At 51.8% G+C, this 68996-nt stretch overlaps 4 protein-coding genes and 1 long non-coding RNA gene across 6 annotated transcripts in view; 4 read left to right on the plus strand and 1 right to left on the minus strand.

The window, feature by feature from the left end:
- Positions 1-5480: 5480 nt before the first annotated feature.
- On the plus strand, positions 5481-10595 carry LOC139358956 (apolipoprotein B mRNA editing enzyme catalytic subunit 3A). Its single transcript, XM_071080961.1, has 5 exons — positions 5481-5625; positions 7493-7646; positions 9347-9641; positions 10068-10183; positions 10462-10595. The coding sequence occupies exons 1-5, from the start codon at positions 5597-5599 to the stop codon at positions 10474-10476; spliced, it is 609 nt and encodes a 202-aa protein (XP_070937062.1). The 5' UTR covers positions 5481-5596; the 3' UTR covers positions 10477-10595.
- On the minus strand, positions 9574-11244 carry LOC139358957 (uncharacterized). The gene is made up of 3 exons (XR_011614452.1): positions 11177-11244; positions 10429-10612; positions 9574-9633 (listed from the first exon to the last, which is right to left on the minus strand). It is a non-coding gene; the product is annotated as an uncharacterized lncRNA (long non-coding RNA).
- A 9323-nt stretch (positions 11245-20567) lies between these two features.
- On the plus strand, positions 20568-31360 carry LOC105464550 (apolipoprotein B mRNA editing enzyme catalytic subunit 3B). Its single transcript, XM_071080607.1, has 8 exons — positions 20568-20710; positions 22353-22509; positions 24075-24354; positions 24562-24676; positions 29222-29375; positions 29966-30260; positions 30682-30797; positions 31078-31360. Exons 1-8 carry the CDS (start codon positions 20694-20696, stop codon positions 31090-31092), a joined length of 1149 nt encoding a protein of 382 aa, XP_070936708.1. The 5' UTR covers positions 20568-20693; the 3' UTR covers positions 31093-31360.
- A 21310-nt stretch (positions 31361-52670) lies between these two features.
- LOC105464430 (apolipoprotein B mRNA editing enzyme catalytic subunit 3C) lies at positions 52671-58730 on the plus strand. Its single transcript, XM_011712332.2, has 4 exons — positions 52671-52914; positions 54280-54436; positions 56135-56414; positions 56639-58730. Exons 1-4 carry the CDS (start codon positions 52898-52900, stop codon positions 56755-56757), a joined length of 573 nt encoding a protein of 190 aa, XP_011710634.2. The 5' UTR covers positions 52671-52897; the 3' UTR covers positions 56758-58730.
- Positions 58731-58842: 112 nt separating this feature from the next.
- Positions 58843-68996, plus strand: part of APOBEC3D (apolipoprotein B mRNA editing enzyme catalytic subunit 3D) — a 12088-nt gene continuing 1934 nt past the window's right edge. Inside the window, exons 1-5 of one of the 2 annotated variants that reach the window (XM_011712336.3) lie at positions 58843-59893; positions 61188-61344; positions 63463-63742; positions 63949-64063; positions 67775-67931. In XM_011712336.3, the coding sequence (XP_011710638.2) occupies positions 59877-59893; positions 61188-61344; positions 63463-63742; positions 63949-64063; positions 67775-67931 (726 nt within the window). In that variant the 5' untranslated portion in view covers positions 58843-59876. 2 annotated transcript variants of the gene reach the window in all.

The raw sequence follows: 68996 nt of genomic DNA on the forward strand, positions 1-68996 counted from the left end.
AATGTGTGGTGGTGTGTGCCTGTGTGTGTGCATGTGTGTGCATTCTGTGTGTGCATGCGCGTGTGTGCATGTGTGCGCATGTGTGTGTGCATGTGTGTGCGCGTGTGCATGTGTGTGCATGTGTGTGCATGTGTGTGTGTGCGTGTGTGCGCATGTGTCGGTGCATGTGTGCGTGTGTGTGTGCGTGTGTGTGTGTATGTGCATGTGTGTGCATATGTGTGTGCGTGTATATGTGTGCATGTGTGTGTGCATGTGCATGTGTGTGTGCGTGTGCGTGTGTGTGTACATGTGTGTCTCACACATGCATATTTATCTACATATGCAAGAGGATAGGAGGAAACACAGGAAAACACTTTTGTAATCTTGTTTTGAGAAAACTGGCATACACAAGGCACACAATGCCAAACACTATGGCCCTTGGGCCCCCCTGCCACGGGGATGCTGCCTTTTCTGCTCCGGGTGTTTCCACGAGGCGGACATGGAGTCTTCCCTGGAGAATCGACATACCGTGGAGAGACAGGTAAGAATTTTTACACTTAGGAAGGGCGGTGCAGCCATGACCTTAGGTGTGAGCCCCAGGGAAGACAGCCTGATATGTTTGACTGGGTTATATTTGAAATTTCTGCACAGTGGAAGACACCATGCGGTACACACAGGAGCCTGCGAGAGCACCTCTGCCCAGCATGAATGAACGGCCAAGTGACACGAATGACACTATGAGCTTGGTGCCCTCTCCATCCAGAGCCAGAGGTGGAAGCCAGGCCCTTCCTCCCAGCTCAGACTCCTACATCCCCAACTTGAGCCATGGTGCACATGCTGGGCACTTACTGTGTGCACAGCAGAGGGAGCGGAGCTGCATCCAGAAACAGATCTAGGAGCTCACAGAGCCAAGGCCTGGGTCTCCATCCCTGGAGGAGGGTGGTGCCGAGAGCAGGGCCCCCAGCTCTCACTGGCCCGGAGCTCACCGTGCAGGGGCAGCCCAGGCCCTCCGGGGATGCCATTGGGGTGTCGGCGGCCAAGGAGCAGAAACAGCTGTGGGTGCTTCCCTCGGAGGACTGGGTGGGGCCGGGACCACGAGGACCTGCCCACTGCCTTCTCTATGGGGCATCTGGCTGTGTCTGGGAGTATCTCGTGGAAGGGCCCTTTCTACCATGGGGGATCGGTAGTCCAGACTTGTCTGGGAGCCAAGGATACCAGGCATATCAAGTAGGTTCTTCTAGAAGGTTTTCCCTCCTGGAATGTCTGTGTCTCTGCCCCTCTCCTGCTGCCTGCATCAGGAAGGGAGGGAGCAGATGGGCTGGTGAAGTGAGTGATGTCAATCACATGTATCTACCGTCCAGGGCTCACTCTGTGCTGAGGGTCCTTCCAGGAATATGTGGCTCACCAGCGTCCCACCCCATAGAGAAGGTCAGGGGCCGGCCCTGGCAGCCAGGGCTGGAGCAGGAGGAGGCTGACCAGGAGTGTGGGGGTGGGAGAGGGAGAGAGGGACCCCACTGTGCCACCCCAGCACAAGGGACACTGGTCTCTCCGATTCCTGGCCTTCCACGAGGCGGGACGCCCCTCCTCCTCCTCTGGGCTCCTCCTCTGCCCCGCGGGGCGGTGGATACAGTGGGGCTTCCACCTCAGGACCTCAGGAGCCGCGTACGTGGCACACAGTGGGCCTCCTCGACAGCTGCTCATGAGCAAACAGGCCCAACCCCTTCTGGTGGCAAAGACGCAGACACACAAGCACACACAGACAGCGATGGGACAGAAAGGAACCTTCCCCAGGGTTTCCCAGACACACCCAGATGTCTACCTCAGCTCTGCCCCAAGTCAGAGGATTGCAGCAATTCTTACCGGGAAGAGTAATGGGGAAGCCACGTCATCAACCCCGATCATTTCGTTTTCATTTCTGGGTTCTGACAGCAGCCCCAGCTCCACCCCTTGAAGCAAGTGGCCGAAAAATGGACAGCGTGTAGTCACTCTGGTCAAAGAGGCCACCCCAGTGGGGGCACGGGGGACAGAGGGCCCCACCCTGGGAGGAGAGCACTGTCCCCTGTCCAAGGGCAGGTGCAGCCACCCCTCCACCTCCCTTCCCCCCCACCCTCTGTCTGCCCCCAGCTTGGCCCCTTTGCCTGGAGAGATCCTTTGGCTGTTTTGATCACTTGCTTCTAGGATGAGGAGGGCAGGGCTGTTGTCAGAGCCCAGAATCAAAGCCAGAGGAGCAGGTGGACACTGAGGTTGTCCCTTCACCCTGCTCCATGGACAGTGTTGAAGTGGGCATCTGGGTGTGTCTGGGGTATCCCAAGGAAGGGTCTTTTTGTCATGTCACTCTGTTAGGGGCGGTGCACAGAAGCAGGGAGTCCTTTCTGTCCCGAGCTCCTCAGACTCCCAGCTTCCCTGGGTCTCATCTCAGAGCTTTGCCTATGACCTGGGAGCCCTGTGGGTCCAGGGGAGGGGACTGGACACAGCCCTATGAGACTGCTGAGACCTGGACTAGGAACTGGCAGCCTGTGGTTCCTCTGGGCTGTAGGGGTCGGGGCCCCACAGTGGTGGCAGAGCCGGGACCTCGTACACAGCAGCATGGACTCCAGACCCTAGCGGGACCTCTGTTCTCGTCCCAGGGTGACATGAGCTGAGTGGCCCAGCCATCAGGGGCTGCTTCAGGGTCCCTCTGCCCTGGTCTGTCCCTCTCACCCAGTCTGGACCCCTGTGGGGCACTTGCCCTGTCCCCAGAGTTCCTTACAGGGGACCTGGGCAAATCCCAGGGAAGCTTGCACCTGTTAAGGAGGCCGTTCTCCTGCCTCTCCCTTGGGGATCCAGCTTCTTCCTCTCCCCTTGGAACTTCCCCAGGCTACCGTGGAAACTCCAGCAAGACCTGGTATTTTATCACATTTTCACATTTATCACATTGATTGTTCAGCCAGCGTTCCAGGGACAGAAATGGGGGAGGGGCTGTCCTTCCCCAGGAAAGGGTGGAGCCTCCTTCCATCTTCCTCACAGTTGGCCTAGGAAAGGTGCAAACTCTTAACCACCCCTGGGTTCCCCTGTCGCCTTACAGACCCGCCCTGCCCCGGCTACAGGGGGACCAGGAAGGGGCCAGTTGTATCTGGGACATTCCTGCCCGGAGAGAGTCAGGCCCTAGTGCACAGAAGGATGTGGGTGTGGTCGGTGCAGGCACTGACAGAGGGTGGGGCACGTAAGTCTCTGGGGAGCTCACTGAGAGGTTCCAGGTTGTAGCCCTTATGGAAGTTCCTGGGTCTGGGGGCTAGAGTGAGACTGTTCCCCACTCATGTCTGGGCAGCAGATGCCCAACCAGTGGCTCCCTCTGTCCACCCTTGGCCAGGGAGGGTCCTGGCCTCCCTCTCTGTTGGTGGGGACCCCCCCAACACCCTCTCTTCTCTCCTCTCTGGAGCCCTGCCTGGGTGCATGGCTTGTACAGTGAGTTACTGAGAACTGAACTCTGGACAGTACCTGGGCCCCAATTTGCTTTGAACATTTTAGTCTGAGGCCATCTTTGTCATCAAATGAGAAGGTTCACAGATGTACAGGTGTGCTGATAGTCCAACCTTCCTGGTTTGTAAAACTAGAAGGAGAAATAGACAACATGCCTGTTTCTGTGATGGGCTGTAAAGTGGATCTTACAGATTTGGAGACATTCTGGAAGATCCAGACCTGTCTGGATTAGAGAGGGGAGCAGGCATGGGGCAGTCGTGAGTCCAGTGGGGCCTGGGCTGGCAGGAGCAGCAGGGAGGAGGATGTGCCCAGGGTGGGTGAGCTGGGGAGACCCTGGAACCCAAGGCTGAGGACCCAGAGGCAGGAGACGCAGGAGACGCCCCAGGGATGCTGAGCAAAGCGTTGTCCCGTGATGCAGCTGTCCTGGGTCTCCCCGTTGAAAGCTCATGTGTGGGCTGTCCTGGCCGTGGGTCCAGGGCTGTATTTGCTCCAGGGGCATTTGATGCAGTTTAAGCCAGGGGAAAGGCCATCGCTCTGGGCAGCAGGAGCCACCGGAAAGGGTTGGGGTAGGGTTGGGTCCTCCCACAGTCCCACAGGGCACAGGAAGTAATTGGGGCTGAGAGTAGAGGTGGCTGGATTGAGATGACACCACCAAGGAAGGACAAGCCTTTGGGGGAACATGAGCAAGGACCACAGCCCATCTATGTCTGGGAACCCCAAACTTGGTACAGGTGTGGTCTCTGCCCAGGTGGGCTGGGGGTACCGTGGGGCGTCCCACTCTGTGTGCCTGGAGTGTGAACTGGGAAGGGTGGTCTCTGGTCAGACTCACACAACACACCAAGATGAGCTCACACCGGAACCACCCGACACTCAAATGGGAGTTGACAGCCCCCAGGGGACATCTTCTTGACTAGAGGAGTCCAACATCGGGAGACAGAATTGGAGGGGTCCTCACAGCAGGGAACAGGGCCTCCTCTGGCCTGTCCATGAGGAGTGGCGCCCACCAAGATGACAGGGACACTGCTGAGGAGGGAGGATCGCTCCCACCTTCCTCTGAGGTTTCCACCTCAGTGAGCATCGGCCAGCCTGGGAGGGTGAGGAGCTGTGCTCGGTCTGGGTGGCCAGGGTGGGACTGTCCCCAGGACGTGGACTCCCCTGCATGGGACAGCTGGCCAAGGACAGGGGGGTCTAGTGAGAGCCAGGACAGGGGATTAGGCAGGACAGAGGCAGCCCCCGGGCCCACAGGGCCAGCACTTTCTAGGGGCAGCTGTGCTGCGTGCAGCAGGTGGACCTGGGAAAGGATGGCACCAGACCTGCCGCCGGGACTCAGGGACTCACTTGGGGCAGGAGCACAGTGTCCCTCACATTTCTGCAGGGCCCAGAGGTGGGAGAAAGGGCACAGGGTGGCTCTTCTCAGGGGGGATGTGTCCCTGCCGGGGACTCTGTTTGCTGGGAGGGGCTGGACCTCTAGGTACCTTTCAGAGCCTTTAGCATCTCCTCTGGATAATGGGGATGAAAACACTCCTCACTCTAGTTTACAATTATTAGGTACACTGATGCATAGGAGGATGCAGGACCTGCTCATCTCCCATCTCCACAGCCAGAGAAGACGCAGGACACTAACAGACAGCCCAGGATGCAGCAGGTGCCAGGGAGCCTGGACCGGGCACATCCTGCACTGGCCACAGTGGAGGACATAAGGGTGGCTGCCCTTGAGCCTGCTCTCTGGGGTGCTGAGTGTTATTCAGGGCCTTTCTCCAGGGTGTGGATACCTGTCCTCTCACCTGCCCCCTAGTCTCCTGCCTTTCAGATTCCTGCGGCCCAAAAGGAGCAAAGTGGGGCCAGGTCTACATCCCCATTGTCACTCCACAGTGTCCGGTGGGTCAACTGTCAGAGTGGGCACATCAAAACCAAAGCTTGCCCGAAGGCATGGCAGAGAACTTCCTTGTTCTGATGCTGACGTGGGTGGCATGCGTGGCCTGAGAAGGGAGAAGGGGTGGGGCAGGGTATCACTGACTCAGCAGCTTCCAGGTCGCTTTGATGATATATTAAGGCTCTCGAATCCTAAGAGAATGTTGGTGAAGATCTCAACACCACGCCTTGAGCAAGTCGCAGGACGCGGGAGGACATAGACCAGGAACCGAGAAGAGACAAGCACATGGACGGCAGCCCAGCATCCAGGCCCAGGTATGGGAAGCCCCTCTGAGCACCTCTGTGCCTCGCCTCCTCTTCGAGCTTTTCTGATGAGCACTCACCTCTCATCCTCAAACCCCTGGGGCCTCTCTTTTCCTCCTGACCCTCTCTCTGGACTTGGCCTCTTGCTCTAGGTTCCCAGTTTTGGTCTCTCCTTTCCTTTCCTTTCTTTCTTTCTTTTCCTTCCTTCCTTCCCTTCCTTCCTTTCTCTTTCTTTCTTTCCTTCCTTCTTTCTTTTCTTTTCTTTCCTTCCTTCCTTCTTTCTTTTCCTTTCTTTCTTTCTTCTTTCCTTCTTTCTTTCCCTTCCTTCCTTCCTTCTTTCCTTCTTTTCCTTCGTTCCTTCTTTCCCTTCCTTCCTTTCCCTCTTTTTTCTCTTTATTTCCTTCCTTCTCTTTCTTTCTTCCTCTCTCTTTCTTTCTTTCCTTTCCTTCTTTCTTTTCCTTCCTTCCTTCATTCCTCTTTCTTTCTTTCTCTCTCTTTCTTCTTTCTTTCTTCTCTCCTTCTTTCTTTCCCTTCCTTCCTTCTTTCTTTTCCTTCCTTCCTTTCCTCTTTCTTTTTCTTTCTTTTCTTTCTTTCTTTCTTTTCTTTCTTTCTCTCTCTCTTTCTTTCTTTCTTTCTTTCTTTCTTTCTTTCTTTCTTTCTTTCTTTCTTTCTTCCTTCCTTCCTTCCTTCCTTCCTTCCTTCCTTCCTTCCTTCCTTCTTCCCTTCCCCTTCCCCTTCTCCTTCTCCTTCCTTCCTTCCTTCTTCCCTTCCCTTCCCTCCCCTCCCCTCCCCTCCCCTCCCCTTTCCTTTCCTTCTCCCTTCCCTTCCCCTCCCCTCCCCTGCCCTGCCCTTTGCTCCCCTCCCCTCCTCTTTCGTTCTTTTTTTTTTTTTTTTTTTTGAGACGGGGTCTCGCTCTGTCGCCTAGGCTAGAGTACAGTGGCACCATCTCAGCTCACTGCAAGCTCCGCCTCCCAGGTTCATGCCATTCTCCTGCCTCAGCCTCCTGAGTAGCTGAGACTACAAGCGCCCGCCATCACGCTCAGCTAATTTTTTGTATTTTTAATAGAGACGGGGTTTCCCCATGTTTGCCAGGATGGTCTCGATCTCCTGACCTCGTGATCCACCTGCCTCGGCCTCCCAAAGTGCTGGGATTACAGGTGTGAGCCACCACACCCAGCCTCTTTCTTTCTTTCCTTCCTCCCTCCCTCCCTCTCTCTCTTTCTTTCTTTCTTTTGCTGCTGCCTCAACAGAGATTTTTCTAATTCTGGTTATGTCAGGATGCATAGTGAGGGGCTGGGAGAGGCCTTCAAGGTGGGGCTGGTGTTTCCAGTCCAAGAGTCCTGAACTGCCCCATCTCAACTGCCTGAGAAGCACATTTGGGAGACCTCAGGGCACCCTAAGGGATGTGGAAAATCCTATGAATTATCCGAAAAGAAGTCCTGGCAGGTTCCTCTCCCCAGTAATCCCCCTCAGGAGGGTCACTGTCCTGATGCTGGATGTGGTAGGAGTTAACCCTGCAGGCAGGAGGAAGCCCCAGCGGGTCCATCTCCAGCAGGGATTGAGAGAGAGCTGAGCCAGGACAGGGGTGCATGGTGAGGCCAGGAAAGGAGACCCAGCTCTACCCCAGGGAGAGGGACTAAGCACACTGAGCTGACCCTGGGGAGACCCTGACAAGGCTTACACAGGCCGCAGGGCTGCAGTGATCTCCCAGTGAACCCCAGAAGGGGTCAGAGGGGGAGGTTTGGAGGCAGTGCTAAGAGATGTGGGGAGCAGGGGGAAGGAGGGTGGGGTGCAAGGGAGGAAGTGTGGGGAGGGAGGAGGAGGCAGAGCAGTCCAGGAGGGCTCTTCCTCCTCTGGGCTTTCCCCTTGCTGTCCACAGACACTTGATGGATCCAAACACGTTCACTTTCAACTTTAACAATGACCTTTCGGTCCATGGACGGCACCAGACCTACTTGTGCTACGAGGTGGAGCGCCTGGACAATGGCACCTGGGTCCCGATGGACGAGCGCAGGGGCTTTCTATGCAACAAGGTGACCAACCCAGCCACCTGCATCCAGGCAGGGCCCTCCCAGTCCATGGACACGCATAGGCAGAAGGTTCTGGGTGGTACCTGTGGTGTCCCGCAGAGTGTCTGTCACCTGTGCTTCCTGCAGCTGCTGCTGCTTGGCCCTGGGATTGGGGGCGGGGGGAACTTCGGCTTCAGTGACTCTCCATGGCCAGGTGGGGTGGAGTCTGCCTGACGGCAAAGTGCTTCCTGAGGAGCCTCCCAGGATCCCCTCACGGACGCAGCTCCCACCAGGAGCGATTCGGAACTGTGGGATTTGAGAACTCAGGGCCTACCTGACTCACAAGGCCGGGATGCCCCTGTGCCTGCTCTTTGGCCTCATCCTGCAGGGAGAGAGACTGAGGCAGGAGAGGCCGATCAGGGGTTCTGTCCGGCCCGGGGTGGAGTCCACAGCAAGGCCAGAACAGGCCTCATGTCAGGATGCAGGGATGTCCAGCATTTGGGGAGGAGCTGGGCCAGGCCAGGCTGAGGGGCCCTGAGCCTGTGGGACTTTCTTCCCTGGACCCTACCCAGCACAGCCTCTGTCTGGAGAGGCCAGGTTCTGCTTGGCTCTGGTGCTGGAAACTGGGGGCTTCTCTGGGCTCTGTGAACTCAGTGTGGGCCTTGCTGGACCCACACACTGCTTAGAACATCCTTTGAAGGGTGCCAGTCTCCATCACTGCCTAAGCAGTGGGACTCCCCCAGGAATGTCCCACAGCTCCTTCTCAGCACAAACCGTGTCATCCACTCCACCATGCGATCCCTCTGAATGGAGTCCCTCCCTGTTCTTGTCCCCATCACAATCACAGTCTTTGCTGCCCTGCTATCCCCAGTTTGACCAGTTCCTAGTCTTAGTGGAAAATCCTTTTCTCTGAAGTTTGGAGAAAATATCATATTTCTATAAGTCATGATAATGACAATTATCCCATGTCCCAGGGACCTTCCCATGTTGGAGTGAGTCTTGCTGGTCTTCCCTTCCCCACTACTTTTGGTGGCCTTTTGGCCTAAGTCTATATCACTTCTGGGCTCAGCACAGGTTGTGGCACAGAATGGAAGCTTCTAGAATTATGGGCCTGAGATGGGATGGCAGTAGGGGAGTTGATGAGTAGAGCAGGTCAATCTCCCCTTGAAAGAACCACACTCACTCAGGGGCATCAGACCAATGACCCTGGGGCTCTGCCAGCTCCTTGTCTCCCTCCCATCTCTGTAGCTTCTCCCTGCAGGGCTGGGCCTGGGGTGAGGGTCCTGAAGGCTCTGACCTTGGGTACAAAATTGAAGGGGGTTCCAAATGCTCAGTAACTAGAGAAAACACATTCTAATTTAATAATTAATGCAATATTTTAAAAAGGCAAATTTAATACAAATGGATCATGACAAATAAAACCGAAGATTTTAACGAAGACTGACAGGAGAGTGCTGTCACGTGTATATCGGAGGTGGGGCAAAATCAAACCTCATTGCTCCTGATCTGTTTGTATTTAATGGACAATATTTTGCTTATCTTGGGATTTCTGCATAACATTTGATATTTTTAATACTGCAGAGAAAATCATGCATCCTAATAACTGGGGTTTTGGTGACCCCTCTAATTTTGTGCTGGAGGCCCCCGCCTCCCCAGCCCCACCTGGTCCTGGCCCTCCCTCCCTGTTCACCACACATCACCTCACACTCTGTTTCCTTTTCTAGGCTAAGAATCTTCCCTGTGGTGATTACGGCTGCCACGTGGAGCTGCGCTTCCTGTGTGAGGTTCCTTCTTGGAAGTTGGACCCGGCCCAGACATACAGAGTCACTTGGTTCATCTCCTGGAGCCCCTGCTTCAGGAGCGGCTGTGCCGGGCAAGTGCGTGCGTTCCTTCAGGAGAACAAACACGTGAGACTGCGCATCTTCGCTGCCCGCATCTATGATTACGACCCCCTGTATCAGGAGGCACTGCGAACGCTGCGGGATGCTAGGGCCCAAGTCTCCATCATGACCTACGAGGGTAAGAATGGAAGGTTTGGGTGGGGTGGGGTGGGGTGGGGTGGGTGGGGGCAGGAGAGGTCACTGGGAAGAAAAGGAGAAAGGCCTTGGTCCGCTGCCTGCAGAGACGATGGCTGCGCTGTGGGACCCGACTTTGCGGTCTATGGGAAGAGAGAGGCCAGACCAGGAGATGTGGGCCCGGGGAGGGCAGGGAGGGTGGCTGGAAGTGGAAGCAGAACTTGGGGCTTCCAGAAAAAATGAGAACTGGGCTGGCCCAGATCCCACTGGGAAGGAAGTGCCTGATGAAGGAGCTCAGTCCCTAGGGGAGGGAGAGGGAAAGGAGGGACCGAAACCAGGACGTGGGAAGTCTGTCCTGAGAGTTACGGGCTCTTGGTGCCACCCCGTCCCCACAGCCGGAGTGTGACTTATCTCCCCTGTCCCTTTTCAGAATTTAAGCACTGCTGGGACACCTTTGTGGACCGCCAGGGACGTCCCTTCCAGCCCTGGGATGGACTAGATGAGCACAGCCAAGCCCTGAGTGGAAGGCTTCGGGCCATTCTCCAGGTGACGGCTTCCTCCCTCTGCCTGGTGCCCCATCGGCCTCCCCCTCCTCCCCTCTCCCCGGGCCTTGCCTTCCCTCTGCTCAGAGCCTCCTCTGGGTTCCTGCTCCCCCCAGGGCGCCCAGCTCCATCCCTCCCTTTCTTTCTCACAGCCCCCCTTTCTCTCCCACCTCCCGCATCCCTCCCTCCTCTCCTATCATTGTCACTGTCCCCAGGCCTCCTCCCTGTGCCCTCTTTCCACTATCTCACCTCCTGCTCCATTCAACCCCACTGCTCTTCCAGAATCAGGGAAACTGAAGGATGGGCCTCAGTCTCTAAGGAAGGCAGAGACCTGGGTTGAGCCTCAGAATAAAAGATCTTCTTCCAAGAAATGCAAACAGGCCGTTCACCACCATCTCCAGCAGCTCACAGACACCAGCGAAGCAAGGCGCTCCTGACCAAGTAGATTTTTAAAAAATCAGAGTGAATTAATTTTAATGGAAAATTTCTCTTATGTTCTAAGTATATAATAGTAAGATTGTGCTCAATATTCTCAGAATTGTTTTTAATTTATTAATGAAATGATTAACTGGCTTCATATCTAGACTAATAAAACATTAAGAATGTTCCATAATTGCTTTGGCTCAGCAATTGTATCATGAATTGCAAGTGTTTACATAAACACTAGCAAACACAAAAAATTAGCCGGGCGTGGTGGTGGGCGCCTGTAGTCCCAGCTACTCAGGAGGCTGAGGCAGGAGGATGGCGTGAACCCGGGAGGCAGAACTTGCAGTGAGCTGAGATCACGCCACTGCACACCAGCCTGGGCAACAGAGCAAGACTGTGTCTCAAAAAACAACAACAACAACAACAACAAAACGTTAGCAAATGTGTAGATGTCTTTCCTTGTTAGTGGACCTGTAGCGGGGCAAAGGTCACACGACATCCCTCTGGAGCCAGAAAACTCAGCTAAACCTCACAGGAGAGGAACCTAAATGCAGACCCCACCCTCACTCACAGAGTCCCGGGCGCTGATTGGAAGGGACAGGCCCAGCAGTAAGAGGACAGCCAGCAGCCAGTCTCCCTGTTGGAAAGGAACCACACAGGTGCAGGCAGGGGCCCTCCGGAGCAGCCCTGTGTCCACCCCTTCCTGATTCCACCCCCACAGAGAGGGAGCCCAGGGGAGGCCGTGGCTGAGACCCAGGACAGGGCCAGTCAGCAGAAGCAGCCCAGGAAGGGCGCAGGTATCCAGGCTGGGCCCAGAGAGAGGGCTGGGGAGAGGAGCAGCCCAGGAGGCAGAGCCCAGCCACAGAGGGGAGGGGAGCTGAGCCCTGGAGACAGGAGGCTCCGGAGGCAGAGACGGAGCCCAGGGCTAGGGCAGCAGGTGTCAGGGCTGTGGCTTCAGCTTGGGGTCTGTCCCGGGCCTTCTGTGCTGGTTCCCAGCTCTGGGATGTGTGACTTATGTGCCTGATTACGGCAGGCGGCTCCCACCTCACGATTTCTGGAAAGTCCGCAGAAGCCGCGTAAAAGACCAAGAACTGGCCTCACACGCAGCTGCTCCTGGGCAGAAACGACTCACTGCTTCCCTGGCCTAGACACACACACAACACACAAACACGCACAACACACAAACACACACACACAAGACACAAACACAACACACACAACACACAAACACACAACACACACACACAACACACAAACACACACACAACACACACACAACACACACAACACACAAACACACACACAGCACACGTACACAGCACACAAACACACACACAACTCACATACACAACACACAACACACAAACACGCACGCAACACACAAACATGCACAAGACACACATACACACACAACACACACACAACACACATATACACACAACACACACAAACACACACACAACACACACACAAACACATACAAGACACACAACACACAAACACACAAGACACACATACACACAACACACACAACACATGCACCCACACACAGTGACAGAGACTTGACAAAAGGAAACCTCCTCCAGGTGCCCCAGAGCACTCCAGGGCACACCCCAGAGCACTCCAGGGCACACCTCAGCCCTGCCCTGTGTTTCCCACACAGGGGCGGGTGCGGGAGGGACCGGGTTGTGCAAGATGCCCTTTGCTTGTGTCTCTGGGTTTGACAACCGCCCGAACTCCACTTGTTGGAAGCAAGTGATGAAAAATGTGCAGTCATTCTGGGAAAGAGGCCAGTGTAGGGGGGGCCAGAGGGGCTCAGCTGGTGAAAGAACCCCACAGTTAGTCATGTCACAGGGCAGGTCCCAGGCAGACCCGCCCACCGGCCCCTAGAACCCCACCCCCCAAGGGCCCAGGCTCCCTGTCCCCTGGGCCTCAACTCACAGCTTTGCCCATGACCTGGGAGCCCTGTGAGTCCTGGTGAGGTGACTGGACACAGCCCCATGACACTGCTGGGACCTGGGCTGGGAACGGAGAGCCTGTGGTCCCTCTGGGGTATAGGGAGACGGGGCCCCACAGTGGTGGCAGAGCCAGGACCTCGTACACAGCAGCATGGACTCCAGACCCAAGCGGGACCTCCATTCTGGTCCCAGGGTGACCTGGGCTGCACAGCCCAGCACCTGCCCAGGTCCCTCTGCCCTGCTCTGTCCCTCAATATTCTGGACCCGTGCTAGGTACCTGCCTTGTCTCCACTTACAGGGGACCAGGGTAAATCTCGGGTGAAGCCTGCACCTGTGAAGGAGGCCATTCTCCCTGCTCCCATCCCTGCTGCCCACATGCGAAACCAGCTCCTTCCTGTCCCCAGGGACTTGTCCTGGGCTCTGGTGGAAATTCCAGCGGGATGTGGGGTCTTTCATTTTCCCTCAGTGTCGCAGAGGCTGAAATGGGGAGGGGCTTTCAGTCCCCAGAAAAGGGCACAATCTCTTTCCTTCCCTCCAGCTGGCCCAGGGACGGTGCACACTCTTATCCCAGTCACCCTGAGGACTGCAGCACTGACATGAGCCCAGAGTCACCCCCTAGGTTCTATGGATGCCTTACACACTCTTTCCTGACCTGACCTCAAGAGGGCCAGGAAGGGACCAGTTCCCACTGGGTTTTTGCTGCCCTGAGAGAGTCAGGCTCCAGTGCACAGAGGAACGTGGGTGTGCAGGGTGGTGGCACTGGCAGGGGGGCACAGCAGTCCCAGGGGAGCCCTCCCTGCTGTTTCAGGTTGTGGCACTTATGGAAGATCCTGTGTCCAGGCGCTGGAGTAAAATCATTCCCATGGAGGAGGCGGAGCTTGCAGTGAGCCGAGATCACACCGTTGCACTCCAGCCTGGGCAACAGAGCAAGACTCCATCTCAAAAAACAAAACAAAACAAAACAGCATCTTAGAAGATGCAAAGACAGCTTAGAAGCTATCTTAAGAGCTTGAAGCATGCTGCCATGCCAAAGAAAGCATTCCCTGTTCAACAAAACTCTTAGTAAGCTTTCTTAATCTCATAAAAGGTTTCTAGATAAAAGGTTTGTCTACTACAAATATCTGCTAGATGGTGAAATCAAAGTCAAGAAAAAAGGCTGGCTCCCGAAACCCCAATCCAGCATTGGGTTAGAGGCTTCTGCCAACACAAAAATGGGCAAAGGATATGCACAGGCAATTTATAGAAAAAATGAAATAAGCAATAAAATATGCAAAATTGAACAGCCTTATTAATACACGGGTAAACACTAGTGGGAATATCACTTTGGAGAGTGTGGCAGATACTAAAGGCGGGCTCACCCAAATGAATAAAAATAAAACGTAATGCAAATAGTAACCAAAAGAGAGCAGCAGTGGCTATGCTAATATCAGATAAAACAGATTTTAACCAGATGTAGTGGCTCATGCCTGTAATCTCAGCTACTCAGGAGGCTGAGGTGGGAGGATTGCTTGAGTCCAGGAGTTCAAGACTAGCCTGGACAACATAGTGAGACCCAATCTCTTAAAAAAATTTAGAGTTTAAATGATGAAATGTTATAAGACATGAAGAAAGACTTTTTTTTTTTTTGGTCGGAATTTCTCTCTTGTTGCCCAGGCGAGAGTGCAATGCCGTGATCTTGGCTCACCGCAACCTCCGCCTCCCAGGTTCAAGCGATTCTCCTGCCTCTGTTTCCCAAGTAGCTGGGATTACAGGCATGCACCACCACACCCAGCTAATTTTTTGTATTTTTAGTAGATATGAGGCTTCACCATATTGGCCAGGCTGGTCTCAAACTCCCAACCTCAAGTGATTCTCCCACCTTGGCCTCCCAAAGTGCTGGGAATAGAGATGTGAGCCACCGTGCCCAGCTGGACATTATATATTAATAAAAGTTTTAAGGCATCAAGAAGTATAACAGTTCTAAAAATTTACACACCAAGGCCGGGATATTGACTCATGCCTGTAATCCCAGCACTTTGGGAGGCCAATGTTTGCTGATCAACTGAGGTCCAGAGTTTGAGACCAGCCTGACCAACGTAGTGAAACCCTATCTCTACTAAAAATACAAAATTAACTGGGTGTGGTGGCCCATGCCTGTAATCCCTGCTACTTGGAAGGCTGAGGCAGGAGAATCGCTTGAACCCAGGAGGCGGAGGTTGCAGTGAGCCAAGATCTTGCCATTGCACTCGAGCCTGACTGACAGAGACTCTGTATCAAAAAAAAAAAAAAAAAAATTACACACTTAATAATAGATCATCAAAATATATGAGGCAAAAATTAACAGAATCGAGGGAGAATTAAAGTTCTACAATAATTGGAGACTTCAGTGCTCGATGCTCAATAATGTACAGAACAACCAGATAGAAAAAAAAGAAGGAAATAGAGAACTCAACACAATAAGCCAACTAGATCTAACAGACATATACAGGACACTTCACCCAATGACAGCGGATAGCCACTGTGGAAAACAGCACGGCAGTTCCTCAAAAAACTAAACATAGAATGGCCAGATGATCCAGCAATTCCACTGCCGGGTGTACACTCAAAAACATTGAAAGTGGAGTCTCAAAGAGATATTTGTACACCCATGGAAACAACCCAGGTTTTCATCAATACGTGAATGGAGAGGCAAAATGTGGTCTACACATACAATGGAGTGTTATTCAGCCTAGAAAAGGAAGGAAGTTCTGACCCATGCTACAACATGGATGAACCTTGAGGATATTATGCTGAGTAAAATAAACCAATCACATAAAGAGAAACACTGAATGATTCCACTTATATGACGAACTTAGAATATTCAGAATGGCCAGCCCAGTGCAGTGGCTCATGCCTGTAATCCCAGCACTTTGGAGGCCCAGGTGAGCGGATCACCTGAGGTCAGGAGTTTTGTTGTTTTTCTTTTTTTTTTTTTGACAGGCTGTGTCATCCAGGCAGGAGTACAGTGGTGTGATCTTGGTTCACTGCAGCCTCTGCCTTCCCGGCTGAAGCAATTCTCCTGCCTCAGTCTCCTGAGTGGCTGGGATTATAGGGGCCCGCTACCATGCCCAGCTAATTTTTTTTTTTTTTTTTTTGACAGAGTCTTGCTCTGTTGCCCAAGCTGGAGTGCAGTGGCATGGTCTCGGCTTATTGCAACCTCCGCCTCCTGGGTTCCAGTGATTCTTCTGCCTCAGCCTCCTAAGTAGCTGAGATTACAAGCGCATGCCACCACCTCCGGCCATGTTTTGGGTGTGTTTTTAGTAGAGATGGGGTGTCACCATGTTGGCCAGGATGGTCTCAATCTCCTGACCTCGTAATTCTCCCACCTCGGCCTCCCAAAGTGCTGGGATTACAGGGGTGAGCCACCATCCCTGGCCAATTTTTGTATTTTTAATAGAGACAAAGTTTCACCATGTTGGCCAGGCTGGTCTCGAACTCCTGACCTCGTGATCCATCGGCCTCGGCCTTCCAAATTGCTGAGATTACAGGTGGGAGCCACCTCACCCGTCAGGGTCAGGACTTCAAGATCAGGCTGACCAACATGCCGAAACCATGTTTCTACTGAAAATACAAAAATTAGCCAGGCATGTTGGGATATGCCTGTAATCCCAGCTACTTGGGAGGCTAAGGCATGAAGAATCGCTTGAACCCGGGAGGCAGAGGTTGCAGTGAGCCGAGATTGTGCCACTGCACTCCAGCCTGGGTGACAGAGCGAGGCTTCCTCTCAGAACAAGCAAGCAAACAAACAAACAAAAAACAAAAAAAGAGAATATTCGAAATGTTAAAGACAGAAAGTAGCATGGTGGTTGCCAGTGGCTGGCAGAGGAGAGAATGGGGAGGAGGGAATGGGGAGAAGGGAATGAGGAGTTTGCGTTTAACGGGTACAGAGTTTCAGTCTTACAAGATGAAAAGAGCCGGCTTGGCACAGCAGCTCACGTCTGTAATCCCAGCACTTTGGGAGGCTGAGGTAGGTGGATCATCTGAAGTCAGGAGTTCAAGACCAGCTTGGTCAACATGGTGAAACCCCGTCTAAACTAAAAATACAAAACTTGACTGGGTGTGGTGGTGCGTGCCTCTAATCCCAGCTACTTGGGAGGCTGAGGCACGAGAATTGCTTGAACCCGGGAGGTGGAGGTTGTGGTGAGCTGTGATTGTGCCACTGCACTCCAGCCTGGGCAACAGAGTGAGACTCTGTCTCAAAGAAAAAAAAAAGAAAAGAAAAAAAAAAAGAAGAGCTGTGGAAAAGGATGGTGGTGGTGGTTGCACAACATTACAAATAGGTTTAATATGTTTAATACCGCTTAACTCTGTGCTTAAAAATGGTCAAGATGGTAGAGTTTATGTTATATATAATTTACCACAATATTTTTAAAATTGGAAAAATAGAAAACCAGGAGCAAAGTTTTTACCAAAGCAATACGTAGATGACAGGCACATGAAAAAGACACACGACATCATTAGCCATTAGGGAAGTGAACATTAAAACCACAATATTATCACAGACCTATCAGAATGTTACCACAGACTTATCAATGGCTAAAATAAAACACAGTGGCAGCACCAAATGCTGGAGAAACTGGATCATTTATACATTGCTGGTGAGAATATAAAATAGTACAGCTATTCTCCAATTTAGTTTAGCAGTTTCTTTCTTTCTTTTCTTTTCTTTCTTTCTTTTTTCTTTTTTCTTTTTTTTTTCCAGATAGTTTCTCACTCTGTCGCCTAGGCTGCAATGTAGTGGCATGATCTCAGCTCACTGCAACCTCCGCCTCCTGGGTTCAAGCGATTCTCCTGCCTTGGCCTCCTAAGTAGCTGGGACTACAGGTGCGCACCACCATGCCCAGCTAATTTTTGTATTTTTAGTAGAGACAGGGTTTCATCATGTTGACCAGGATGGTCTCGATCTCTTGACTCATGATCCGCCCACCTCAGCCTCCTAAAGTGCTTTAGGAGCACTGATTACAGGTGTGAGCCACCACGCCTGGCCAAGTAGTTTCTTATAAAACTAAACATGTACTTAACATACAGTTCAGCAATTGCACTATTGGGCATTTATTCCAGAGAAATGAAAACTTACGTTCACATTTTAAAAACAAAAACAAAAACCTGTGTTTATAGCAGCTGTGTTCACAACAGCCAAAAACAGCAACCAATCTAAACGTCCAGTGGGTGAATGGTTCAACCTGCTGTGGTACATCCATGCCATGAATCGTGCCCTGCAATGGAAACAAACAACCTATGGAAACCAGCAACAATTCAGATGAACCTCAAGGATATTATGCTGAGTGAAAAACGTCAATCACGAATGATTCCATACATACATTCCATATCTAATCATATACTGATGATTATATATATATCAAAAGAAATCATATCAAAAGATCCCATATGTATTCTAGATATATATTCCATATAATCATATACTAAAGATCCCATATATATAACCTTCTTTTTTATATTTATTTTTGTTATTTTATTTTATGTTATTTTGAGATGGTGTTTCATTCTTGTTGCCCGGGCTTGAGTGCAATGGCACGATCTGGGCTCACCGCAACCTCTGTCTCCCGGGTTCAAGTGATTCTCCTGCCTCAGCCTCCCGAGTAGCTGGGATTACAGGCATGCACCACCACAGCTGGCTAATTTTGCATTCTTTTTTAGTAGAGATGGAGTTTCTCCATGTTGGTCAGGATGGTCTCGAACTCCTGACCTTAGGAGATCCACCTGCCTTGGCCTTCCAAAGTTCTGGGATTACAGATGTGAGTTACTGAGCCCGGCCTATTTTTTAACTTTTTGAGATGGAGTCTTGCTCTGTCGCCTAGGCTGGAGTACAGTGATGAGATCTTAGCTCACTGCAACGTCCACTTCCTGGGTTCCAGCTATTCTCCTGCCTCAGCCTCCCAGGTAGTTGGGACTACAGGTGTGTGCCACCATGCCTGGCTAATTTTGTTTTTGTTTTTGTTTTAGTTGTGACAGGTTTTCACCATGTTGGTCAGGCTGGTCTTGATCTCCTGACCTCAGGTGATCTGCCTGCCTCAACCTCCCAAAGTGCTGGTATTACAGGTATGAGCCACAGCAGTCAGCCATATATAACCTTCTTCAAATAAAATTACACAGGTGGAAAAAGGTTTTTCTTTTTCTTTTTTCTTTTTTTTGAGACAGGGTCTCACTCTGTCGCCCAGGCTGGTGTGCAGTGATGCAGTCATGGCTCAAGTGATCCTCCCCACTCAACCTCCCTAGTAGTGGGAATTACAGGTGTGCACCACCACATCTGGCTAATTTGTTTTGTTTTTGTTTTTGTAGAGATGGGGTTTCAGCACCTTGCCCAGGCTGGTCTCGAACTCCTGACCTCAAGTCATCCGTCTGCCTCGGCCTCCCACAGTGCTGGGATTACTGGCACGAGACACCACACCTGGCCTGAAAACGTTTTTGAAAAAATAAAATGGGTTGGGCAAGTGGCTCACGCCTGCAGTTAGAGGCCTGGAGACATTAAGTAAACCACTCAAGGTCACACAGTAAGGAAGGGGCGAATCTCAGAGTTGCCTGGCTGCAAAGTTGGTGTCCCTTCCCCACTGTGCCTTAACTGCCGCCTTACAGCCCTGGTCTAGGGTTATTCCATTTTCTCCTACAAAGTATGTTTCTGATGAACGGAACTGTTTATTTTCCACCAATGGTCTTATCCTTTGTCCATCTCTTTCTGATGGCAATAGAAAACTTCACCTTCCAGAGGAGCGCCTCTGCCCACCGCCGCACCATCTGGGAAAAGAGGAGCGCCTCTGCCCGCCACCACCGCACCCTCAGGGAAGTGAGGAGCGTCTCTGCCCAGCCCCCACACCGTCTGGGAAGTGAGGAGCGCCTCTGGATGGCCACCGAGCAACCCTCCAGGTGTGAAGTGGCAGCTCTGTGTGTGATCTTTCTGCCCTCCCTAAGTTTGCATTTTCGACAGTAAAATTGACTTTTAAATTAAAAGATTTATATTGAGGAAGATTTACAAAAAAAGAAAGAAAAGAAAACTTCACCTTCCAAAAACAACCACTAGGAGTCCGCTTTGTGCAGAGGTAGGACAAGCTTCTGTGCAGGTAGGGACGCTGCTGCACCCCCTCCCACCCAGGCATCCTCCTCCCTATCTGCCTTCGGGCGGCAGCCAGAGGAGTTCAGAGCCTCTACAGAGAGCACAACTTCCCCAGCTGGAACAAACTCCCCTTAAAGGAATCTATTTAGAAAGATTATTTCAATGTACATTCATTCCTCCAAAATACGCTTAGATGGACTTAAATAAGCAGAAAGCTGTGTGTGTAATTGTTTCCCATCTTCTTGGTCCACACGGAACTCCTTGAGAGGTCCCTGTGGGCAGCGAGCCTGTTTGTAGACACCCTCCTCCCCTCCTAGGTGTCGCAGACATCACAGTCCCTCTGAGGGGCTGACCTGCCCCCAACCTTCTGGAAGCTGGGAGGTTGGAATAGGGAATTCATACGACGGACCCAGCACACAGCTGGGAACTCGAGGAACACCTAAGCCTTCACTTGTGCTGTGCGGAGTCCACACTTCCTTCCCCACTGGAGTCTCAAAACCTCCCTCACTCAACAGGAAGGTGCTGCTCAAAGCTCTGGGCACACATTAGGGCTGGGGACCGGGTAGTATGGAGGGGCCCCAGCCTGTCCGTCCACCAGGCAAGGGGGCACCTGCCCCTCTCTCAGCCTGGTCTGGACCTCCTCCCGGGCTCTGGCTGCAATGCCTTTCTCTTTCTCTTTCTCTTTGCAATTCCTTTGGGTCCTGCCCAAGACAGATAAAGACAGAGCAGCCTGTCTTTATTGGAGGATCCTCTGCCAGCGGGAGGGGCCCAGGGAAAACCAGAGAAAGAGCCAGAGCCAGAGAAACGTAAACCACCCCAGGGCCTCCTACACCAATGCCTGAGCAGGAATGGGGAGGGGCCATGACACACAAGGCCCTGGGAGGTCACTTTAAGGAGGGCTGTCCAACTGCAGGGACTCTGTAAGCAGGAAGTGAAACCACCACGCTTCAAAAAAAGAGCGGGATTGCGAGAAGCATATCTAAGAGGCTGCCGCGCTTCAAAAAAAGAGCGGGACTGGGACAAGCATATCTAAGAGGCTGAACATGAATCCACAGATCAGGTACTGCTGCCCTCTGTGTCCCCTGGGCCCCTCCTGCCCCTTCCTGCCTGGTGGTCCTGCTGGGCCTCAACCCTGGCCTCCCCCTGCCCCTGCCCCTGCCCCAGCCCTGGGCTGCCTCCCCTCTGGCTTCCCTGCCACCCAAATCCCAGCCAGGCTCTTTGCCCTGCTATGTGGTCGCCCTACAGCTGCTTCTGAATGTGCCGCCTCCCCCACCTGCACCAGCCCAGGCCCCCTGCTGAGATTATCCCTTAAAGTCATGGCCGGGTTGGTGCTCCCGGCCCTGGGAGGGTGCTCCCTCTGTGTGCTTCCCACCATTCCTGAGCTCAGGAACTGGGAGAATTGAACCAAAGGATGATTGGAGCAATCAGGCATTTTGTCCTCAGCACTTTGATGAAATTTCTGTAAGATTTACTTTGCTTAAATACAAAGTCTTAGGAGAGGGTGTGGGGGCAGGAATGGTCTCTGAAGCACATGATAAATCATGTCATCCAAGGATGACTCCATGGTGAGCAGATGTCCCCAGACAGGTTCCACTCTAAGGTCACTCTTCATCTTTTAGAACATGACCAGTGGCCCAGCGCGGTGGCTCACACGTGTAATCCCAACACTTTGGTAGGCCAAGGTGGGTGGATCATGAGGTCAGGAGTTTGAGACCAACCTGGCCAATATGGTAAAACCCTGTCTCTACTAAAAAAAATACGAAAATTAGCCAGGCATGGTGGCGCATCTGTAGTCCCAGATACTCAGGAAGTTGAGGCAGGAGAATCACTTGAACCCGGGAGGCGGAGGTTGCAGTGAGCCAAGATTGCGTTGCTGCACTCCAGCCTGGGTGACAGAGTGAGACTTCATCTCAAGAAAAAAAAAAAAAAAAAAAAAGAACATGACCAGTAACATGGAATGTGAGAAAAAAATGCAATAATCAGGAGAAATGCTCCTTTAAAATTTAGTGAAAAGAGAGCCCAGTCCTCAACAGCTTTCCCCTGCAGGGCCCGTGATGCAGAGGCAGAGGCTGGACAGGGCTGGCCTGGAAAGGGGCCCCAGCTCCATCTGTCCCCAGCTCTGTGGCCTGGGCAGGTTACCCTGCCTCTCTGTGCCTCTGGCACCTCCTCTGTAAGATGGGAATGGCCCCTGCCGGCCTAGGGCAGCATCACAAGAGCTCACATCCCTCGCAGCACTTAGAAGAGTGGCCTGGGCCTCAGAATTCAGTTCTACCATGACTTTAAAATAATGTTAACATGCAAAGTGAAACATCAGGAAGGAATTGAGCTGAAAGGTTAAAAGCTATTTTTTTACGGGTGAAGAGTTTTATTCTCTTTTGCATTTTCCTAATGGGTTGGAGAGTGGGTTGGCAGAAATACTAGGAGAGTGGGGAATGTACCCCTGGAAAGGCCAGAGTTGGACCTGAGCTGGGAGAGATCGCCCCAGTTGGGAGAGATCGCCCCAGCCCTGGCGCCCCTGCCAGCATCCCCGCCTCTTCCTCTCCCCTCAGTCTTCCTGCCTGGGAAGATAGCAGAAATTCTCAGGGCTGTGGAGGCGTGGGGGAGGCCCAGGGCCATCCCAGGAGCTGTGTTCAGTGGACATGAGCCCCAAGGACTCTAGGGAGGGCTCTCTGTATGGGACGGTTTCTCTCTTGTGCCTTCAGAAATCCGATGGAGCGGATGTATCAACGCACATTCTACTACCACTTTGAAAATAAACCCATCCTCTATGGTCGGAGCTACACCTGGCTGTGCTACGAAGTGAAAATAAGGAAGGACCCCTCAAAGCTCCCTTGGTACACAGGGGTCTTTCGAGGCCAGGTACAACCCAAACTTCAATCAAATCACAGGCAGTGTTGCAGGAATTAGAGGACTGGAGAGACTGATATGCGTGAGACAGGAGGATTTATTTAGGTGCGCCAGCTCAGTAGACTCACATCCAAAAAGGCTGAGCCCTTAACAAAGACAGATTGAGGTATTTATAGGCAAACTTACAGAAGCAGAACAAAGGCAATTAATCAAACAGTGACAGGTCACATAATGTGTAGCATAACTGATGACTTGGCATAACTTGTGGCCTTGTATACCTGGTGGCCTAGAAGCTATGTCTAAAGAAAAACAGGAGCTGGCTAAATACAGACATTTGTAAAATATAGTTATAATTAATGGTTCTGGAAAGGAGAGACAGTAAAGGAATTTGTCTTTTTAAAAATTTTTTTTAATTTTCTTCAACCTTGCTCTGGAGGGGTGTGAGGGTGGTGTCTGGAGCCCATTCCTTTGGCGTTGACTTTTCAGGCAGTGTTATCTTATAACTGTCCTTGGAGTGAGCTGGCTAGGCGGAGGAAAACTAGTTCTTTTCTTTTTAACCTGTGCTACAGCAGGACCGAAGCAGCTGGGAATGCAGAAAACACAACAATAAGTAAAATGCCCAGGGGTGGGCTCTCAATTGTGTATTTTTTCCCACACTTTTTTTTTTTTTTTTTTTTTTTTTTTTTTTTTTTTGAGATGGAGTCTTGCTCTGGCGCCCAGGCTGGAGTGCAATTGCACAATCTCGGCTCACTGCAACCTCCACTTCTTAGATTCAAGCGATTCTTCTGCCTCAGCCTCCTGAATAGCTGGGATTACAGAAGCCCACCACCACGCCCAGTTAATTTTTTCTATTTTTAGTAGAAACAGGATTTCACCTTGTTGGCCAGGCTGGGGAATTCCTGACCTCAGGGGATTCACCTGCCTTGGCCTCCCAAAGTGCTGGGTTTACAAGCATGAGTTATCATGCCTGGCCACGTCCCAGATTTCTTTTCTTTTCTCTTTTTTTTTGTTTTTTTGAGACCAGGTTTCCCTCTTGTTGTCTGGGGCTGGAGTGCAATGGCTCACTCAACTTCCACCTGCCGGGTTCAAGCAATTCTCCTGCCTCAGCCTGCGAGCTGCACAGTCACGTGGGGGTGAAGGTTGTTGCCAGAAGCTCAGGGGATGCTCCAGACAGAGTGGCCTGGGATGTCGGGTCACTGCTGCTGCATGCCACGAGGACAAGAGGAAGCAGGAGTTTAGTCTGACACGCTGCCCTTCCAGATAGAAGGCAAGGGACAGAAAGAGGGGCTGACGTCACCCTTGAATAACCACAGCAGTGACACCCACAAAGGTGCAGTCCCCACAGCCTCACAGCTGCGTGTAGGTGCCACCTCTTAAGGCCATTACCATAGCAATTAACACTGAACATGAGCTTTGGAGCAGACAATCACTCAAACTAATCAGGGGGATGGAGGAAAGGAGCTTCAGTGGCAAGATCCCCTGGGCTCCTGTGCTGGCCCCTCCTCCCACTGCACCAACCCTGCCCTCTCCTCCTGCTCCCCCTCTCAGAGCATCCCCTGCCCCTGCTCCTCTCCCAGGTGTATTCCAAGCCTGAGCACCACGCAGAAATGTGCTTCCTCTCTCGGTTCTGTGGCAACCAGCTGCCTGCTTACAAGCGCTTCCAGATCACCTGGTTTGTATCCTGGAACCCCTGCCCGGACTGTGTGGCGAAGGTGATTGAATTCCTGGCTGAGCACCCTAATGTCACCCTGACCATCTCTGCCGCCCGCCTCTACTACTACTGGGGTAGAGATTGGCAGAGGGCGCTCTGCAGGCTGCGTCAGGCAGGGGCCCGAGTGAAGATCATGGACTATGAAGGTGAGAGGAGGAGGGGTCAGGGGAGTGTGAGTGGGTGGAACAGCATGAGAGATGGATGGATCTGCAATGCCATGGCTGGGGGTGTCCCAGGGCAACCTACAGGGGCAGGGCCAGGGCTGACCACAACTGACCACCAGGAGAGCAGGCCTGGGAGGGCAGGACCAGGGTCAGGGGAGAGCCTGACTGCTTCCCTCCTCTTCGTCTCAGAATTTGCATACTGCTGGGAAAACTTTGTGTACAATGAAGATCAGTCATTCATGCCTTGGTACAAATTCGATGACAATTATGCATTCCTGCACCGCATGCTAAAGGAGATTCTCAGGTGAGGGTCTCCCTCTGGCCTCATGGTCTCTCTCCTCTCATCTCCTGCTCATCCTCCTAAGGCCTCCCTTGGCCAGGCCCTCCTGCCCTCCCTCCTGACCCACTGCCTGCCCTCATGGTCACACCGCCTTCCCTTAACTCCTGGTGCTCCCTCCACACCGCCTCCTCCCTGCTTTCCTGGGCCCTTCCTGTGAGTGAGAGGCCCCTTCGGCCTCCAAGGCACCAGGGTCTTGGACTAGAGGAACAAACAGCAGGACAGGGTGGCCTGAGACACCAGCCGCTGCCCTTCTGTGACATGGGGGCAAGAGGAGGCAAGAACTCAGCCTGCCAGGGAACAACTCTGGGCAGGAGATGTGGAAGGAAGGAGCTCAGTGTGGCGGCACGCGTGGCATCCTGGGGGGACATCTGAGGGCCATCCGCACCTGCTATTCCTCCCTCCAGTGGTGGCCTCTGAGTGTGAAGGCATGGAGGGAAGCAGACACCTGCCCCTCACTCTCCCTCCCTACCACATAGCTGCTGGGTGGGGGCCGTCCCTGGGATGATTCCTGAGGCCAGGATCCAGGGATCCCTCTGGAGGTCCTCCTACCAGGTGAGAAAGCAGCATGGAGTGAGGCCTGCACTCAGATGGGCCTGGGAGGTCACTCACCGAGCCGGTGTCTCCTGGAACAAGGGCCCTGGAAGATAGAAATAGAAGCCAAGCCCAGGACTAACATCAGGGCCAGGACAAGCCTGCCAAGGAGGCTGCATGTGAAGCCCCAGATCAGGGACCACTGTGCACTCTGCCCGCGGGGCCTCTGCTGCCCCTTCCTGCCTGGTGGCCCTGCTGGGCCTCAGCCCTGGCCTCCCCCTGCCCCAGCCCCAGCCCTAGGCTCTCTCCCCTCTGCTTCCTCTGCCACCCCCACTCCCAGCCAGGCTCTTTGCCCTGCTATGTGGTCACCCCACTGTTGCTTCTGAATGGGCCGCCTCCCCAACCTGCCCCAGCCCAGGCCCCCTGCTGAGACTCTCCCCTGAAAGCCATGGTTGGGCTGGTGCTCCCCGCATTGGGAGGGTGCTCCCTCTGTGTGTTTCCCACCATTCCTGAACTCTGGAACTGGGAGAATTGAACCAAAGGATAATTGGAGCAATGTGGAATTGTGTTCTCGGCGCTTTGATGGAATTTCTGTAAGATTTACTTTGTTTTAATACAAAGTCTTAGGAGAGGGTGTGGGGGAGGGAATGGTCTCTGTACCAGAAAATAAGTCATTTCTTCCAAAGATGCCTCCAGTGTGAGCAGAGGAGGATGCACATGACCCCAGACACAGGCTCCTCCTCCGTGAGCACCATTCGCCTTTTAGAATGACACCTGTAACCTGGAATGTAGGAAAAAATATGATGATCAGGAGAAATGCTCTTATTTTAGGCTGGGCATGGTGGCTCACGCCTGTAATCCTAGCACTTTGGGAGGCTGAGGTGGGTGGATCACTTGAGGTCAGAAGTTCAAGACCTGCCTGACCAGCATGGTGAAACCTCGTCTCTACTGAAAATACAAAAAATTAGCCAGGCGTTGTGGTGGGTGCCTGTAATCCCAGCTACTTTGGAGGCTGAGGCAGGAGAATTGGTTGAACCTGGGAGGCGCAGGTTGCAGTGAGCTGAAATCGTGCCATTGCACTCCAGGCTGGGTGACACAGTAAGACTCTGTCTTAGAAAAAAAAAAAAAAATGAAGAGTAGCCTTGGCCTGGAAATTCGGTGTGATGCCAATGTAAAAATAATAATCATCATCATCGGACCGGTGAAATGGGAGGAAGGAATTGAGCTGAAATGTTCAAGCAGTTGTTTTAAGGTGAAGAGTTTTATTGTCTGTTGCATTTTCCTAATGGGTTGGGAGATGTGTGGCAGAAAAACTGGGAGGTTGAGGGTGTCCCATTGGTAGAAGAGAGCTGGGGTTCCAGCTGGGAGAGGTCACCCCAACCCTGCCGCCCCTGCCAGCATCCCCTCCTCTTTCTCTCTCCCAGTCTTCCTGCCTGGGAAAGCAGCAGACATTCTCAGGGCTGTGGAGGGATGGGGGAGGCCCAGAGCCCAGGGCCGTCCAGGGAGTGGTGTTCAGTGGGCATCAGCCCCCAGGACTCTGGGGGTTGTCTCTGCATTGGCGGGTTTCTCCCTCGTGCCTTCAGAAACCCGATAGAGGCAACGTATCCACACACATTCTACTTCCACTTTAAAAACCTACTGAAAGTCACAGATCAGAACGAAACCTGGCTGTGCTTCACCGTGGAAGTTATAAAGCACCACTTAACTGTCTCCTGGAAGACGGGCGTCTTCTGAAACCAGGTAGCACCAAAGTCCTAGTTACACCCCAAATAGGAGCTAAGCAGCTGGGGGTGCCGAAAACACAACAATGAGTGACGTGCCCGGTGTGGGCTCTCCTGTGTGTACTTTCCTGCCACATGTATTTTTTTTTTTTTTTTTTTTTTTTTGAGATAGTCTTGCTCAGTCACCCAGGCTAGAGTGCAGTGGTGTGATCTTGGCTCACTGCAACCTCTGCTTCCTGGGTTCAGGAGATTCTCCTGCCTTAGTCTCCCGAGTAGCTGGGATTACAGGCGCCCACCACCATGCCCAGCTAATTTTTTTGTATTTTTAGTAGAAATAGGATTTCATCATGTTGGTCAGGCTGGTTTCAAACTCCTGTCCTCACGGGATCCGCCCCTCTTGGCCTCCCAAAGTGCTAAGATTACAGGCATGAGCCATCGAGCCCAGCCTCCTCCCACATTAAGTCCGTGGCCCAGATCTTCCTCCCTGACTCTCCTGGGATCGGATGGTGGAGGGGGTTTGTCTCTTCCCAGAAGGCCTTGCTTAGAGCCCAGCACCCTCACTCTTGACTTTCTTTCCCAAAATCTTGTCATGGAGCTGTGCGTCCGGAAGTCCTCGGAAACAGCAGCTGTGGGAAGCGGGGGCTGTGGTGTCCGGCACTGTGTCTGGGCCAGTCACTGCTGGGCTGGTGGGGCCGCCCCCGCCACTGCCCTGATTCCTCGATGTCAAGGACACATCATCACAGGATGGTGAACCCTTGCTCCTCACCGTGCTGCCCCCATAGGGGCCACTGACCTCCCACCCACCCTGTCATGTCCCACCCACCCCTGCAGCCCCCACTGCCCAGGCAGGAGACTTTTCAGAGTGTGTTCAGGGAGGGAGCCGCCTGTGCTCTGGGCAGGCCTGGCCTACAGCAGTGCTGGCCTTGGAAACGCCCAGGACTCAGGACTGAAGCACAAGTGTTTCCAGTTCCCACATGCTAAAAAAGTGACAAGAACTTCTCTTCGAGCTTTTCTGATGAGCACTCACCTCCCACCCTCAAACCCCAGGGGCCTCTCTTTTCCTCCTGACCCTCTCTCTAGACCTGGCTTCCCTCTCTAGGTTCTCAGTTTTTGTCCCAGCGCTGGTCTCCCCTCCGATGGTGCCAATTCCAGGTCTTCCCCCTCCTGGGGCAGGTGCACAGGGAGCCTGAAAATCCCAGTGGATAATGGTGCTGTGCCCCAGCCAGTGAAGGTGGTTGGAGAGGGGATCCTCCTCACTTGTCTTTAAATGAGCATCTGCTATTTCTTACAAATGTTCCATGTCTCTGGACTTGGCCTAAGCCCTTTTATGTTCAGTGTCGTCTCATTCTCCCTAATATTAACGAAAGGGGGTTGCTTGTAGGACCACTTTTCTTTGAGGAAGCCTTGTTTCCTTTTCTTGAGAACACAAAGTGAGTGAGTGGTAGAGCCCAGATTCATACCCAGGTCCACTCAAAATGATGGCGAACAGAGATTGATTGATTGATTTCTTTTCTTTTCTTTCTTTTCTTTCTTTCCCTCTCCTCTCCTCTCCTTTCCTCTCTCTCTTCTTTTGCTGCTACCTCCAAACACCGATTTTTCTAATTCTGGTTATGTCAGGATGTGTAGAGAGGGGCTGGGAGAGGCCTTCAAGGTGGGGCTGGTGTTTCCAACCCAGGAGTCCTGAGCTGCCCCGTCTGGCCTGAGAAACACGTTTGGGAGACCTCATGGCATCCTAAGGGATGTGGAAAATGCTATGAATTATATGAAAAGAGGTCCCTGCCAGGTTCCTCTCCCCAGTGATCCCCCTCAGGAGTGTACCTGCCCCGATGCTGGGTGTGGTAGGAGTTAACCCTGCAGGCAGGAGGAAGCCCCAGCGGGTCCATCTCCAGCAGGGGCTGTGGGTAAGCAGAGCCAGGACGGGGGTGCATGGTGAGGCCAGGGAATGAGACCCAGCTCTACCTCAGGAAGAGGAGCAGGGTCCTCCCCGGAGGGCCTGAACACAACACACTGAGCTGACCCTGGGGAGGCCCTGAAAAGGCCTAAACAGGCTCCAGGACTGTGCTGACTTCCTGATAATCCCCCAGAAGGGGTCAGAGAAAGAAGATCAGTGGCCCCCACAAAATGAGTGGAAGCCCCTCCTCTGACAGGTGTCTCAGTATATGGGGAGCAGGGAAGGATTGGGGGGTGCAAGAGAGGAGCAAGGGGTAGTCCCAGGAGGAGTCTTAGGTCTTTTGGTTTCCCCCACCTTTGTCCACAGACACTTGATGGATCCAGACACGTTCACTTCCAACTTTAACAATGACCTTTCGGTCCCTGGACGGCACCAGACCTACTTGTGCTACGAGGTGGAGCGCCTGGACAATGGCACCTGGGTCCCGATGGACCAGCACTGGGGATTTCTATGCAACCAGGTGACCAGCACAGTCACCTGCATCCAGGCAGGGTCCTCCCAATCCAGGGACATGCATGGGCAGAAGGTTCTTTGTGGTACCTGTGGTGTCCCGCAGAGTGTCTGTCACCTGTGCTTCCTGCAGCTGCTGCTGCTTGGCCCTGGGGTTGGGGGGGGAAACTTTGGCTTCAGTGACTCTCCATGGCCAGTTGGGTTGAGTCAGTAATTAGAGAAAATGCAATTTAATTTAATAATTAATGCAATATTTTAAAATGCAAATTTAATGCAAATAGACCACAATGAATAAAACTGAAGATTTTAATAAAGACTGACGGAAGAGTGCTGTCCCGTGTATATTGGAGCTGGGGCGAAATCAAACCTCATTGCTCCTGATCTGTTTGTATTTAATGGACAATATTTTTCTTAACTTGGGATTTCTGCATAACACTTGATATTTTTAATACTGCAGAGAAAATCATGCATCCTAGTAACTGGGGTTTTGGCAACTCCTCTAATTTTGTGCTGGAGGCCCCCGCCTCCCCAGCCCCACCTGATCCAGGCCCTCCTTCCCTGTTCACCACACATCACCTCACACTCTGTTTCCTTTTCTAGGCTAAGAATCTTCCCCATGGTGATTACGGCTGCCACGTGGAGCTGTGCTTCCTGGACCAGGTTTCTTCTTGGCAGTTGGACCCGGCTCAGATGTACAGTGTCACTTGGTTCATCTCCTGGAGCCCCTGCTTCAGCTGGGGCTGTGCCGACCAAGTGTATGCGTTCCTTCAGGAGAACACACACGTGAGACTGCACATCTTCGTTGCCCGCATCTATGATTACGACCCCCTGTATCAGGAGGCACTGCGAACGCTGCGGGATGCTGGGGCCCAAGTCTCCATCATGACCTACGAGGGTAAGAATGGAAGGTTTGGGTGGGGTGGGGTGGGGTGGGTGGGGGCAGGAGAGGTCACTGGGAAGAAAAGGAGAAAGGCCTTGGTCCGCTGCCTGCAGAGACGATGGCTGCGCTGTGGGACCCGACTTTGGGGTCTACGGGAAGAGAGAGGCCAGACCAGGAGATGTGGCCCCGGGGAGGGCAGGGAGGGTGGCTGGAAGTGGAAGCAGAACTTGGGGCTTCCCAAAAGAATGAGAACTGGGCTGGCCCAGATCCCAGTGGGAAGGAAGTGCCTGATGAAGGAACTCAGTCCCTAGGGGAGGGAGAGGGAAAGGAGGGACCGAAACCAGGATGTGGGAAGTCTGTCCTGAGAGTCACAGGCTCTTGGTGCCACCCCGTCCCCACAGCCGGAGTGTGACTTATCTCCCCTGTCCCTTTTCAGAATTTAAGCACTGCTGGGACACCTTTGTGGACCGCCAGGGACGTCCCTTCCAGCCCTGGGATGGACTAGATGAGCACAGCCAAGCCCTGAGTGGGAGGCTTCAGGCCATTCTCCAGGTGACGGCTTCCTCCCTCTGCCTGGTGCCCCATCGGCCTCCCCCTCCTCCCCTCTCCCCTGGGCCTTGCCTTCCCCTCTGCTCAGAGCCTCCTCTGGGTTCCTGCTCCCCCCAGGGCGCCCAGCTCCATCCCTCCCTTTCCTTCTCACAGCCCCCCTCTCTCTCCCACCTCCCGCATCCCTCCCTCCTCTCCTGTCATTGTCACTGTCCCCAGGCCTCCTCCCTGTGCCCTCTTTCCACTATCTCACCTCCTGCTCCATTCAACCCCACTGCTCTTCCAGAATCAGGGAAACTGAAGGATGGGCCTCAGTCTTTAAGGAAGGCAGAGACCTGGGTTGAACCACAGAATAAAAGATCTTCTTCCAAGAAATGCAAACAGGCCGTTCACCACCATCTCCAGCCGCTCACAGACACCAGCAAAGCAAGGCGCTCCTGACCAAGTAGATTTTTTAAAAATCAGAGTGAATTAATTTTAATGGAAAATTTCTCTTATGTTCTAAGTATATAATAGTAAGATTGTGCTCAATATTCTCAGAATAGTTTTCAATTTATTAATGAAATGATTAATTGGCTTTGTATCTAGACTAATAAAACATTAAGAATGTTCCATAATTGCTTTGGCTCAGCAATTGTATCATGAATTGCAAGTGTTTACATAAACACTAGCAAATACAAAAAATTAGCCAGGCGTGGTGGCGGGCGCCTGTAGTCCCAGCTACTCAGGAGGCTGAGGCAGGAGGATGGCGTGAACCGGAGGATGGCGTGAACCCGGGAGGCAGAGCTTGCAGTGAGCTGAGATCACGCCACTGCACACCAGCGTGGGCGACAGAGAAGGACTGTGTCTCAAACAACAACGACAACAACAACAACAAGAAGTTAGCAAATGTGTAGATGTCTTTGCTTGTGTAGTGGACCTTAGCGGGCCAAAGGTCACACGACATCCCTCTGGAGCCAGAAAACTCAGCTAAACCTCACAGGAGAGGAACCTAAATGCAGACCCCACCCTCACTCACAGAGCCCCAGGCGCTGATTGGAAGGGACAGGCCCAGCAGTAAGAGGACAGCCAGCAGCCAGTCTCCCTGTTGGAAAGGAGCCACACAGGTGCAGGCAGGGGCCCTCCAGAGCAGCCCTGTGTCCACCCCTTCCTGATTCCACCCCCTAGAGAGGGAGCCCAGGGGAGGCCGTGGCTGAGACCCAGGACAGGGCCAGTCAGCAGAAGCAGCCCAGGAAGGGCGCAGGTGTCCAGGCTGGGCCCAGAGAGAGGGCTGGGGAGAGGAGCAGCCCAGGAGGCAGAGCCCAGCCACAGAGGGGAGGGGAGCTGAGCCCTGGGGACAGGAGGCTCCAGAGGCAGAGACGGAGCCCAGGGCTAGGGCAGCAGGTGTCAGGGCTGTGGCTTTAGTTTGGGGTCTGTCCTGGGCCTTCTGTGCTGGTTCCCAGCTCTGGGATGTGTGACTTATGTGCCTGATTACAGCAGGCGGCTCCCACCTCACGATTTCTGGAAAGTCCGCAGAAGCCGCGTAAAAGACCAAGAACTGGCCTCACACGCAACTGCTCCTGGGCAGAAACGACTCACTGCTTCCCTGGCCTAGACACACACACAACACACAAACACGCACAAGACACACACACACAACACACACACACACAAGACACACATACAACACACACAACACACAACACACACACACAAACACGCACACAATACGCACATACAACACACACAGCACACAACACACAAACGCACACAGAACACAAACACACAACACACAAACACACACACAACACACGTACACAACACACACACAACACACAAACACACACAACACACGTACACAACACACAAACACAACACACACAACACACAAACACACAACACACACACACAACACACACAACACACGTACACACACAACACACGTACACAACACACACAACACACACACAACACACAAACACACACAACACACGTACACAACACACAAACACACACACAACACACATAAACAACACACAACACAGAACACACAAACACGCACAGAAGACACACATACACACACACAACACACAACACACACATACAACACACACAACACACACACAACACACACAACACACAAACACACACAAGATGCACACACAACACACAAACATACACAAGACAGACATAAACACAACACATACAACGCATGCACACACACACAGTGACAGAGACTGGACAAAAAGAAACCTCCTCCAGGTGCCCCAGAGCACTCCAGGGCACACCCCAGCCCCGCCCTGAGCCTAGGACTTCTGCGTTTCCCCACACAGGGGCGGGTGCGGGAGGGACCGGGTTGTCCAAGCTGCCCTTTGCTTGTGTCTCTGGGTTTGACAACCGCCCGAACTCCACTTGTTGGAAGCAAGTGATGAAAAACGTGCAGTCATTCTGGGAAAGGGGCCAGTGTAGGGGAGGCCAGAGGGGCTCAGCTGGTGAAAGAACCCCACAGTTAGTCATGTCACAGGGCAGGTCCCAGGCAGATCCGCCCCCCGTCCCCCAGAACCCCACCTTCCAAGGGCCCAGGCTCCCTGTCCCCTGGGCCTCAACTCACAGCTTTGCCCATGACCTGGGAGCCCTGTGAGTCCTGGTGAGGTGACTGGACACAGCCCCATGACACTGCTGGGACCTGGGCTGGGAACGGAGAGCCTGTGGTCCCTCTGGGGTGTAGGGAGACGGGGCCCCACAGTGGTGGCAGAGCCAGGACCTCGTACACAGCAGCATGGACTCCAGACCCAAGCGGGACCTCCATTCTGGTCCCAGGGTGACCCGGGCTGCACAGCCCAGCACCTACCCAGGGTCCCTCTGCCCTGCTCTGTCCCTCAATATTCTGGACTGGACCCCTGCTGGGTACCTGCCTTGTCTCCACTTACAGGGGACCAGGGTGAATCTCGGGCAAAGCCTGTATCTGTGAAGGAGGCCATTCTCCCTGCTCCCATCCCTGCTGTCCACATGCGGAACCAGCTCCTTCCTGTCCCCGGGGACCTTTCCTGGGCTCTGGTGGAAACTCCAGCGGGATGTGGGATCTTTCATTTTCCCTCAGTGTCGCAGAGGCTGAAATGGGGAGGTGCTGTCACTCCCCAGGAAAGGGCACAATCTCCTTCCTTCCCTCCAGCTGGCCCAGGGACGGTGCACACTCTTATCCCAGTCACTCTAAGGACTGCAGCACTGACATGAGCCCAGAGTCAACCCCAGGGAGACCTGCCCTCCGTCCTTACAAATTCTGCCCTGACCTGACGTCAAGAGGACCAGGAAGGGGCCAGTTCCCACTGGTGTTTTGCTGCCCCGAGAGAGTCAGGCTCCAGTGCCCAGAGGAAAGTGGGCGTGCAGGGCAGCGGCACTGGCGGGGGGCACAGCAGTCCCCGGGGAGCCCTCCCTGCTGTTTCAGGTTGTGGCTCTTATGGAAGATCTGGGTCCAGGGGCTGCAGTAAAATCATTCTCACTCACTTCTAACCTACCCTGGCTGGCTCGTGGGAGTCAGAAGCCCAGACAGTGGCTCCCCCTGTCCACCGTTGGCCAGGGAGGGTCCCGGCCTCCCTCTGTGCTGGTGGGGGGCCCCACCCACCCTGTCTTCTCTCCTCTCTGGAGGCGCTGCCCTGCTCTCTGGCTTGTACAATTTGCTACTGAGAATTTAACTCCAGACAGTATTTTTGCCCCAGTGTGCTGTAAACATTTGAGTCTGAGGCCATGTTTGTCATCAGATGAAATGGTTTACAGATGTAAACTATTGTGTGTAGTCTAACATTTCTGGTTTGTGAACCCATCCATGTTGGCCTCCAGCACACCCTGCTGCAGCCCTCGGTAACACCAGAATAGAGCCTGGACCAGGCTCTGGGGCAGACAGAACCTTGTTACCAAAGCCTGCTGTGGCCACCCAGGCTGCTTTTCCTTAACAGACCCCCTGGTCAACTGTAAGCAGGTGAGAAAAATGTGACTTCTCAAGTGTGCTGTTCAGGTCACACCCTCTAGAGGGCGAGCATGCAGCAGAGACGTGCGGCATAACCCTTTGTCCCTTGCCTCAGCAGAGGCCGGTGACAGTCAGGTCGCAGGACCCCCAGGCCACACTGGAGAAGACCCTGCAGCTCCGCTTGGACACCCAGGAGTCTGTGACCTACAGAACCTGGGCCAGGTGCTGGGAAACACGGGGATGGGGCTGGCCTGCACCTGCCCCTGCTTGTCTTATTTTTTGTTTTTTTTTGTCTTTTTTGAGACGGAGTCTTGCTCTGTCACTCAGGTTGGAGTGCAATGGCGCCATTTCGGCTCACTGCCACCTCGGCCTCCTGGGTTCAAGCGATTCTCCTGTGTCAGCCTCCTGAGTAGCTGGGATTACAGTAGCTGGGATTACAACACTCTGGGTGGGTGCCACCACACCCAGCTAATATTTTATATTTTTGGTAGAGGCTGGGTTTCACCTTGTTGGCCAGGCTGGTCTCAAACTCCTGACTTCAAGTGATCTGCCCACCTCGGCCTCCTAGAGTGCTGGGATTACAAGCATGAGCCACGACCCCCCGCCTGCCCGTCCTTTTTGGGTTTTGTCTTTGCCACCCAGAGTGGCATCACCTGGATGACCTGCCCTAAGGCTGCAGGGATGTACGTGAGTCTGTCCCAGTCCAGGACACCAAGGCTAGTATCAGATGGGCTTTCGTGGCTTCTGGGCAGAGCTCAGATCTGCACCTTCCATGTGCTGGAACCAGGGAAGGATGAGGCCGGCTCCCCCAGTTCTGCCTTCTGGACGGGTGCTCCATGGACAGAGACCCTGAAGAGCATCATGCCAGGTGAGGCCTCAAATGGTAAAGATAAGAGAAACAGAACTTGAGGAGAAGAAATACAGAGGCCAGGCCAAGGCCATGCACACTGTGGTCACTTTTCTACTCTGACCCCCTCCTCTGGGGGCTCCTGTGACTGTGAACATCCTCCTCCCAGCTGGACAGAACCTCCTCTCCCTGGGCCTTCTGCTCTGGCCGTGTCCTCCCTTTGGCTGGGTCCCGGGTCTCAATGTTGGTCACTTATGACACCAAATTGGATTCTTCAGCTGGACACTCCCCAGTCTCCTGGGCTGGACTCTGCAGTCACCCTTGGTGCTCCCAGCCCTTCCTCCCCTGTTCCTGAGCCCTGCTGTTTCTGCCTTTGGGAGGACACGCAGGCTATCAGCCTATGTTTGTCGAGTGCTACGGTCCTTGAGTGTGCATAGCCCCAAACTGGGAGCTGGCACTGGGTGTTATGACTCCCCTCCCTGTAAACTTTAACAAATCAAACAGAAGCAGAAATAAGCAACATCTACTGAGTGCTGACCACCCACCAGGCTCCGTTCCTTATGCCTGAAGGGGAGCAGCTCACTGAACCCTTGCGCCCAGCCCTACAGTGAGGCGCCATCATTTTCACCTTCTCTGTTCAGATGAGGAAACTGACTATTGCAGTTAGAGGTTGCAAAGCAGAGCTGAAGGTTGATCTAGCCAGGTAGGTCTCTATCCAGGTGTTCAAACCTGGCTGAGACAATTGAAACAAGTCTTGAAATCAGTTACAAAGATTTCTTTCTTTTTTGTATTTTACCATTTACCTAACTTTACATGCAACTTCCTTAGTTCAGATACAATGTTTCATTTAAAAAAAAAATCTGGGCTGGATGGGGTGGCTCACGCCTGTAATCCCAGCTCTTTGGGAGGCTGAGGCAGGCAGATCACTTGAGATCACGAGTTCGAGACCAGCCTGGCCAACATAGTGAAACCCCATCTCTACTGAAAGTACAAAAATTAGCCGGGCATGGTGGCGGGCACCTATAATCCCAGCTACTTGGGTGGCTGAGGCAGCAGAATGTCTTGAACCTGGGAGGCGGAGCTTGCAGTGAGCCAAGATCGTGCCACTGCACTCCATCCTGGGAGACAGAGTGAGACTCATCTGAAAAAAAAAAAAAAAAAAGTTAATTAAATTTTAAATATAGAATTTTTGTTGTTTTGCTTTGTTTTCTTGAAGTAGAGTCTCGCTCTGTTTCCCAGGCTGGAGTGCAATGGTGCAATCTTGGCTCACTGCAACCTCCACCTTCTGAGTTCTAGCGAGGAGGCAGAGGTTATCGTGAGCTGAGATCGCACCACTACACTCCAGCCTGGGTGATAGAGCAAGACTCAGTTTCCAGAAAAAAAAAAAAGAAAGAAAGAAAGAAAGAAAGAAAGAAAGAAAGAAAGAAAGAAAGAAAGAAAGAAAGAAAGAAAGAAGGAAGGAAGGAAGGAAGGAAGGAAGGAAGGAAGGAAGGAAGGAAGGAAGGAAGGAAGGAAGGAAGGAAGGAAGGAAGGAAGGAAGGAAGGAAGGAAGGAAAGAAAGAAAGAAAGAAAGAAAGAAAGAAAGAAAGAAAGAAAGAAAGAAAGAAAGAAAGAAGGAAAGAAGGAAAGAAAGAAAGAAGACATTAAATCTGAAGGCCTCAGAGCTGATGGCTTCCCAGAGCTGGGCAGGTCCACACTCCCTCAGCCTCAGGACCAAGTGTTTGAGTGACAAGGGGCCTCAGAAGCTACATGTGGGAGTCCTGAGACTTCCACTCTGTGCTGCTGTACGCACTGTCCCATCTGTCCTGTATCTTTTTTTTTTTTTTTTTGAGACGGAGTCTCGCTCTGTCTCCCGGGCTGGAGTTGCAGTGGCCGGATCTCAGCTCACTGCAAGCTCCGCCTCCCGGGTTCACGCCATTCTCCTGCCTCAGCCTCCCGAGTAGCTGGGACTACAGGCGCCGCCACCTCGCCCGGCTAGTTTTTTGTATTTTTTAGTAGAGACGGGGTTTCACCATGTTCACCAGGTTGGTCTCGATCTCCTGACCTCGTGATCCACCCGTCTCAGCCTCCCAAAGTGCTGGGATTACAGGCTTGAGCCACCGCGCCCGGCCCTGTATCTTTTCTTAAAGCCAAGGAAATGCATACTGGGTGAAAACTATCATGTCTCTTTTGATAGTGAATCCAAACCACAAACTAGTACTACTTGCCAAACAGAAAGATGTTGCAACTATATCAATAGATTAAAGGAAAAAAAGCCACATGACCATCTCAATGATAAAAAGTAGAAAGTATTTGCTATTAAAATAGCATCTTAGGGCCGGGCACTAATCCCAGAATTTTGCCTGTAATCCCAGCATTTTGGGAGGCTGAGGCAGGTGGATCACTTGAGGTCAGGAGTTCACGACCAGCCTGGCCAACATGGTGAAACTCCATCTCTATTAAAAATATAAAAATTGGCCAGGTGTGAAGGTGAACACCTGTAATCCCAGCTACTCGGGAGGCTGTTGTTGATGGGCATTTGGCTTTGGGTGTGATGACCATGGCAGAGTGGAGGAGGATGAGAGGGGAGCGAGGGGGCTGGGGGCCACTGGGACCTCATTGTGGGCTGTGAGGCTTAAATGAGTTTATTCATATTCATATTATAGCTACATATATTATAAAGAGCACCTGGCCCATAGTGAGCCATTTAGAATATTGGTTGTTATCTATCACCAGAAATCTGTCCCTGTAAACAGAGCGTTAAAAATCATCTTGATGGTCGGGCACAGTGGATGATGCCAGTAATCCCAGCACTTTGGGAGGGGAGGCAGGTGAATCACCTAAGGTCAGGAGTTTGAGATCAGTCTAACTAACATGGTGAAACCCCATCTCTACTAAAAATATGGACATTAGCTGGGTGTGGTGGGGTGTGCCTGTAGTCCCAGCTACTCGGGAGGCTGAGGCAGGAGAACTGCTTGAACCCGGGAGGTGGAGGTTGCAGTGAACTGAAATTGTGCCACTGCACTCCAGCCTGGGCAACAGAGTGAGACTCCGTCTCAAAAAAAAAAAAAAAAAAAAAAAAATCTTCTTGCAGGCAAGGTGCAGTGGCTCACACATGTAATTCCAGCACTTTGGGACGCCGAGGTGGGTGGATTGCTTAAGCCTAAGAGTTGAACACCAGCCTGGGCAACATAGTGAAACCCTGTCTCTACAAAAAATACAAAAATTAGCTGGATGTGGAGGTGTGCACCTGTAGTCCCAACTACTTGGGAGGCTGAGACAAGAGGATCACCTGAGCTTGGGGAGCTCAAGATTGCAGTGAGCTGTGATTGAGCCACTGCACTCCAGCCTGGGTGACAGGGCAAGACTGTATCTCAAAAAAAAAAATTTTTTTTAAGTTGCATAAGACCCATACACGGAAAACTACAAAACTCTACTAAGAACTAAGAGAAAGTTTTTTAAAATACCTAAATCAATGGTGAGATATACCATGTTTTGGGATTGAAAAACTTAATATCAAGAGGTTAAATCGGCCGAGTGTGGTTGCTCATGCCTGTAATCTCAGCACTTTGGGAGGCTGAGGCAGACAGATCACTTGAGATCAAGAATTTGAGACCCTGGCCAACATGGTGAAACCCGGTCTCTACTAAAAATACAAAAAATTAGCCAGGCATGGTAGTGTGTGCCTGTAATCCTAGCTACTCGGGAGGCTGAGGCAGAAGAATTGCTTAAACCCGGGAGGCGGAGGTTGCAGTGAGCCGAGATCAAGCCACTGCACTTCAGCTTGGGTGACAGAGCGAGACTCCATCTCAAAAAAAAAAAAAGTGAAATCTACAGATTTGATGCAATCCTACTCAAATTCTCAGGGTTTGGGGGCAGCTCTTCTGCCCCCTTGTGGAAGCTCTGTAATGTGTGCACCAAGTCAGGATGCGCCCCCTTCCCGGTAGTCAGATTTCAGGGTGAGCCACAGAAAGACCACCCTGGCAAGTCTGCTGGGAGGAAGCGAGGCTGTAGCCCTTTTCTGGCATGCTCACGTCTCCTTGGTGTGAAGCAGCACCTGGGCCTGCCGCTGCCAGGAGTGGTCCTAGATGGTCCCTGAGTGTCTCTGATCCTGAGCCAAGTGTGTGTGTTTAGCTCCTTGAGGAAGGGCCCCAGTAGGACACGATTAAAGTCAGAGGCAAGAACGATGACATGGGTTCTGTCTCTCCTCGTGGGCTCCACAGCTCAGACCTGTGGTTTCTAGCTGGTTCTTACTCTCCCACACCTAGTGTCCCTCATCCCTTTGTGACGGCCCCTTGCACCACCCCGCCGCAGACTTCAAGCTCCAGCATCAGAGGTGGCGAAGACAACGCTTTATGGGGGTTGCTTAACCAGCCTGCAACTGGGTAAGGTCAGATTCATATGTTTTAAAATTTGTAAAAGAAATATATACATCTTAGTGGTTCTGTTTATTGGCTGAACCCCAACTAATACACCCCTAAAAAGCATTACCGTGGAAGGATACAGTGGCTCATGCCTGTAATTCAAGCATTTTAAGAGGCAAAGTTGGAGCTGGGCACGGAGGCTCACACCTGTAAGCCCAGCACTTTGGGAGGCTGAGGTGGGTGGATCACAAGGTCAGGAGATCGAGACCATCCTGGCTAACACAGTGAAACCCATCTCTACTAAAAAAAACCAAAAAAACAAAAATTAGCAGGGTGTGGCGGCGTGTGCCTGTAGTCCCAGCTACTCGGGAGGCTGAGGCAGGAGAATGGCGTGAACCTGGGAAGGGGAGCTTGCAGTGAGCTGAGATCATGCCACTGCACTCCAGCCTGGGCAACAGAGCGAGACTCCATCTCAAAAAAAAAAAAAAGAGGCAAAGTTGGGAGGACTGCTTGAGCCGGGGAGTTTGAGGTTGCAGTGAGCCATCACTGCACTCTAGACTGGGCAACAGAGCAAGATCCTGTCTCTAAAAAATTAAAACATTAAATTTAATTAATTAAAATTTAAAAATTTTTAAAAATGTTTAAAAAGCATTATTCTCTGCTGGGCTCGGTGGCTCACACCTGTAATCCCAGCCCTCTGGGAGGCCAAGATGGGCATATCACTTGAGGTCAGGAGTTGGAGACCAGCCTGGCCAACATGGTGAAACCCCATCTCTACTAAAAATACAAAGATTAGCTGGGCGTGGTGGCACACACCTGTAATCTCAGCTACTCAGGAGGCTGAGACAGGAGAATTGCTTGAGCCTCAGAGTGGGTGGTTGCAGTGAGCCAAGATCGTGCCATTGCACCCCAGCCTGGGTGACAACACTGAAACTCTGTCTCAAAAAAAAAGAAAAAAAGAAAAAAGTATTATTCTCCTACATCTCTCCAAAATTACTTAAAATTTTTTTTTTTTTTTTTTTTTTTTTGAGACGGAGTCTCGCTCTGTCGCCCAGGCTGGAGTGCAGTGGCCGGATCTCAGCTCACTGCAAGCTCCGCCTCCCGGGTTCACGCCATTCTCCTGGCTCAGCCTCCCGAGTAGCTGGGACTACAGGCGCCCGCCACCTCGCCCGGCTAGTTTTTTTTTGTACTTTTAGTAGAGACGGGGTTTCACCGTGTTAGCCAGGATGGTCTCGATCTCCTGACCTCGTGATCCACCCGTCTCGGCCTCCCAAAGTGCTGGGATTACAGGCTTGAGCCACCGCACCTGGCCCAAAATTACTTAAAATATTTTAAGGGACAAATAGATATTGATTTCCAATGAGTTCAGGGTAGGCTGTGCTGCTAGACACCGTGGTGTCAGTATTTGAGCTAGATTCCTGTTCTTGCTATAGTAACATGTTATTGCTCCTAAATCATTCATATGTTAAAGACAAAATTATAGTGTGAATTAGGCACACTTAGAACTCATTGATCTTTTTTTTCTTTTTTTCTTTGAGACGGAGTCTCGCTCTGTTGCCCAGACTGAAGTGCAGTGGCACGATCGCAGCTCACTGAAACCTCCGCCTCCTGGATTCAAGCAATTCTCCTACCGCAGCCTCTGGAGTAGTGCTCTAGCAAATGAACTGAACCCAAAGAGTGGGTCATGGGAACCTCAACTTGAAACCTGTTGGTCATACACTCCAGGAGTCTGGGGTTTCTACTGGTGTCTAAAGCAGGGGCAGTTCTGGGGACTGTGCCCTCAACCTGTGAGAGCTGACACCATCTCAAGGTAGTGCTGGATGTGACTGAGAGGACACCGGCTGGTGTCTGCTGAAGAATGGACTGCTTATCTGTTGGTGGGAAGAAATCCCCCACATTTGGTCACAGAAGTCTTCTGTGTTGATTGTTGTGTTGGTGCGAGAACAGAGGAAAAATACGGCTTGAGTTTGTGTTTTTCTACACACTCCATTTCCCACGCCCTCTTAATTCCCGGCCGTTGCTTGTTGCTTGTTGCTTATTGCTGAGGTCTCCTGGCCAAAGCTGAAACCCTCTTCACAAACCTTGCCAGAGCCTTTCTCTGGTGTGTCTGTCTGACCCTGACCCATCTGAAGCTTTCTTCAGGATGTTAGGTCCATAATCTCTCTTTGACCATGGTTTTAACTCCCGGTCACCCATTCTAGGGCAGATGGAAAAGTCTTGCTTGGCCTTCTAGCACACTTACATAAATATTCCATAAAAGTAAGAATCACGCCGGGTGCGGTGGCTTACGCCTGTAATCCCAGCTCTCAGGGAGGCCAGAGGCAGGAGGACAGCTTGAACCCAGGAGTTGGAGACCTGCCTGGGCAATATAGCAAGACCCTGTTCTCCACAAAACGGAAGAAAAAAAAAGACAGAAAAAAAAAGTGTAAAAGTAAGAATCACCAAAACTGACTCAAAATGAAAAAAAAAAAAAAAATCACTCAATGAGGTCGATCATCAATGAGGACACTGAAAAGGTAACCAATCCTTACCTAACCTCAGGCCTTGATGGTTTTACTGGCAATTTATACCAAATTGTCAATGAACAAATCATTCCACATTACAGAAACTACTCCAGAGAAAAGAAAATGATGGGAAGCTTCCCAAATCATGACCCAGGATTATCACAACCCTGATACTACAACTGGGCAAAAATAGAACACAATTTTTTAAAAACTATAATTCATGAGTAACTTCAATCAAAGAGACGTGGCAGCCCAGGATCTGAAGAATCCCTGACTAAAAAGGCATTAAATCCAGCTGGGCGCCGTGACTCACGCCTGTAATCCCAGTACTTTGGGAGACTGAGGTGGGCGGATCGCCTGAGGTCAGGAGTTCAAGACCAGCCTGGCCAACATGGTGAAACCCCCTCTCTAGTAAAGACACAAAAATTGGCCGGGCATGGTGATGCATGCCTGTAATCCCAGCACTTTGGGAGGCCAAGGTTGGCAAATCACCTGAGTTCGAGACCAGCCTGGTCAACATGGTGAAACCTCGTGTCTACTAAAGATACAAAAATTTAGCTGGGCGTGGTGGCATGTGCCTGTAATCCCAGCTACTAGGGAGGCTGTGGCAGGAGAATTGCTTAAACCGGGGAGGCGGAGGTTGCAGTGAGCCAAGATTGTGCCACTGCACTCCAGCCTGGGTGACAGGGCAAGACTCCATCTCAAAAAAACAAAAACAAAAACAGAAAACAAAAATTAGCCAGGTGTGTTGGCAGGCACCTGTAATCCCAGCTACCGGGGAGGTTGAGGCAGGAAAATCACTTGAACCCAGGAGGCAGAGGTTGCAGTGAGCCGAGATCACGCCACTGCACTCCAGGCTGGGTGATAGAGCAAGACTCAGTCTCAGGGCAAAAAAAAAAGACATGAAATCTGAAGGCCCCAGAGCTGATGGCTTCCCAGAGCTGGGCAGGTCCATACTCCCTCAGCCTCAGGACCAAGTGTCCGTGTGTTTGAGTGACAAGGGGCCTCAGAAGCTACATGTGGGAGTCCTGAGACTTCCACTCTGTGCTGCTACACACATTGTCCCATCTGTCCTGTATCTTTCCTTAAAGCCAAGGAAATGCATACTGGGTGAAGACTACCATGTATCTTTTGATAGTGAATCCAAACCACAAACTAGTACTACTTGTCAAACAGAATCATGTTACAACTATATCAGTTGATTAAAAATATAAAAATTGGCTGGATGTGAAGGTGAACACCTGTAATCCCAGCTACTTGGGAGGCTGAGGCAGGAGAATAGCTAGAATCCAGGAGGGGGAGGTTGCAGTGAGCTGAGATCGTGCCGCTGTACTCCAGCCTGGGCAACAGAGCAAGACTCCATCTCAAAAAATAAAATACAATAAAATAAAACAAAACAAAACAAAACAAAATAGTATCTTAGAAGATGCAAAGACAGCTTAGAAGCTCTCTTAAGAGCTTGAAGCGTGCTGCCATGCCAAAGCAAGCATTCCCAGTTCAACAAAACTCTTAGCGAGCTTTCTTAATCTCATAAAAGGTTTCTAGATAAAAGGTTCGTCTACTACAAATAACACAAAAATGGGCAAAGGATATGCATAGGCAATTTATAGAAGAAATGAAATAAGCAATAAAATATGCAAAATTGGACAGCCTTATTAATACACAGGTAAACACTAGTGGGAATATCAACTGGGAATATCACTTTGGAGAGTGTGGCAGACACTAAAGGTGGGCTCACCCAAATGAACGAAAATAAAATGTAATGCAAATAGTAACCAAAAGAGAGCAGCAGCGGCTATGCTAATATTAGATAAAATATATTTTAACCAGATGTAGTGGCTCATGCCTGTAATCCCAGCTACTCAGGAGGCTGAGGTGGGAGGATTGCTTGAGCCCAGGAGTTCAAGACCAGCCTGGGCAACATGGTGAGACCCTATCTCTTTAAAAAAAAAATTGAGTTTAAATGATTGGTTATAAGACACGAAGAAATACTTTTTTTTTTTTTTTTTTGACAGAGATTCACTCTTGTTGCCCAGGCTAGAGTGCAATGCCGCGATCCTGGCTCACTGTAACCTCTGCCTCCCAGGTGCAAGTGATTCTCCTGCCTCTGTCTCCCAAATAACGGGGATTACAGGTGTGCACCAGCACGCACAGCTAATTTTTTGTATTTTTAGTAGAGACAAGGTTTCACCATATTGGCCAGGCTGGTCTCAAATCCCCGACCTCAAGTGATCCTCTCGCCTTGGCCTCCCAAAGTGCTTGGATTACAGCTGTGAGCCACTGTGCCCAGCTGGACACTATATATTAATAAAAGTTTTAATGCATCAAGAAGTATAACAGTTATACAAATTTACACACCAAGGCCGGGCGCATTGGCTCATGCCTGTAATCCCAGAACTTTGGGAGGCCGAGGTGTGCTGATCACCTGAGGTCAGGAGTTCGAGACCAGCCTGACCAACATGATGAAACCCCGTCTCTACTAAAAATACAAAATTAGCCAGGCATGGTGGCGCATGCCTGTAATCCCAGCTGCTCGGAAGGCTGAAGCAGGAGAATCACTTGAACCCAGGAGGTGGAGGTTGCAGTGAGCCAAGATCTCGCCATTGCACTCCAGCCAGGCCGACAGAGCGAGACTGTATCAAAAGAAAAAAAAAAAAAAAAAGATTTACACACTTAATAACAGTTCATCAAAATATATGAGGCAAAAATTAACAGAATTGAGGGAGAATTAAAGTTCTACAATAATTGGAGACTTCAGTGCTCGATGCTCAATAATGGACAGAACAACCAGATAGAAAAAAAGGAAGGAAATAGAGAACTCAACACAATAAGCCAACCAGATCTAACAGACGTATACAGAACACTTCACCCAATGACAGCGGCCAGCCACTGTGGAAAACAGCACGGCAGTTCCTCAAAAAACTAAACATAGAATGGCCAGATGATCCAGCAATTCCACTGCCGGGTGTACACTCAAAAACATTGAAAGCGGAGTCTCAAAGAGATATTTGTACACCCACGGAAGCAACCCAGGTTTTCATCAATACGTGAATGGAGAGGCAAAATGTGGTCTACACATACAATGGAGTGTTATTCAGCCTAGAAAAGGAAGGAAATTCTGACCCATGCTACAACATGGATGAACCTTGAGGATATTATGCTGAGTAAAATAAGCCAATCACATAAAGAGAAACACTGAATGATTCCACTTATATGACGCACTTAGAATATTCAGAATGGCCAGCCCAGTGCAGTGGCTCATACCTGTAATCCCAGCACTTTGGGAGCCCAGGTGAGCGGATCACCTGAGGTCAGGAGTTTTTTGTTTGTTTGTTTGTTTGTTTGTTTTGAGACAGGCTGTGTCACCCAGGCTGGAGTGCAGTGGCATGATCTCAGTTCACTGCAGCCTCCACCTCCCGGGCTGAAGCAATTCTCCTGCCTCAGTCTCCCGAGTTGCTGGGATTACAGGGGCCCGCTACCATGCCCGGCTAATTTATTTATTTATTTATTTAATTTTGAGACAGAATCTTGCTCTGTCTCTTAGGCTGGAGTGAAATGGCATGATCTCGGCTCACTGCAACCTCCACCTCCTGGGTTCAAGCAATTCTTCTGCCTCAGCCTCCTGAGTAGCTGAGACTACAAGCGCCCACCACCACATCCAGCTAATTTTTTTTTTTTTTTTTTTTGTATTTTTAGTAGAAACAGGGTTTCACCGTGTTGGCCAGGATGGTCTTGATCTCCTGACCTCGTGATCTGCCCACCTCAGCCTCCCGAAGTGCTGGGATTACAGACATGAGCCACCATGCCTGGACAATTTTTGTATTTTTAGTAGAGACAAGGTTTCACCATGTTGGCCAGGCTGGTCTCAAACTCCTGACCTTATGATCCATCTGCCTTGGCCTCCCAAAGTGCTGACATTACAGGCGTGAGCCACTTTGCCCAGCAGCGTCAGGACTTCAAGATCAGCCTGGCCAACATGCCGAAACCACGTCTCTACTAAAAATACAAAAATAGCCAGGCATGTTGGGATATGCCTGTAATCCCAGCTACTTGGGAGGCTAAGGCACGAAGAATCGCTTGAACCTGGGAGGCAGAGGTTGCAGTGAGCCAAGATCGTGCCACTGCACTCTAGCCTGGGTGACAGAGCGAGACTCCATCTCAAAACAAAAACAAACAAACAAACAAACAAAGAGTATTCAAAATGGTAAAGACAGAAAGTAGAATGGTGGGTGCCAGGGCTGGCAGAAGAGAGAATGGGGAGGAGGGAATGAGAAGTTTGCGTTTAATGGGTGCAGAGTTTCAGTCTTACAAGATAAAAAGAGCCTGCTCGGCGTGGGGGCTCACGTCTGTAATCCCAGCACTTTGGGGAGCCGAGGCAGGTGGATCATTTGAGGTCAGGAGTTCAAGACCAGCCTGGCCAACATGGTGAAAGCCTGTCTCTACTAAAAATACAAAAATTAGCTGGGTGTGGTGGCGCCTGCCTGTAATACCAGCAACTTGGGAGACTGAAGCAGGAGAATCGCTTGATCCCAGGAGGCCGAAGTCGTGATGAACAGTGATCGTGCCACCAGCACTCCAGCCTGGACGACAGAGCGAGACTCTGTCTCAAAAAAAAGAAAGAAAAAAAAAAAGGAAAAAAAAAGAAAAGAGCCATGGAGAGGGATGGTGGTGGTGGTTGCACAACATTAAGAATATGTCTAATGTGTTTAATACCGCTAAACTCTGTACTTAAAATTGTCAAGATGGTAGATTTTATGTTATGTATAAATTACCACAACAGCCGGGCGCGGTGGCTCACGCCTGTAATCCCTGCACTTTGGGAGGCCGAGGCGGGCGGATCACGAGGTCAGGAGATCGAGACCATCCTGGCTAACACGGTGAAACCCCGTCTCTACTAAAATACAAAAAATTAGCCGGGCGCGGTGGCGGGCGCCTGTAGTCCCAGCTACTCGGGAGGCTGAGGCAGGAGAATGGCGCGAACCCGGGAGGTGGAGCTTGCAGTGAGCCGAGATGGTGCCACTGCACTCCAGCCTGGGCGACAGAGTGAAGACTCCGCCTCAAAAAAAAAAATAAATAAATAAAATAAAAAATAAATAAATTACCACAACATTTTTAAAATTGGAAAAAAAGAAAACCAGGAGCAAAAATTTTACCAGAGCAATAAGTAGATGACAGGCACATGAAAAAGACATTCGACATCATTAGCCATTAGAGAAGTGAACATTAAAACCACAATATTACCACGGACCTATCAGACTTATCAATGGCTAAAATAACACAGTGGCAGCGCCAAATGCTGGAGAAACTGGATCATTTATACATTGCTGGGGAGAATATAAAATAGTACAGCTATTCTCCAATTTAGTGTAGCAGTTTCTTTCTTTCTTTTTCCTTCCTTCCTTCCTTCCTTCTTTTCTTCCTTCCTTCCTTCTTTCTTTCCTTCCTTCCTTCTTTCTTGAGATAGTTTCTCGCTCTGTCACCTAGGCTGCAGTGCAGTGGCACGATCTCAGCTCACTGCAACCTCTGCCTCCCGGGTTCAATTCATTCTCCTACCTCAGCTTCCTAAGTAGCTGGGACTACAAGTGCGCACCACCAGGCCCAGCTAATTTTTGTATTTTTAGTAGAGACGGGGTTTCATCATGTTGACCAGGATGGTCCCTATCTCTTGACCTCATGATCTGCCCGCCTCAGCCTCCCAACGTGCTGGGATTACAAGAGTGAGCCACCGCGACCGGCCAAGTAGTTTCTTTTTTTTTTTTTTTTTTGAGACAAAGTCTTGCCCTGTCGCCCAGGCTGGAGTGCAGTGGCGCGATCTCTGCTCACTGCAAGCTCCGCCGCCTCCTGGGTTCATGCCATTCTCCTGCCTCAGCCTCCCTAGAAGCTGGGACTACAGGCGCCCGCCACCATGCCCGGCTAATTTTTTTGTATTTTTAGTAGAGACTGGGTTTCACCGTGTTCGCCAGGATGGTCTCGATCTCCTGACCTCATGATCCACCAGCCTCGGCCTCCCCAACTGCTGGGATTACAGGCGTGAGTCACTGTGCCCAGCCAGTAGTTTCTTATAAAACTAAACATGTACTTAACATACAGTTCAGCAATTGCACTCTTGGGCATTTATTCCAGAGAAATGAAAACTTATGTTCACATTTTTAAAAAAACAACAAAAACCTGTGTTCATTGCAGCTTTGTTCACAATAGCCAAAAACAGCAACCAATCTAAACATCCAGTGGGCGAATGGTTCAACCTGCTGTGGTACATCCGTGCCATGAATCGTGCCCTGCAATGGAAACAAACAACCTATGGAAATCAGCAACAATTCAGATGAACCTCAAGGGTATTATGCTGAGTGAAAAACGTCAATGACGAACAATTCCATACATACATTCCATGTATAATCATATACTGATGATTCCATATATAGCAAAAGAAATCATATCAGAAGATCCCATATATATATATTCTAGATATATATTCCATACAATCATATACTAAAGATCCAATATATATAACCTTCTTTTTTATATTTATATTTATTATTTTATTTTATGTTATTTTGAGATGATGATTCATTCTTGTTGCCCACGTTTGAGTGCAATGGCGCGATCTGGGCTCACAGCAACCTCTGTCTCCCGGGTTCAAGTAATTTTCCTGCCTCAGCCTCCCGAGTAGCTGGGATTACAGGCAAGCACCAAAACACCTGGCTAATTTTGTATTCTTTTTTAGTAGAGACAGGGTTTCTCCATGTTGGTCAGGATGGTCTCGAACTCCCAACCTTAGGAGATCCCCCCACGTCAGCCTCCCAAAGTTCTGGGATTACAGGTGTGAGCCACCGCACCCGGTCTATTTTTTTTTTTTTTTTTTGAGATGGAGTCTTGCTCTGTCGCCTAGGTTGGAATACAGTGGTGAGATCTCCACTCATTGCAACATCCACTTCCCGGGTTCCAGCTATTTTCCTGCCTCAGCCTCCCAGGTAGCTGGGACTACAGGTGCGTGCCACCATGCCTGGCTAATTTTTTTTTTTTTTTTTTTTTTCAGTCGTGACAGGGTTTCACCATGTTGGTCAGGCTGGTCTTGATCTCCTGACGTCAAGTGATCCCGCCCACCTCGCCTTCCAAAGTGCTGGTATTACAGGTATGAGCTACCGCAATCAGCCATTTTTAACCTTCTTTAAATAAAATTACACAGGTGGAAAAAGTTTTTCTTTTCTTTTCTTTTTTTTTTTTTTTTTTTTTTTGAGACAGGGTCTTACTCTGTCGCCCAGGCTGGTGTGCGGTGATGCAATCATGGCTCAAGTGATCCTCCCCCCTCAACCTCCCTAGTAGCTGGAATTACAGGTGTGCACCATCACATCTGGCTAATTTGTTTTTGTTTTTGTAGAGACGGGGTTTTACTATGTTGGCTAGGCTGGTCTTGAACTTCTGGTATCAAGTGATCCGCCCGCCTTGGCCTCCCACAGTGCTGGGATTACTGGTATGAGCTACCACACCTCGCCCGAAAACGTTTTCAAAATAATAAAATGGGCTGGGCAAGTGGCTCACGCCTGCAGTTAGAGGCCTGGAGACTTTAAGTAAACCACTCAAGGTCACACAGTAAGGAAGGGGGGATCTCAGAGTTACCTGGCTGCAAAGCTGGTGTCCCTTCCCCACTGTGCCTTAACTGCCGCCTTACAGCTGGGTTTGACGATGCCTCACTGGTCTAGGGTTATTATTCCATTTTCTTCTACGAAGTGTGTTTCTGATAAACGGAATTGATTATTTTCCACCGATGGTCCTTTGTCCATCTCTTTCTGATGGCAACAGAAAACTTCACCTTCAAGGGCTGCGCCTCTGCCCACCGCCGCACCGTCTGAAAAGTAAGGAGCGCCTCTGGTCGGCCGCTGCATCGTCTGGGCAGTGAGGAGCGCCTCTGCCCCGCCGCGGCACCGCCTGGGAAGTGAGTAACGCCTCTGCCCGGCTGCCCCACCGTCTGGGAAGCGAGGAGCGCCTCTGCCCGGCTGCCCCACCGTCTGGGAAGCGAGGAGCGCCTCTGCCCGGCTGCCCCACCGTCTGGGAAGCGAGGAGAGCCTCTGCCCGGCTGCCCCACCGTCTGGGAAGCGAGGAGAGCCTCTGCCCGGCTGCCCCACCGTCTGGGAAGCGAGGAGCGCCTCTGCCCAGCCCCCACACCGTCTGGGAAGGGAGGAGCGCCTCTGGAAGGCTGCGGAGCAACCCTCCAGCTGTGAAGTGGCAGCCCTGTGTGTGATCTTTCTGCTCTCCCCAAGTTTTCATTTTCGACAGTAAAATGTACTTTTAAATTAAAAGATTTATATTGGGGAAGGGGGCGGGTGGGGAGAGAGAGAGAGAGAGAGAGAGAGAAGAAAGAAAGAAAGAAAGAAAACTTCACCTTCCAAAAACAACCACTAGGAGTCCGCTTTGTGCAGAGGTAGGACAAGCTTCCATGCGGGTAGGGGCGCTGCTGCACCCCCTCCCATCCAGGCATCCTCCTCCCTATCTGCCTGCGGGTGGCAGCCAGAGGAGTTCACAGCCTCTACAGAGAGCACAACTTCTCCAGCTGGACTGAAGGGGGCCTGCCCCTCCACACCTGTGGGTATTTCTCGAAAGGTGGAGATGAGAGACTGAGAAAGGAAGTAAGACACAGAGACAAAGTATAGAGGAAGAAAAGTGGGCCCAGGGGACGGGCGCTCAGCATACGGAGGACCGGCACCAGCACTGGTCTCTGAGTTCCCTTAGTATTTATTGATAACTGTCTCTACCATCTTGGTGAGGGGAACGTGGCAGGACTATAAGCTAATAGTGGGGAGGGGGTCAGCAGTCCCTGATGTAGGGTCTGGCCCTATGGGGCTTAGCAGGTATTCTCCCCATGTGTGGAGACGAGTGATTGTAAGAAATAAAGACACAAAACAAAGAGATAAAGAGAAAACAGCTGGGCCCGGGGGACCACTACCACCAAGACATGGAGACCAGTAGTGGCCCCAAATGGTTGGGCGCACTGTTATTTATTGCACACAAAACAAGGTTATTGCACACAAAACAAGGGGGCAGGGTTAGGAGGGTGAATCGTCCAAGTGATTGATAAGGTCAAGCAAGTAACGTCATCATAGAACAGGGGGCCCTTCCCTACAGGTAGTCAAAGCAGAGAGGGAAGGCAGCGTAAGTCAGCCTTTTCTTCTATGCACTTATCAGAAAGATCAAAGACTTCAAGGCTTTCACTATTTCTTCTACCGCTATCTTCTAAGAACTTCAAAGAGGAACCAGGAGTACGTGAGGAACATGAAAGTGGACAAGGAGCATGACCATTAAAGCACAGCACTGCAGGGAGGGGTTAGGCCTTCGGATGACTGCAGGCAGGCCTGGATAAGATCCAGCCTCCCACAAGAAACGGGTGGAGCAGAGCGTTCCCTGACTCCTCCAAGAAAAGGGAGACTCCCTTTCCCGGTCTGCTAAGTAACGGGTGCTCTCTTGGCAGGGGCGTCACCGCTTGACCAAGGAGCCTTCAAGGTGGGACAGAGGGCTCACCTCTTGTATTCTCGGTCATTTCTCACAACATCCCTTCAGCACTTGACCATATACCCACCAGTTACATAATAATATTGATATTACTCTTAATAAAGGAGTGTAATATTAAAGAGTAATAAAGAGTAATATTAAAAGCTAATGATTAATGTCTATACTAATGATTGATAATGTCCATGATGATCTCTACATCTAATTTGTATTATAACTATTCTTATTGTAAGTATATTCTTTACTATACTGAAACAGTTTGTGCCTTCAGTCTCTTGCCTCAGCACCTGGGTAATCCTCCGCCCACACCTCTGAGGGGCTGACCTGCGCCCCACCTTCTGGAAGCTGGGAGGTTGGAAGAGGGAAGGCATGCAATGGACCCAGCACACAGCTGGGAACTTGAGGCACACCTAAGCCTTCACTTGTGCTGTGCGGAGTCCACACTTCCTTCCCCACTGGAGTCTCAAAACCTCCCTCACTCAACAGGGAGGTGCTGCTCAAAGTTCTGGGCACACATTAGGGCTGGGGAGGGGGCGGTGGAAAGGGGGCTCCAGCCTGTCCATCCACCAGACAAGGGGGCACCTGCCCCTCTCTCAGCCTGGTCTGGACCCGCCTCCCAGGCTCTGGCTGCAATGCCTTTCTCTTTCTCTTTCTTTCTCTTTGCAATTCCGTTGGGTCCTGCCCAAGACAGATAAAGACAGAGCAGCCTGTCTTTGTCTGAGCTTCCTCTGCCAGTGGGAGGGGCCAGAAGAAAACCAGAAAGAGGGCCAGAGTCAGAGAAACGTAAAGCACCCCAGGGTCTCCCACGCCAGTGCCTGAGCAGGAACGGGGAGGGGCCATGACTCACAAGGCCCTGGGAGGTCACTTTAAAGAGGGCTGCCCAACTGCAAGGACTCTGTAAACGGGAAGAGAAGCCACAGCACTTCAGAAAAGAGTGGGACTGGACAAGCGTATCTAAGAGGCCGAACATGAATCCACAGATCAGGTACCTCTGCCCGCTCTGTCTGCCAGGCCCCTCCTGCCCCTTCCTGCCTGGTGGTCCTGCTGGGTCTCAGCCCTGGCCTCCCCCTGCCCCAGCCCCACCTCTGGGCTCCCTTCCCTCTGTCTCCCCTGCCGCCGACACTCCCAGCCAGGCTCCTTGCCCTGCTGTGTGGTCGCCCCACTGCTGCTTCTGAATGGGCCACCTTCCCCACCTGCACCAGCCCAGGCCCCCTGCTGAGACTCTCCCCAGAAAGTCACCACCGGGCTGGTGCTCCCCACCCTGGGAGGGTGCTCCCTCTGTGCGCTTCCCACCATTCCTGAGCTCTGGAACTGGGAGAATTGAACCAAAGGATGATTGGGTCAATCCGACATTTTGTTCTCAGCACTTTGATGAAATTTCTGTAAGATTTACTTTGTTTCAATATAAAGTCTTAGGAGAGGGTGTGGGGGAGGGAATGGTCTCTGTACCAGAAAATAAGTCATTTCTTCCAAAGATGCCACCAGTGTGAACAGAGGAGGATGCACATGACCCCAGACACAGGCTCCTCCTTCGTGAGCACCATTCCCCTTTTAAAATGACCCTGGTAACATGGAATGTATAAAAAATATGATGATTAGGACAAATATCCTTATTTTACCCAGGGCACGGTGGCTTATGCCTGTAATCCTAGCACTTTGGGAGGCTAAGGCGGGTGGATCACTTGTGGTCAGGAGTTCGAGACCAGCCTGGCTAACATGGTGAAAGCCCGTCTCTACTGAAAATACAAAAAATTAGCCAGGCGTGGTGGCGGGCACCTGTAATCCCAGCTACTTGGGAGGCTGAGGCAGGAAAATCCCTGAACACGGGGGCCGGAGGTTGCAGTGAGCCGAGATTGTGCCACTGCACTCCAGCCTGGGGGACAGAGCGAGATGCCATCTTAAAAAAAATAAATAAATAAAGGTAGCCTTGGCCTGGGGAATTCGGTGTGATATCATCATCGGACAGGTGAAATGGGAGGAAGGAACTGAGCTGAAATGTTCAAGCAATTATTTCAGGGTGAAGAGTTTTATTGTCTGTTGCATTTTCCTAATGGGTTGGGAGATGTGTGGCAGAAAAACTGGGAGGTTGAGGGTGTCCCATTGGTAGCCCCAGAGCTGGGGTTCCAGCTGGGAGAGGTCACTGCAGCCCTGCTGCCCCTGCCAGCATCGCCTCCTCTTTCTCTCTCCCAATCTTCCTGCCTGGGAAAGCAGCAGACATTCTCAGGACTGCGGAGGGATGGGGGAGGCCCAGAGCCCAGGGCCGTCTAGGGAGTGGTGTTCAGTGGGCATCAGCCCCCAGGACTCCGGCGGGGCGGGTCTCTGCATTGGGGTTTCTCTCTTGTGCCCTCAGAAACCCGATGAAGGCAATGGATCCAGGCACATTCTACTTCCAATTTAAAAACCTATGGGAAGCCAACAATCGGAACGAAACCTGGCTGTGCTTCACCGTGGAAGTTATAAAGCAGTGTTCAACTGTCTCCCGGGAGAGGGGCGTCTTCCGAAACCAGGTAGCACCAAAGTCTTAGTTACACCCCAAATAGGAGCTAAGCAGCTGGGAATGCAGAAAACACAATAAGTGACGTGCCCGGTGCGGGCTCTCCTGTGTGTACTTTCTTGCCACATGTCTTTTTTTTTTTCTTTTTTCTTTCTTTTTTTTTTTTTTTTTTTTTGATATGGAGTCTCGCTCTGTTACCCAGACTGGAATGCAGTGGCGCTATCTCAGCTCACGGCAACCTCTGCTTCCCGGGTTCAAGTGAGTCTCCTGCCTCAGTCTCCCAAGTAGCTGGGATTACAGGTGCCTGCCACCACACCCAGCTAATTTTTTTTGTATTTTTAGTACAAATGGGATTTCACCATGTTGGCCAGGCTGGTTTTGAACTCCTGACCTCAAGTGATCCACCAGCCTTGGCCTCCCAAAGTGCTAGGATTACAGGCGTGAGACACCATGTCTGGCCTCCTCCCCACATTTTTTAAGTCCGTGGGCCAGATCTTCCTCCCTGACTCTCCTGTGATCAGATTGTGGAGGGGTTTTGCTTCTTCCCGAAAGGCCTTGTTTAGCACCCAGCACCCTCACTCTTGACTTTGTTCCCCAAAATCTTGTCATGGAGCTGTACATCCGGCAGTCCTCGGGAAACAGCAGCTGTGGGAAGCAGGGGGTGTGGTGTCCAGCTCTGTGTCTGGGCCAGTCACTGCTGGGCTCGTGGGGCCGCCCCTGCCACTGCCCTGATTCCTCAGCAGAAGGCAGGCAGGGACCAAGGCAGACCCCAGAGGGCCAGGCCATAGCAGGGGCTGAGGATGCCTGGTGAATGGATAGCTGGGAGAAAATATGGCAGAATTCACACATGAGTCTATGAGACAGGGAAAGACTCAATAAAATAAAGAAGGAAGGGGCCGGGCACGGTGCAGTGGCTCATGCCTGTAATCCCAGCACTTTGGGAGGCTGAGGCAGGCAGATCATGAGGTCAGGGATTCGAGACCAGCCTGGCTAACATGATGAAACCCCATCTCTACTAAAAATACAAAGATTAGCCAGGTGTGGAGGTGCATGCCTATAATCCCAGCTACTCAGGAGGCTGAGGCAGGAGAATCGCTTGAACCTGGGAGGCAGAGGTTGCAGTGAGCCAAGATTGTGCCACTGCACTCCAGCCTGGGTGGCAGAGCAAGACTCCATCTCAGAAAAAAATAAAAATAAAAGAATAAAGAAGGAAGGAGAAGGATAGAACAAGGGAAACTCAATGAATAAAACACCCTGGGGCCTACTATGTACCCAGAAAAATGAAAAGTAAAGAAATAAAATAAGGCCATGCATGTGGTTTACCCTCATAGTCCCAGAGCTTTGGGAGGCTGAGGCAGGAGGATCGCTTAAGCCCAAGAGTTTGAGATGAGCCTGGGCAACATGGTGAAACCCCGTCTCTACAAAAATTACAAAAAAAATTAGGCAGGTGTGGCGGCACACACTTGCAGTCCCAGTTAATTGGGAGGCTGAGGTGGGAAGATTCCTTGTGCCTGGGAGGTCAAGACTGCAGTCAGCCCAGATTGCACCACCGCACTCCAGCCTGGGCAACAGAGAGACACCCTGCCTCAAAAATAAATAAATAAGGAAACGCCCCTGGGCTCTGGCCCACCTTCTGCTCCCATTGCCTCACCCCTGCACTTCTCCTGCTCCTGGTCTGAGCTCCCCTGCTCTCCTCCTCCTCCTTCCCCAGGTCGATCTTGAGACCCATTGTCATGCAGAAAGGTGCTTCCTCTCCTGGTTCTGCGAGGACATACTGTCTCCTAACACAGACTACCAGGTCACCTGGTACACATCTTGGAGCCCTTGCCCAGAGTGTGCCAGGGAGGTGGCCAAGTTCCTGGCCAGGCACAACAATGTGATGCTCACCATCTATACCGCCCGCCTCTACTACTCCCAGTATCCGAATTACCAGCAGGGGCTCCGCAGCCTGAGTGAGAAAGGGGTCTCTGTGAAGATTATGGACTACGAAGGTGAGATGTGGGGTGGCTGAGGTAAGCGGGTTCGGGAGGGACAGCATGAGGGGCAGGTGGGTCTCCAATGCCGTGGGGCGGGGCAGTGTCCCCTGGGAGTCTGTGGGGACGGAGCTGGTGTCCACTGCAACTGGCAGTCAGGAGACCTGGCCTGGGATGGGAGGGCCCAGGGCCTGGAGAGAGGCCTGCTGGGTCCTCACTGCTTTCTCCTCGTTTTTTCTCAGATTTTAAATATTGTTGGGAAAAGTTTGTGTACGATGATGGTGAGCCATTCAAGCCTTGGAAGGGACTAAAAACCAGCTTTCGATTTCTGAAAAGACGCCTACGGGAGATTCTTCAGTGAGGGGTCTCCCCGGGCCTCATGGTCTGTCTCCTCTAGCCTCCTGCTCATGCTGCACAGGCCTCCCCTCCACCCTGGACCAGCTCTGTTTCTGCCTGGTCATCCTGAGCCCCTCCTGCCCTCAGGGCCATTCCACTGTGCTCCCCTGCCTCACCGCCTCCTCCCCGCTCTCCCAGGCTCTTCCTTCAGAGGCCTCTTTCTGCCTCCATGGCTACCCATCCACCCCCTCAGACCCCATTCCTCCAGCCTGCGTGCCCCTAACCTGGCTCTTCCCATCTCCCCAGCATAACCAAATCTTACTAAACTCAACCTAGGCTGGGCATGGTGACTCACGCCTGTAATCCCCCAGCACTTTAGGAGGCAAAGGTGGGAGAATCGCTTGAGCCCAGGAGTTCAAGACCAGCCTGGGTCACATGACAAAGCCCCATCTCTACCAAAAAAAAAAAAAAAAAAAGCTAGATGTGGTGGCATGCACCTGTAGTCCAAGCTACTTGGAAGGCTGAAGTGGGAGGATTACTTGAGCCCTGGAGGTGGAGGCTGGAGTGAACAGAGATCGCACCACTGAACTCCGGTCTGGGCAGAGTAGATCGAGACCCTGCCTGAAAATAAATCAATAAATAAACTCAACCTAAATGGGTGTGAATATATGTAAATTTAATACCAGAAGTTTTGAGAAACATCCTTTGTAAATTTCATCCTACGAATTGGGTCATTCATGTCCTACCCAGCTAAAACAGAGGCCAGGAGCCAGGGAGGAAAAGCAGTCAGGCCACACACCATTGCTCCCGAAATGGACTTCTCTGCAAGCCTGACTCCTGAAACTGTGCGTTGTACCCTGAAACCAGCTTTATCCATAGCTTCTGCGATAAATGGCTGTAAGTCTTGGACTCCTTGCTCCAAAAGCAGCAACTCAGCAATGGAACCTCCCAGCTCCCAACCCTTCCTAGTGCCCACGGGCTTTCCCAAAGGGCAAGAGAACATTTCTCCTCCTATAATTGCCATCTCTTTGTTCTCCCAACATGGTGAACACCATCCGGACTGCGTGTATGTCCCAAATTACAATTCTTTCTTTGCTAATGAAATATGAAATTTAGAGGCTCTTCTCCACACTTTAAATTTGACTTGACATTTTCAAGGCAGATGTAAGTTATTAGAGAATGAGACTCTATAAAAATGACCCGTTCATGCCGTGGCCTCCATAGAAGATGCCCCGGGCCAGGTGTCCACACGGCGGGCATTTATTTTCTCGAAGATCTGGAGGCTGCAGGTCCAAGTTCGAGGGTTGGGTGGAGTTGTTTTCTCTGAGGTCAATTCTCCTGGCTGGCAGGGAGTCGCTTCCAGCCGTGTCCTCTGTGGCTTTTCCTCTATGCACCTGCACCTCTGGGGTCTCTCTGCCTCCAAATATCAAATATCAACCTTTTTTTTTTTTTTTTCTTTGAGACAGAGTTTTGCTCTTGTTGCCCAGGCTGGAGTGCAATGGCACGATCTCGGCTCACTGCAACCTCTGCCTCCCGAGTTCAAGCGATTCTTCTGCTTCAGCCTCCCAAGTACCTGGGACTAAAGGCATGCGTCACCACACCTGATTAATTTTGTAGTTTTAGTAGAGAAGGGATCTCACCATGTTGGCCATGCTTGCTCTCGAACTCCTGACCGCAGGTGATCTGCCTGTCTTGGCCTCCCCAAGTGCTGGGATTACAGGTGTGAGCCACTGTGCCCGCCTGGGATCATATGTTACATGCATATTTGTTTGATAAGCCTGGACTGCAACCACCTACATGAATATTCATAGCTCCTCCTGTAGCCTGTTGAATATGTATGTTTAGCCAACCTCTTCAGCATAAAGCTCCTGCCCCAACCCCTCCTGCTTCTAAATGTCTGTATCTGGTGTTTCCCAGAGGCTGCTTTTCCCAGGCTGTAGGATGGCCACCTGCAGGCTATCACCCTTATCAAGAAATAAAGTGTTCTTTGTAAATGTATACCTTGTATAATTTTTAGGTCTCTGCACCATGGGAGCACGCTACCAGGGGAAGGGAGCTGTGAGACCCACAGGGAGGCCCCAGACAGGCTGGCGTGGGACACCAGCCGCTGCCCTTCCATGACATGGGGACAAGAGAGGGCAAAAGTTCATCCTACCAGGGAGCAACTCCGGGCCGGAGATGGGGAAGGAGGAGAAGCAGGAAGGAAAGAGCTCAGTTTGGGGGCGCGCATGACATCTTGGTGGGACATCTGAGGCCCACACCCACCTGCTGTCCCTCACTCCCATGGTGGCCTCCTAGTGTGAAGGCCTGGGGGGAGGTAGACGCCATGCCCTTCACTCTCCCTCCCTGTCCCCATGGCTGCTGGGTGGGGGGTGTCTCTGGGTTGATCCCTGAGGGCAGGATCTGGGAGTCCCTGCAGAGGCATCAGCCTGTCTGTCTTGATGGTGGAGAAGAGGCTCCAGCTGGGCGGGACCACCAGGGGAGGGGCGTCTGCTCTGCTGGCTCAGCCTGGTGTGGACCCACCTCCAGGCCTCTGGCTGCAATGACTTTCTCTTTCACTTTGCAATGGCCTTGGGTCCTGCCTCAAGGAGCAGCCTGTCTTTGTCACCAGTCCCTCTACACAGGGGAGGGCCCCAGAGAAAACCAGAAACAGGGTGAAAGACTGAGTAAGATAAGCATCCCATGGCCTCCCACACCAGCGCCAGAACAGGAAGGGGGAGGGGCCAAGACTCACAAGGCCTTGGGAGGTCACTTTTTTTTTGAGACAGAGTCTCCCTCTCTCACCGAGGCTGGAGTACAGTGGCACGATCTCGACTCACTGCAACCTCCGCCTCCCGGGTTCAAGTGAGCCTCCCGAGTAGCTGGGATTGCAGGTGCCCACCACCACACCCGGCTAATTTTTGTATTTTTAGTAGAGACGGGGTTTCTGCATTTTGGTCAGGCTGGTCTGGAACTCCTGACCTCGTGATCCGCCTGCCTCAGCCTCCCAAAGTGCTGGGATTACAGGCGTGAGCCACCGTGCCTGGCTGGGAGGTCATTTTAAGGAGGGCTGCCCAACTGCAAGGGCGCTGTAAGCAGGAAGTGAAACCACAGCGCTTCAAAAAAAAGAGCGGGACTGGGACAAGCGTATCTAAGAGGCTGAACATGAATCCACAGATCAGGTACCGCTGCCCACTCAGTCCGCCCGGGTCTCTCCGGCCCCTTCCTGTCTGGTGGTCCTGCTGGGCCTCAGCCCTGGCCTCCCTTTGCCCCAGCCCCAACCCCAGACTTCCTTCCCTCTGGCTTCCCTGCTATCCCCACTCCCAGCCACGCTACTTGCCCTGCTGTGTGGTTGCCCCACTGCTGTTTCTGAATGGGCAACCTTCCCCACCTGCCACAGCCCAGGCCCCCTGCTGAGACTGTCCACTGAAAGTCATGGCCAGGTTGGTGCTCCCCGCCCTGAGAGGGTGCTCCCTCTGTGTGCTTCTCGCCATTCCTGAGCTCAGGAATTGCGAGAATTGAACTAAAGGATGATTGGGGCAATCAGGTATTTTGTTTACAGCGCTTTGTTGGACTTTCTGTAAGATTTACTTTGTTTAAATACAAAGTCTTAGGAGAGGGTGTGGGGAGGGAATGATCTCTGAAGCACAAGATAAATCGTATCATCCAAGGATGACTCCACAGTCAGCAGATGACCCCAGACAGGTTCCACTCCAAGGTCACTCTTCATCTTTTAGAACATGACCAGTAACATGGAATGTGAGAAAGAACGCAATGATCAGGAGAAATGTTCTGATTTTAAAATTTAGTGAAAAGAGAGCCCAGTCCCCAACAGCTTTCTCCTGCAGGGCCCTGTGATGCAGAGACTGGACAGGGCTGGCCTGGAAAGGGGCCCCAGCTCCATCTGTCCCAGCTCTGTGGCCTGGGCAGGTTACCCCACCTCTCTGCACCTCTGGCCCCTCCTCTGTAAGATGGGAATGGCCCCGGCAGGCTTAGGGCAGCCTCACATGAGCTCATACCCACGCAGCACTTAGAAAAGTGGCCTGGGCCTCAGAAATCGGTTCAACCATGATTTTAAAATAATGTTAACATGCAAAGTGAAGCATCAGGAAGGTATTGAGCTGAAAGGTTAAAAGCCATTTTTTAAGGGTGAAGAGTTTTATTATCTTTTGCATTTTCTTAATGAGTTGGGCAGTGGGTTGGCAGAAATACTGAGAGGGTGGGGAATGTACCCCTGGAAAGGCCAGAGTTGGGCCTGAGTTGGGAGAGATCGCCCCGGCCCTGGCGCCCCTGCCAGCATCCCCTCCTCTTCCTCTCCCCTCAGTCTTCCTGCCTGGGAAGACAGCACAAATTCTCAGGGCTGTGGAGGAGTGGGGGAGGCCCAGGGCCATCCCAGGAGCTGTGTTCAGTGGACATGAGCCCCGAGGACTCCAGGGAGGGCTCTCTGCATGGCAGATTTCTCTCTTTTGCCTTCAGAAATCCGATGGAGGGGATGTATCGACACATATTCAACTACAACTTTGAAAATGAACCCATCCTCTATGGTCGGAGCTACACCTGGCTGTGCTACGAAGTGAAAATAAGGAAGGACCCCTCAAAGCTCCCTTGGGACACAGGGGTCTTTCGAGGCCAGGTACGACCCAAACTTCAGTCGAATCGTAGGTACGAACTAAGCAACTGGGAATGCAGAAAACGCGTAAGTAAAATGCCCGGTGGCGGGCTCTCAATTGTATATTTTTTCCCACATTTATTTTTTTTCTTTCTTTCTTATTTATTTATTTATTTTGAGACAGAGTCTCCATCTGTCGCCCAGGCTGAAGTGCAGTGGTGCGATCTCGGCTCACTGCAACCTCTGTCTCCTGGGTTCAAGCGATTCTCCTGCCTCAGCCTCCTGAGTAGCTGGGACTACAGGCACCTGCCACCACGCCAGGCTAATTTTACTATTTTCAGTAGAAATGGGTTTTCACCATGTTGAGCAGGCTGGTCTCGAACGCCTGATCTCAGGTGATTCACCTGCCTTGGCCTGCCAAAGTTCTGGGATTACAGGCATGAGCCAGTGTGCCTGGCCACATCCCACATTTCTTTATTTCTTTTATTTCTTTCTTTTTTTTTTTTTCTTTTTTTTTCTTTTGAGACAGAGTTTTGCTCTTGTTGTCCAGGCTAGAGTGCAATGGCTCAATCTTGGCTCATTCAACTTTCGCCTCCTGGGTTCAAGCGATTATCCTGCCTCAGCTGCCTGAATAGCTGGGATTACAGGTGCCTGCCACCATGCCCAGCTAATTTTTTGTATTTTTAATAGAGACGGGATTTCACCATGTTGGCCAGGCTGGCCTTGAACTCCTGACCTCAGGTGATCCGCTCACCTCGGCCTCCCAAAGTGCTGGGAACACAGATGTGAGCCACTGCGCCGGGCCTCCACTTCCCACATATCTTAAGTCTGTGGCCCAGACCTTCCTGCTTGACTGCCCCAGCCACTGCCCTGATTCCTCCATGGCAAAGATGCATCACAGGATGGTGAACCCTCACTCCTCACCCTGCCACCCCGACTCAGGACACTAAGCTCCCCGCCTTGTCCCACCCATCCCTACGGCCCCCTCCGCCCAGGCAGGAAACTTTTCAGTGTGTTTGGGGAGGGAGCCGTCTGTGTGCTGGGCAGGCCTGACCTACAGCGGTGCTGGCCACGGAAACACCCAGGACTCAGGAGTGAAGCACAAGTGTTTCCAGTCCCCACACGCTAAAAAGGCGACAAAAACTGGTATAAGTAATTTTAATATTTAATTTAATCCAATGTAGCTAACATATTACTTCAACATTGATTAACATAAAATTATTTGTGAGATAGTGAAGTTTCTTTTTCTTCTCACACTGAAATGAGCAGTGTATGGTGTATTTTTCATGTGCTGAGGTCTCTCATCAGAGCCCCGTTTCAGGTGCACAGTAGCCCCCTTGGCCAGTGCCCCCCAACATGGGACAGCGCAGGTCCAGTGGCTTCTCCAGCAGATGGCAGGGAAGGAACAAGGCCGACCCCAGAGGGCCAGGCCACAGCAGGGGCTGAGGATGCCTGGTGAATGGATGCCTGGGAGAATGGATGCCAGAATTCACGACGAGGCCTGAACAGGGCCGGGAAAACTCCCAAACGAAGGGAAGCACGTGTCTTGGTGCACCTTGTGATGCTTCAACAGCAGGACTGAGACGGGGACATTGACAATGAATAGAAATGTGCTGGCTCGAGTTCTGGACGCTGGGAAGTCCACTGTCAAGGCACCAGTGACTTTCCAGGGCCTGCGAGCTGCACAGTCACCTGGGGGTGAAGGTGGTTGCCAGAAGCTCAGGGGATGCTCCAGATAGAGTGGCCTGGGATGTCGAGTCACTGCTGCTCCATGACACCAGGACAAGAGGAAGCAGGAGTTTAGTCTGACACGCTGCCCCTCCAGCTAGAGGGCAAGAGACAGAAAGTTGGGCTAAAGTTGCCCTTAAATAACCACAGCAGTGGCACCCACAAAGGTGCAGTCCCCACAGCCTCACAGCTGCTTGTAGGTGCCACCTCTTAAGGCCATTACCATAGCAATTAACACTGAGCATGAGCTTTGGAGCAGACAATCACTCAAACTAATCAGGGGGATGGAGGAAAGGAGCTTCAATGGCAAGATCCCCTGGGCTCCTGTGCTGGCCCCTCCTCCCACTGCCCCAACCCTGCCCTCTCCTCCTGCTCCCCCTCTCAGAGCATCCCCTGCCCCTGCTCCTCTCCCAGGTGTATTTCCAGCCTCAGTACCACGCAGAAATGTGCTTCCTCTCTTGGTTCTGTGGCAACCAGCTGCCTGCTAACAAGCGCTTCCAGATCACCTGGTTTGCATCCTGGAACCCCTGCCCGGACTGTGTGGCGAAGGTGACCGAATTCCTGGCTGAGCACCCCAATGTCACCCTGACCATCTCTGTCGCCCGCCTCTACTACTACCGGGGCAAAGATTGGCGGAGGGCGCTCCGCAGGCTGCATCAGGCAGGGGCTCGCGTGAAGATCATGGACTATGAAGGTGAGAGGAGGAGGGGTCAGGGGAGCGTGAGTGGGAGGAACAGCATGAGAGATGGATGGATCTGCAATGCCATGGCTGGGGGTGTCCCAGGGCAGCCTGCAGGGGCAGGGCCGGCACTGACCACAACTGACAGCCAGGAGACAAAGCCTGGGAGGGCAGGACCAGGGTCGGGGAGAGCCTGACTGCTTCCCTCCTCTTCATGTCAGAATTTGCATACTGCTGGGAAAACTTTGTGTACCATGAAGGTCAGTCATTCATGCCTTGGGACAAATTCGATGACAATTATGCATCCCTGCACTGCAAGCTAAAGGAGATTCTCAGGTGAGGGTCTCCCTCTGGCCTCATGGTCTCTCTCCTCTCACCTCCTGGTCATCCTCCTGAGGCCTCCCCTGGCCAGGCCCTCCTGCCCTCCCTTCTGCCCCCTGCCTGCCCTCATGGTCACACCTCCTCACCCCAACTGTTGGTGCTCCCTTCACTTCCCTGCCTCCTCCCTGCTTTCCTGGGCCCCTCCTGTGAGTGAGAGGCCCCTTTGGCCTCCAGAGCGACCTCCATCCACCCCCGAGGCTGCCCTCCCCACAGCCTGGGATCCCCAACCTGGCTCCTTCCATCTCCCTGGCATAACCGAAGTTGTCATAACACTGGATGTAAGTGGGCGTGAATATTCACAAGCTCGACAGCCAGAAGCTTTGAGCAACATCCTTCAAGGCTGACCTGAGCCCTTGAGAAGGAGCCGCCACCGTGGGAACAGAGCTTCAGGCTTCGGCTGCCATAGAAGATGGCCTGGGCCGGGTGCCCACAGGGCCGGCATTTATTTTCTCACAGATCTGGAGGCTGCAAGTCCAGGGTGGAGGGGTGGGCGGGGCTGTGTCCTCTGCGGCCGCTCCTCCTGGCCCTGTCCTCTCTGGCCGTTCCTCTGTGCACCTGCAACCCTAGGGTCTATCTGCCTCTAAATGTCCTCCTTGTTTATGGTCCCCAGTCAGACAGGATTAGGGCCCACCCTAAGGACCATGAGTTAATTTAACCACCACTTTAGTGGACCTGTCTCCAAATACAGTTATCCTGTGAGGAGGTGGGATGAGGACTTCAACATATCAATGTTGGGAAGATACAATTTAGCCCATGACAACGACCCAGGGGGCTTTGGGTCAAGCTTGGGTGGTGTGTGCAGGGATCCCCGTTCTGTGTGTCTGTCTCCCAGGAGTCCTGCCCTGACCCTCACAGCCCCTCCCTCCAGACTTTGCTGCACCCTGGGCCGCACCCCATGGCTTCCCCACCCAACAGCACCCAGCCCGGCCCCCTGCTCACACCTGTCACTTCTCAAATCCCCACCACAGGATGGAGATGCAGAAAGAGCCAAACACGCAGTGACCAAGGTCCCATGTGAATAAATTTTTTTTTTTTTTTTTGAGACAGCTTCTTCCTCAGTCGCCCAGGCTGGAGTGCTGTGGTGCGATCTCGGCTCACTGCAACCTCTGCTTCCCAGGTTCTAGCAATTCTCCTGTCTCAGCCACCCAAGTATCTGGGATTACAGGTGCATGCCACCATGCCGGCTAATTTTTGTATTTTTAGTAGAGACGGGGTTTTGCAATCTTGGCCAGGGTGTTGAGTGAGATTTTACAAAAGCGTAGGCTTGGATAATGGGAGATTTGAGATGCCGGGAGCTTTCCAGGAAGCACAATAGAAAAGGGCAACCAGGGACTCGAGAGGCCATAGAAAGGGAGCTCAGGCCCTTGAGAGAGACAGGAACTGAGCACCTGGGTCTTGGACCAGAGGAGAAAACTGCAAGACAGGGTGGCCGGGGACACCAGCATCCGCCCTTCCATGACATAGGGACAAGAGCTCAGCCTGCCAGGGAACAACTCTGGGCAGGAGATGTGGAAGGAAGGAGCTCAGTGTGGGAGCACACGTGGCATCGTGGGGGGACATCTGAGGGTCACCTCCCACCCGCTATTCCTCCCTCCAATGGTGGCCTTTGAGTGTGAAGGCATGGGGGGAGGCAGACATCTGCCTCTCATTCTCCCTCCCTACCACATAGCTGTTGGGTGGGGGGCGTCCCTGGGATGATTCCTGAAGGCAGGATCCAGGGGTCCCTCTGGAGGTCTTCCCATCCAGGTGAGAAGGCAGCATGGAGTGAGGCCTGCACTCAGATGGGCCTGGGAGGTCACTCACAGCACAGGTGCCTCCTGGAACAAGGGCCCTGGAAGATAGAAATAGAACCCAAGCCCAGGACTAACATCAGGGCCAGGACAAGCCTGCCAAGGAGGCTGCATATGAAGCCCCAGATCAGGGACCACTGTCTGCTCTGCCCGCGGGGCCTCTGCTGCCTCATCTTGTCTGGTGGCCTTGCTGGACCTCAGCCCTGGCCTCTCCCTGCCCCAGCCCTAGCTCTGGGCTCTCTACTCCCTGCTTCCTCTGTTGCTCCCACTCCCAGCCAGGCTCTTTGCCCTGCTATGTTGTCGCCCCACTGCTGCTTCTGAATGGGCCGCCGGGCTGGTGCTTCTGAATGGACCTGCTGCTTCTGAATGGACCACCGGGCTGGTGCTCCCCACCCTGGGAGGGTGCTCCCTCTGTGTGCTTCCCACCATTCCTGAGCTCTGGAACTGGGAGAATTGAACCAAAGGATGATTGGGGCAATCCGGCATTTTGTTCTCAGCTCTTTGATGGAATTTCTGTAAGATTTACTTGGTTTCAATACAAAGTCTTAGGAGAGGGTGTGGGGGAGGGAATGGTCTCCGTACTAGAAAATAAGCCATTTCTTCCAAAGATGCCTCCAGTGTGAGCAGAGGAGGATGCACATGACCCCAGACACAGGCTCCTCCTCTGTAAGCACCGTTCGCCTTTTAGAATGACACTTGTAACCTGGAATGTAGGAAAAAATATGATGATCAGGAGTAATGCTCTTATTTTAAAGTTTCGTAAGAAGAGAGCCCGGTTCCCGACAGCTCCGCGCTGCAGGCCGGTGATGCAGAGGCTGGACAGGGCTGGCATAGAAAGGGGCCCCAGCTCGATCTGCTGCCCCAGCTCTGTGGCTTGGGCAGATTACCTGGCCTCTGTACGCCTCTGGCACCTCCTCTGTAAAATAGGGATGGTCCCTGCAGGCCTCAGGCACATGCCATGAGCTCATATGCAGCACTTGGGATAGTGGCCTCGGCCGGCCGGGCACAGTGACTCATGCCTCTCATCCCAGCACTTTGGGAGACTGAAGCAGGCAGATCACGAAATCAGGAGTTCAAGACCAGCCTGGCCAACATGGTGAAACCTGATCTCTGCTAAAAATACAAAAATTAGGGCAGGGCACAGTGGCTCACGCTTGTAATCAGCACTTTGGGAGGCCGAGGCGGGTGGATCACAAGGTCAGGAGTTCAAGACCATCCTGGCTAACATGGTAAAACTCTGTCTCTACTAAAAATACAAAAAATTAGACAGGTGTGGTGGCGGGCGCCTGTATTCCCAGCTACTTGGGAGGCTGAGGCAGGAGAATCGTTTGAAACCAGGAGGCGGAGAGTGCAGTGAGCCGAGATTGCACCACTGCACTCCAGCCTGGGTGAAAGAGTGAGACCCTATGTAAAAAAAAAAAAAAAAAAAGAATAAATTTGGTGTGATCCCAATGTAAAAATCATCATCATCATCATCAGAAGGTAAAATGTGGGGAAGGAATTGAGCTGAAATGTTCAAGCAATTATTTTAGGGTGAAGAGTTTTATTCTCTGTTGGCATTTTCCTAATGGGTTGGGAGATGTGTGGCAGAAAAACTGGGAGGTTGAGGGTGTCCCATTGGTAGCCCCAGAGCTGGGGTTCCAGCTAGGAGAGGACACCCCGGCCCTGCTGCCCCTGCCAGTATCCCCAGTATCCCCTCCTCTTTCTCTCTCCCAATCTTCCTGCCTGGGAAAGCAGCAGACATTCTCAGGGCTGCGGAGGGATGGAGGAGGCCCAGAGCCCAGGGCCATCCAGGGAGTGGTGTTCAGTGGGCATCAGCCCCCAGGACTCCGGGGAGGGGGGTCTCTGCATTGGGGTTTCTCTCTTGTGCCCTCAGAAACCCGATGAAGGCAATGTATCCACACACATTCTACTTCCACTTTGAAAACCTACAGAAAGCCTATGGTCGGAATGAAACCTGGCTGTGCTTCGCTGTGGAAATTATAAAGCAGCACTCAACTGTCCCCTGGAAGACGGGCGTCTTCCGAAACCAGGTAGCACCAAAGTCCTAGTTACACCCCAAATAAGAGCTAAGCAGCTGGGAATGCAGAAAACACAATAAGTGATGTGCCTGGCGTTGGCTCTCCTGTGTATATTTTCCTCTTACATGTCTTTCTTTTTTTCTTTTTTTTGAGACAGAGTCTCTCTCAGGCAACCTCCGCCTCTTGGGTTCGAGCAATTCTCCTGCCTCAGCCTCCTGAGTAGCTGGGATTACAGGTGCCCGCCACCACACCCGGCTAATTTTTATTCTACTTTTAGTAGAGACACGGTTTCACCATGGTGGCCAGGCTGGTTTCGAACTCCTGACCTCACGTGAACCGCCCCCCTTGGCCTTCCAAAGTGCTAGGATTACAGGCATAAGCCACCGTGCCCAACCTCCTCCCGCATTTTTTAAGTCCATGGCCCAGATCTTCCTCCCTGACTCTCCTGGGATCGGATGGTGGAGGGGATTTGTCTCTTCCCAAAAGGCCTTGCTTAGAGCCCAGCACCCTCACTCTTGACTTTCTTTCCCAAAATCTTGTCCACACGGGCCACTGACCTCTCACCCACCCTGTCGTGTCCCACCCACCCCTGCAGTCCCCTCCACCCTGGCAGGAGACTTTTCAGAGTGTGTTTGCGGTGGGAGTTGTCTACGTGCTGGGCAGGCCTGGCCTACAGCAGTGCTGGCCTCAGAAACACCCAGGACTCAGGAGTGAAGCACAAGTGTTTCCAGTCCCCACACACTTAAAAGGCAGCAAGAACTGGTGGAAGACATTTTAATGTCTGCATTAGCTCAATTATCTCACATATGATTTCAACATATACTTAATATAAAATGCCTCATGAGGGAGTTAAAGTTTGTCTATTCTCACAATGAGATTTTGAAATGAGCTGTGTATTGTTCACAGGCCAATGTTTCTAATCAGAGCCCCATTTCAAGTGCTCAGTAGCCCCTTTGGCCAACCTTCAACTCCATGAGCAATGCTGGTCCAGTGAGCTCCATAGCAGAAGGCAGACAGGGAACAAGACAGACCCCACACGGCCAGGCCACAGCAGGGGCTGAGGATGCCTGGTTAGTG

This window comes from Macaca nemestrina, chromosome 15 (assembly GCF_043159975.1).
Source record: "Macaca nemestrina isolate mMacNem1 chromosome 15, mMacNem.hap1, whole genome shotgun sequence".
Taxonomy (NCBI): domain Eukaryota; kingdom Metazoa; phylum Chordata; class Mammalia; order Primates; family Cercopithecidae; genus Macaca; species Macaca nemestrina.

Bases quoted from the DNA above. Each gene is read 5' to 3' on its own strand.
- LOC139358956 (XM_071080961.1), top strand. From the start codon at position 5,597: ATGGACGGCAGCCCAGCATCCAGGCCCAG. The intron at 5,626-7,492 runs GTATGGGAAGCC...TGCTGTCCACAG, and splicing joins AGCCCAGCATCCAGGCCCAG to ACACTTGATGGATCCAAACA. The intron at 7,647-9,346 runs GTGACCAACCCA...TTCCTTTTCTAG, and splicing joins GGGGCTTTCTATGCAACAAG to GCTAAGAATCTTCCCTGTGG.
- LOC105464550 (XM_071080607.1), top strand. The intron at 24,355-24,561 runs GTGAGAGGAGGA...TCTTCGTCTCAG, and splicing joins GAAGATCATGGACTATGAAG to AATTTGCATACTGCTGGGAA. The intron at 24,677-29,221 runs GTGAGGGTCTCC...CTTTGTCCACAG, and splicing joins ATGCTAAAGGAGATTCTCAG to ACACTTGATGGATCCAGACA.
- LOC105464430 (XM_011712332.2), top strand. The intron at 54,437-56,134 runs GTAGCACCAAAG...CTCCTTCCCCAG, and splicing joins GGGGCGTCTTCCGAAACCAG to GTCGATCTTGAGACCCATTG. The intron at 56,415-56,638 runs GTGAGATGTGGG...GTTTTTTCTCAG, and splicing joins GAAGATTATGGACTACGAAG to ATTTTAAATATTGTTGGGAA.